This window comes from Apus apus, chromosome 5 (assembly GCF_020740795.1).
Source record: "Apus apus isolate bApuApu2 chromosome 5, bApuApu2.pri.cur, whole genome shotgun sequence".
Classification (NCBI taxonomy): Eukaryota; Metazoa; Chordata; class Aves; order Apodiformes; family Apodidae; genus Apus; species Apus apus.
Genome location: NC_067286.1, coordinates 23,585,679 through 23,656,622, shown reverse-complemented (window position 1 = coordinate 23,656,622; position 70,944 = coordinate 23,585,679). Strand labels below are relative to the sequence as shown.

The window sequence follows — 70,944 nt, the reverse complement described above, 5'->3', positions numbered from 1 at the left end:
AAGTGGGAGTGCAGAGCACAGAAATGGCCTGGAGAAGGGCTGTCTGTCCTAAAGCGTGTAAATCATGCTAAGGAGTCCAAAGGGAGTCTATTGAATTGACACTGGCTTTCTGGGACTCTTCTGGTTCATTAACTTTACATTCGAACAGAATTCTGTCACAAGCTCCTACTAACTGAGGGAATCGATGCTCCCCTTGTGCCACTCCTGCCGGCTGGCAGCTCTGTGGGCACCAGCATGGGATTCCTTCCCATCCCCACCAGCTCCCCAGGGGAAGAAGGCTTTGCTGAGGAGAGCCATGGGCCCTGCTCACGTCCCTCTGCTTCCCCCTCAGGGTGCTCGGCCAGGGAAAGCAGGAAGGAAGGGCAGGAAGGTCAGGAGGCTAAGAGGCCAATCACTGATGGGAAGAGAGAAATAAGAAACGAGAAAGAGGGGGGGGGAAAAAAAAGTGTGGCTCCCTGAAGTGAAAGCCATGGTTCAGGTTGTTTTCCCTGAGGAAATCCCGCAGGGGCAGGAGGCTCACAGGCTTGAGGGAAGACAGGCCTGGAAGGAAGATGAAGTACTGTGTGGAGCTCACAGAGGATTTCAGCTCAGCTGGGTTTTTCCCATACCAAGTATGGGTGTCAGAGAAGGTTCAACCCTAGCTCCAGGGTCTGGCTGTGTGGCACACAGATCTGGGTATCACCTACAGCTCCCAGAGAGCCGTACATTCCTGCTAGACAGTGTGCACCAGGGTCCACATCTGGTCAGAGCCTCCTCACAGAAAGAACAGCTGAAGTGAAGAGTGAATTACGAAAAGCAGTAATGGAAGTAGGGCAGCTAGATAATCTCTCAAAAAAGGAGTGTCTGACTACTCGCATGTAGTTCAGCCCCAAATCCTCTTCTTCTGACTAAAATATTCCACTAAAAGTAGGTGTTAGGAAGCAGTTACTTTCCAGTGACAAAGGAAAGCAGTAACTCACACGGTCAGGGCCTTACGAGTGGAGGAGCCCTCTCAGACATCTTTCCCGGGTTTATTCTCATCCAGTGTAATTGGAAAGATCTCTTTCCTATACAAGACAGGGAAACAACTTGGTCATTCCAAGACCTTCCACCTATCACCTTGCATTATTTAGTTTTCCTAATGTTATGGCCAAGATTGTATAAAAAATTAACCCTTCCTGTGTCTCCATTTCCAGGAGCCGTCCACAGGGCATGGAGAGGTTCTGCTCTCTATCAGCTACCTGCCAGCAGCTAACCGCCTGCTAGTGGTGATTATTAAGGCTAAAAATCTCCATTCCAAGCAGCTGAAAGATCTACTTGGCAATGGTGAGTAGAATAGCATGGAGACAGAGACTGTTTTTTTCTGCTGTTATGTAAATCTAGAAAGTAGGAAGGCTGGTGTTTGGGAAAAAAAAAAAAAAAAAAAAAAAAAAAAAAAGTCTGGCTTAGAAAGCCAAAGAGATTTTTAAAATTTCTAAAAAGTGAAAGCCAAACCTACCAAGATCAGTGTTTCTTGCGTTCTCTCTCTCAGTCTGATGTCACCAGTTAAAATAATAATCTTGCATTCGTTTTGTTGCATGCTCATTAATATGGTGTCTCTCTCCACTTCCTTTACAGATGTTTCTGTCAAGGTGACTCTGAGACATCGGTCCTTGAAGCTGAAGAAGAAGCAGACCAAACGTGCAAAACACAAGATCAACCCTGTGTGGAATGAGATGATCATGTTTGAGGTGCCTCATGAGCTGCTGCGTGCCTCCAGCGTGGAGCTAGAAATGCTGAGCCAGGATGGTGCTGGGCAGACCCATGTGCTTGGCAAGTGCAGCCTGGGCTTGCATGTCACAGGCACACAGAGAAACCACTGGGAAGAAATGCTGAGGAACCCCAGAAGACAGATAGCCATGTGGCATCAGCTCCACATGTAGGCTCATCACTGTTACTGCCAACCATATTTCTACTAAGCCTCTGAGCCTGGGGGAATAAGCTGCATTTCACCTTCTACCTTCCCTTCCACAAAGCTGCTTGGCACAGCACTCTTCTTACACCACCTTCTCTGGTTCTCTGGCCTCATCCTAGCCCAGGAAGCTGTCTGGAAAAAGTATTTAAAGGGCAATCTCTCACCTAATCAAGTGGTTCTCTCAAACAATGGATCTGGCTGCCTGGATGATTTAAATTCATTTTATTAGCCTGCTTACTGTAATTTCTGTAAGGTCCCTGTTTCTGCAGAGGAGCAGAGGCAACCAAAGGTATCATGGAAATGTAAGCCACTCCTTGGCATTTGTCACTGTCATCCAAGTCCCTTCATGGCTTCATAATCACAAATATGTGGCAGATGTCACTGTTTTCCACAATACTTTACAAGACCATGAGAAATGAAGATCACAAAACTTTCAATCCACGCCAATAGTACCAGTATGAGAGAAAAAGTGGAGCCCATGTGCAGTAGATGGATACCTAGAAAAAGATACAGAACTACGGGAGAGAACCAAGGAAGATGAGAGAGTGGAACAGCCAACATTATCATCCTGTGTAGACTTTGAAGCAAACACTGCCAAACAAGAAGTTGAACACCTTCCTTCACTTTTGTTTCCTCGAGTATTTGATTCATGAAAGCTGATGAAAATATGGACATGTCAGGATTTTTTAGCCAAGTACCTCTATCTTCTGTCTCTTTAAAGTGTCACCCAGGAAGACCCTAAACATGGAAAAATTGATGTTGTTGATGTTACCTCCAAAAATTTGGACCAAATCTTTCTGTTTACTGCCATCTTCTTTGTTTGGGTTTTTCTGAGCTAGAAAGTTTCCAATACTCAAATTATATTCCAGGAAAGATCTAAGACTAGACAAAAGAAGTGGGATCATTTCATACCTTAGCAGTTGATTGATGATTTTGGTTTGACAGTTAACTATCACACTCAAATCCTCATACCAGCACTACTCGAAGACAACCCTTAAGAACTGCCATGTATTTCATCACTTCCAGACAGAAGGAATTCACTGACCAGACAGACTCTCCAGGGCTTGTTTTTTTGTCTGCACTTTGAAGATTCGACGTGGCTTAAATGTTCCTGTTTACTGTCCTTCTTTGTGTCTAGATGAACTGGCATTGGCAGTGATGATGTTATGACCCCATAAGCACACTGCTTTTCCTACCACTTTGTTTCAATCAGTAAGCACAGCTTTAAGGGACTTGCATGGGAAAAAGGCACCGAAAAATCTAAAACCAGAACTATATAGTTTGTAGCACTGAAAAACTCAGAAAGTTCATTTTTGCAGCATCAGCTTGATCCTCTGTTTAGTTCAAAATAGTAAGCTCAGCTTTATCTAGTAACCATCCCATTTTGATGGCTTAGTCAAACAAGTCTAGCAGACTTTCAGTTGAAGGCTGCCACCCTATTGGCAAAGGGAAGCCACCAGACCCAGTATCTGAAAACAGGCTGAAGTCCCAGGCATAGAGGGCTATGGACAGGGGAATGAAGTTCAGCTGGAAGCCAGTCACTAGTGGGGACTGAGGCTGGTAGTGGAACTGACACTGTTTAACATCTTCATAAATGACCTGACAATGTGGCAGAGAGTGCCCTCAGGAACTCTGCAGATGATGATATGAAACCAGGAGTAGTGGTTGATATACCAGGTGGTTGTATCCTGCTGTTCAGAGGGATGTCACCAGGCTGGAGAAATTGGCTGACAGGAACCTCCTGAAGTTCAACAGGGAGAAGTGACCAGTCCTGCACCTGGGGAAGAACAACTCCATGTACCGCTGCAGAGCTGGGGGCTGACCGTCTGGAAAGCAGCTTTCCAGAAAACGACCTGTGTGTCCTGGTGGACACAAAGTTGAACAGGATCCAGCAATGTGTTCCTGCAGCAAAGAAGGCCAACAGTGTCTTGGGCATCGTCAGCAAGTCAAGAGGGGTGATCTTTCCTCTTTACTCAGCTCTGGTGAGGCACATGTGGAGTGCCCTGCCTAGTTCTGCGCTCCCCAGTGCAAGAAAGATATGGAAAGTGCAGCAAGTGGCCATGAAGATGATTAAGAGAGTGGAGGAGCGGTTGAGAGAGCTGAAACTGTTCAGGAGGTCAGGAGAAGTGTCAGGAGTGGAACTTATCAATATGTATAAAAACCTGGTCTGGGAGAGGAGAAAAGAAGATGGAGCCAGATTCTTCACAGTGGTGTCCAGTGACAGGACAAGAGGCAAGGGCACAAATTGCAATACAGGAAATTCCATTTGAATACATGAGAAAACTACTTTAAAAAGATCCAAAACTTTTTTACAGTGAGTTTGGTTAAACACTGGAACAAGTTGCCAAGAGAGGTTGTTGGCAGTTCCTGTCCTTCGAGACACTCGAAATCTGATGGGATGCAGCACTGAACAACTCTGCTCTAGTTTACCTCACTTTGAGCAGGTGTGGGTTTGGACAAAGATGATCTCCAGAGGTCTTTTCCATCCTCAATGTTGCTGTGAATTTGTGAAGATACCAACAAGGTTGATGCACACTAAAACCTCTTATCTTTACACTGCTATTTCCTGTAGCCAGGAGTTACAGGATCATATTAAAGAAAGTGATAAAACCAACGTTGACCAAGCAAACAGAAAAGCAAAGTATGCTGCTGAATCTTAGACCCAATGTTTTAATCTCTGATACTGCTCTACTGGCTAGAGGGGATTTAAACAAGAAGAAAATTGACTTCTTGTTTTGCTCTAAGGGTTTCTGTTTATTAACAAAAAGCTGTAGGATACAGTGAATGAAATAGACACAGGGTTTTAGCTGACAGTGACTTCTTAATAGTTGCTGTATTCATGATTTGTCTGTGGTTATTCCTATAGATTTGGAATGATTATTTCCATTTAAGTGCAAAAGTCATTGTGATGTTTGCCTTTTGACATATAGGTACCTGGCAGTACTGTGATTCTTCCTTCTTTTTTGGGTAATGGTAAGAAAGTAACTTCATGGTCTGATGGTATTTGGCTGGCACCAGAAAACCCGAAGGGCCAAATATTTGCCTTCCTGCCAAGAGATTTATCTAATTCTGCCTCCTGCTTTTTTTAAATGATCCTTTTATAACATCCTGGTGACTGATTGTAAACAGGATTATCTGCCTCTGCCCCTGGTAATTTTGGCACACCCTGTAACTAGACAGCTTTCTAAAGGAACAGCCACTCACAATCTGATTGTGCTGTGACAGAATAATGTCCCCTTTCACAGCAGAAAAAAAATGTCCATACACACTACTTAACCACAAACCTGTGGTAGGAGCAGAGTGGTGCCATCAGCGTTAAAGCAGGGTTTTGTTCTCTCCTTTCCTGCAATGGCATTTAAATGGGGAAGAGAGGAAGAGTGAAAATGCATGCATCTTTCCCGGCTGGATAATTTTTGTTGTCCGGCACTTTAGGCAGGAAAGAATGTTTCTCGCATTCAGGGGAGCCTGAACAAAGACTGCAGGTGTTTATTTAACGAGGCAGCCGTTTGCTGCGGCGGGGCTGAAAGCAGGCGCGGTTAAGGTGCTGGCTGTGCTCCTGGGGAGGAATGCTGCCTACGTGTGGTACCGGAGGGGCAGGGATGCTCAGCCCGGGCCCTTTTGAACTCTGCTAATAGGAGCTGTTTGTCATCGCATTCCAGCGCCTGCCCTCATCCCTCTGAAGCTCCTGGATCGCCTCTTTAGCAATGCTGCTGTGCCCCGAGCCCCAGCACCCCGAGGGCCGGAGGTGCTGGGCTGCCCCAAGCAGACAAACCCCGAGCAGTTGTTGTGGTGGACGACAACGTCATATTAATGACAACGTCATTAGCAGAAACGTAAAATACTTGGAGATGCTCCGTGCCATCACATCAAACAGTTGCTTCAGCAACATGAGCTGTAAAAATATCACTAAACTGCAATATGGCCAGAGAACAGAGCCAGGCAGCCCCGTGGCTTTCAGCTCTTGAAGCTGTAAATACAGGAGTGTCAGCAAGCACCACAAACACAGCTGAAATTCAAGGATGTTGCTTATAAAATTAGAAGAGAAGAAAAAAAGAAAAAAATAAAAGAAGGCAATGATGGCAATTTATATTCTTAAGCTACAGCTGTGGTCAAAAATATTCATTAGACTCCCCAAAGGCTATTCAGTGGTTGCACTGCTTATTTTTCTAATACAGGCCTATTAACATCAAGAAGCTGGAATTAAAGAGAAGGGAGGGAGGGGGGGGAGGGAGGGGGGTAGGGAGGGAGGGAGGGAGGGAGGGAAGCAAGGAAGGAAGGAAGGAAGGAAGGAAGGAAGGAAGGAAGGAAGGAAGGAAGGAAGGAAGGAAGGAAGGAAGGAAGGAAGGAAGGAAGGAAGGAAGGAAGGAAGGAAGGAAGGAAGGAAGGAAGGAAGGAAGGAAGGAAGGAAGGAAGGAAGGAAGGAAGGAAGGAAGGAAGGAAGGAAGGAAGGAAGGAAGGAAGGAAGGAAGGAAGATCATCCTAGACAAATGGTCTACTTTGATTATAAGCAATTTGTGCTACAGTCAAAGAGATTAAAAAGCACAGATCATCAATAGTCACTAAAACATCTCTGGGGTGTTTTAGACTCATTACTACCCTCAGCCCTCCTCCCCAGTTGCAAGGGGGAGTATTTGCAGCTGGTTTCCTGTAAGAGTAACACTTCTTCAGGGCACAGCTTTCCCCTCACTTCTTGTCCCAAATATCCTTGCACAATGATAGGAACCATGTTTGCTTTGCAAAGACACAAATACATCAGAAAGAAATGGAAAATTACCTTCAACAGGGCTGGGAAAATTTTCAGGATCAACTATTCTCCCAGGCATTACTGTGCTTTCAATACCTTGAAAAAAAGTATTCTGCATTTTGCTAGCATCTGCCATCAGTATTATCTGGCAGCAATTTCCAAATACACCCATTTTTTTTTTCCAGAATGGAGGAGTTTGTCATTTGGGCACTAGAAATACAGCCCAAGGTTTGCCGAAATCTTTTTAATGTCTCAAATGAGTTGAGTACAATGACATTTAATAAGAGCTGGGTGCTACAGTGGCTTGGACCACGTTTCTTGCACGCTTTTGAAGGTTAGTTTGAATTTTGATTGAATTGAAGGACAGATCTTTGGCAGCATTTTTAACACATTTCAGAATTTAGCTAAGTCTCAAAATGTGTTTGTTTCATTTGGTGGAAGATAAGCATAATGAGTAAATACTAATACTTGACACTTTAGATTGTTTCTTCTGTTTGTAATAACCAAAATGCGCAAGAGTAGCAAAGTGAAATAGTGCTTCATGGCCTTCCAGCATGAGAAGGCTCTTCTGCTTCCTTTGTCCTTTAGTGTCTCAGTGTGTTTACTGTACAGAGCCAGATATTGTTTGTCAAGACTCTATATTGTTCACAGAGTCCAAAGCACAAAAACAGAGCATGAGGCTCAGACATTGTGTCTAATGTTACCGCACAACATGGTAAATCACTGCAAATAAATAATTCCAAACTGTATCAACAGTGTGTCTGTGTTGTTTACTTTGGGGTAAGTCCCCTCTGCTTGCAGCTCACCTGAGGGGTACAAAGTACTGGGGTGAGGCAACAGAAGGTCCTCTGAAGGCTGCCATCAGGGAATGGGTGTACGATGAGAAGGGGAGTGGCCAGCAATGGAGTCCTGTCCTGGTCAAGCATAGGAAATGTATTGGCTTTTTTTCAGCAAGGTGGCATCTAAACAAAGATGTAAAAATTTTTCTGCAGCTGAAGAGGTTAGGGAGTAGGATTTGGGAATCAGATTCCTCCCAGATGCTGGCTCCATCTCTGAAACAAAACTAACAAGTGAATTTGAATTCAGACTTTTTGCCAATCTAAGTACTTTCAAGGTGGTGCAGATGATACTCAGTAAGCTGTGCATGAAAGTTAGCTGACCTAATACCATCACTGGAATTAGCTGGTTCCTAACAAGACACAGAGATAAAAGACTGTGCATAAAAGTTAGAGAAAACAGATTTTGGGGGCAAGAGAGGGAAGTATTTCCCTCATTGACATTTTGGGGGCACTCTCTCACCCATCAGTCAGTGTTAAAGCACAAGGCGAAACAACAAAATGAGTCTGGCGGAGCCCCAGGCTGCTGCTGGCTCTGCAGAGCAGGCTGCCACCAGCCTGTCACCTGCACAGCGAGGCTGATGCTACTGAATTATTTGCTGTAGAGATGGAGGGAAAGGATCTGCATTTTTGCTGCACAGTGAGTTGAACACGGGTGCTACATTTGCCAGGGACAATCCTTCCTGCCTTGGGGATTACGGAGGGTTGCTCAGTAATTCACAGTCCAGAGTATTGAAAAGCAGCAATAGTGGCCATAGAACCATTCTTCTCTTCATGCTGCTGTTCATTGTCAATTCAGATTCATTAGAAGTTTTTTTCCCCCATGGTATTGAAAAATTAAAATGGGACTGGCCCATAATCCTTTGTCTGCCAGGAGAAAGTGGCACCTAATCCAGCAGCTGTGTCACAGCCATTACTAGTGCTAGCTCTGGAGGACCCAGGTCTTCTCCTTCCCTGTACTCTTACTGACTGCTGAGCATGGAATAAATCCAGTGAGGAAGGGGCTCCAAGATACTCCTGAGAAGACAGCTCTGACCTACCCAGTTCTCCAGGACACCTCTCTCAATCATCTCAAGGTCCTGTGGCAAACTGGAACGTGGCTCTGCTTCCTCTGTCCCTGTGCTGCAGACAGCTCCCTGTCCTGTGCCACCTCCCTGCTGCTCTCTCACCCCTACAGGCCTCTGGAGGGACCACCAGTCTCCCAAGAAATGGAGTGGCTGACACCCGTGCAGACAGCAGACTTGTTTTTCACCTCGGATCAAAACAACTTCAAATGGGGGACTTCAGAGAGAAAAACAGTCTAGTTAGCACAAAGGTTGTTCTTCAGGAGCCTTTGATTACCCTTCAGATATTTTTAGAGTCTCATAAATGAGCTGAGGCTCTGTTTGTGTGGCAACAGCTCAGTGTGAAGCAGACTCTGCTCCCCTCTGCCCACAGCTCCGTGCCACCATAGAGCTGAACCCATGGCACCACCCAGACACCTGCCCCGACCCTGTGGATTAAACAACTTGGGGGCACCCGCTTAAACCCACTGATGTGCCAAGCTGCCCATGCTCTCCCTCCTGCCACGGAAGAGACAGATAGGGAAGACAGCCTCCAGGAACCATTGCAAAGCCCCAGGTTATGCCTGCAAGCCCTCAGCATCACAGGCACCACAGTCCTGCTTCCAGGAAGAAACAACATATTGGGATTTCTTGCTAAATGAAGATTTAAGTGCCAGCTGCTAACAACAGGTGTCTGTAGCTTGTCCAGGACACCAGCAGAGCTTGGGAAGAGCGCACTAGGCTTTAATGTTATGACAACCATCACAGAGGAATTTTTCAATTTCCTTTTCATTCATATTATCATTAGAAACAGTGGTCCTAAAAATGAAGGGCACATTTAGCTCCAGATCAGATCAAATTGTGCAAGCTACCATTCCTGACACTGGCTCAGATCATGCACTTTGTTTGAAGGGATCTTACTTTTAAGTCCTTGGTTTGAAGTTGTCAGCAAGAAGGCTGATCACTGCCAGTGGTAGCAGTCTAGTGTCCACAGCACAAAACCACTCCAGGAAATTAGATTACAAATCAGCAATGCATTTCACATGCCACTCTTTACACATGGCTGAGCTGCTGAAAGTGAAACATCATCCTGCTTTGTGTGCTGCTAATTTACTAACAACAGCAAAACACGAGAGATGAGGTTTCCACCAGTTTTCTCAATGTGTGTTACGAGCACAGCCTGTCTCAGCAAAGCCAACAAAACCACCACTGTTCCCAGCTTGGAAGGGAGCACAAAGGCTGCAAGGGCACCTGTTTTGCACCCCGACCCTACCGCGGGACGTGCCAACATACCTGCTGCTGGCCCAGGGCAGCTGTGGGATGCTGGGAGGCAGCAGCTCCTGCTCTGCACCACTGTAGCCTCGGTACAGCACCGGTGTAACTCAGCCCATGGTGAAGTGATAACAGAATCACAGAATCACAGAACAGTAGGGGTTGGAAGGGACCTCTGGAGATCATTAAGTCCAACCTCCCTGCCAGAGCAGGACCACCTAGGGCAGGTCACACAGAAATACATCCAGGTGGGTCTTGAAAGTCTCCAGAGGAGACTCCACAACTTCTCTGGGCAGCCAGCTGAAGTGCTGTGTAACCCTCACACTGAGGAAGTTATTCCTGACATTGAGGTGGATTTTCCTGTGTTTCAGTTTGTGTCCATAGCCCCTCGTCCTATCACAGGGCACGATGATGCAGCTCCATCACAGGGCATGCTGAACCTGCTTACCAAGGTGAGGATGTTGAGCAGCTGCAGTTACACACAGCACACTAGGGAGCGAGTCATGTAGGAGGGAGAGCTACCAGCACCTCAGAGGGCTGCAACTGACCCTTCTGGATAAATTAGCACTGGAGAAGATGGGGTGCATCAACTTAGATGCCCTTGCTCTGGGAAAATGACATTAACCTCCAAGAATGATGTAAAGATTTAACAACCCAACTGGATAAATTTAAATGTTTTTTTTTTTATTAACAATCATTTTACATTACAAGGATAATATGACAAAAGGAAGGTTCTTGTGTACATACTATGATATATCAACATAGCTCTATTCGTATCCAGTGTCCTAGGTCCTTTCACACAGGTACTATAAAGCATAGTCTGTAAAGTAATAACATTTTAATGTTCTCCAAAAGAGTGATATTAACATATTAATACATATGTAGTAATAGACATCTAGATATTTATCTCTCATTTCATGTATACATGTGTGTGTGTGTGTGTGTGGTGGGTGGGTGAGAGATCACTTGAAACAGTTCAGCAGGGCTGTGCTTGGATGTGGACGTGAAGAGGTTTGAGAGAAAACCTCGTTTTCTGGAAGTAGAAATGCATTTTTGCCAACAGTCGGGTGAGTCTATGAGGATGCCATGAGTGGCAGAAAACTCTGTAGCCCTCCTATAGCGTTCAGGACATTACAGCATATGAGACATGGTTCCCCCACATAGCCCAGCAAGCTTATTCAACATGAGGTGCAGTGCATGGGAGCCCCTCGCCGGGGCGGCAGCACCGCCGGCACAGGCGGGCGGGCTGCGGGCTGAGCCTTCGCGAGTGTCAGTGGCATCTGAAGGAGGGGGCTGGGAGTGAGGAAACTGTCTCTGAGGTTTGTGAGGAACAGGTGCCAGGGAGCTTCCCGTCGGTGCTGTGCAGCCCAGGGGCTGTGGCAGAGTGGGGAGCTGCCAGCAGGCGAGTTGCGGCTGAGGTGGATTACCAGTTGTGTGGAGGAGAAAGGCCTGAGAGAGGGCACTGAGGTGTGTGACTGGGCTTGGGGGGAGCTTGCACAGCATCTGCTCATGCAATACCAGTGTAACTAGTCATTTGGCGGTTGGATTACAACTCAAACCTCCTTCCTACTGAAATCAACAACAAACGTTTTGGAGTGCAATGGTTGCCAGGCCCAGCGTGGAGCTGCAAAGCCAAACCTCCATGCCTCCCATTCATCACTCATGAGGAAGCAGCATGGTGACCCACCATTCACTGCCAGCCGGCCAGAGGTACTTCTTGGGACCCCAGGTGCCAGCCTAAGGCTTCACCTTGTAGTGGGGTCAGTGTCCTACCACTGGCTGTGTGAAAGGAGGAATGGAGGGCTAAGGTGGCTGTCCATCCCACAGACATTGGCAGACACTCAGGGAAGGCTGATCCATTGCCTGGATGCACCCCAGTACCTGCATGTAAATGCCTGTCATGCAAAAATAGATGTCTCTGCATTGGCAGGGCAAGAGGGTTGCAGCCTTTGATGCTTCAGTCTGTCAAGGTCAGCACACCGTGTGTTGAGGCCCAAAGGCACACATGTGACACTGACCATATCTTCTGTGCAATCACGTAATTCCCTTTCCTCCAGAAAAACCACAAGGGCCCTCAGCCAGGCAGGCTGCTCACTGGCTGAGGAGCGGCTGTGAGACCTGAGGGAGTGGAGCAGCTCCTGCAGCAGTACAGCAGCCAGCCTGACCCAACAGAGCTGCACATGCCTCCACAATGGGCCATGCATGCTCCAATCCTTCTAACTCCAACTTGGCAGTCCCTTCTCATTTGTGCTGCTCCAGCTCTGTGCACCATGCCTACCTCCTCAGACCCTGCAGCAGCAGCAGCCCTCTATCCACTGACGCCCTTGCTGACCAAGCCCCACGAGCGATCCTGCGCTCTGGCTGGTGCTCCACGAGCGCCTGCCGGTGCGGGGTCACCCTGGCAGTGTGCTGGTGACTGCCCAGGAACACCAGGCAGAGCAGCAGAAAGCCATGCTTCATGGCACTGGTACCTGCAGTTGCCAACTGCATCCATGCAGAGACGGAAAAGTGCGTATGAAGGTGGGATATGTATTTGTCCAAGTGTGAACACACAGGACATCAGCCAGAAGCTTACTCAGGAGAACACAAGGACACTCGAGCATTTTCTCCCACCAAGACATTCCCCTATTACACAAATCTTATTAAGCACTTGGCTAACATGCCAGCAAGGAAACCCCTTGCCCTAACCACAGCAAAGCCCCCCTCCATAGAGTGCTATACATGTAAATGTAGGCCTCAGTGTATGGCTAAAACTACCCCGAAGTCCAAAGTCTTCAGTGTTACGTGCCTTGTGCCAGAACACAGGGCCAGCCTTACACAAGGGTGCTTGAGTCTATCTCTATATTATATCTTTATATCTATTGAAAACATAGAAATATATAAATATATAGGATTTTATTTATAGATATATAAGCATGTGATTTTAATCTTTTGTACTGTGTGTATATGTATGAGGATGTGCGTATATACAATATATAGACCATATGCATATGTACTGTATACATACACTAGCTTACATGCACACACATCATACATGTCTCCAAAGGAGACAGGAATTGCATAGGCATTACTGCATTGAATACAATGGCTGAGGGAGCAACGTACCATTTCTCTGCTCTTAAGACCTCTTTGACAGGGCTGAGAAGGGAACCTGCAAAAGCAGAGGCTCTTGCTGCTTATTTGCAAGCTGGCTGTCTAGGTTGTCTTACCCACCGGTCAAATAAACAGCAGTCCTCATGAGATAAGAAAGAAAGGGGACCCTGAAGACCCTGCAGGCCACCTGGTTGAGTTTGTGCTGTGAGAAAGAGATGTACCAAGCCTGAATTACATCTAAGGAGCTGTATCAGCAAAAGCGTGGCCAGCATGGGGGAGACCACCACAGCCAGCCTGAGATCCAAGGCAGGCGACTCACTGGGACCCTGCCTACCGCGTCCCCTCGCAACTGCCTGTGGCTCCCGCATGCTTTTGCTGGTATGGGAAGAGCTTTGGTCTCTTGTGAGGATTATCCCTGCTGAGTTCAGTCTTGTGGCCGGAGGGCCTGGGCCCCTGCAGCCACTGGTGAGCCCTGCAGAAGGGCATGTCTGCATGTGCTTCATGAATTTCGGCTTCCCAACAGGGTAAGAGGCAAGGAGCAAAAACTGGGGAGAGGAAACTGGCAACCATAAAGCCCATGGGCTTGAAATGCAAAGTCAAGGATATGGAGAGTGAGTATTATTCACAGTCAGATGCCACAGCTAAGACCTGGGGGGAAGGAGAGAATAAAGAGCTCACTTTGATAAAAACTAAACCCTTCTCTCTTTGTAGCCAAAGCAGTTCAAGATCCTGTGAGTAACACCTGCAAAACAACCTCCTCTCGCTTGCCCAGCACGGGCAGGAAAGGCATCATCAATTAAACCTGGCACATGGTGATCTCTAAGCCAAGGGAGGCCTTGCTCTATGGCATGTGGAGCCCTCTCCATGCCTGCTGCTGCCCCCCAGCCTCACTGCTGCCCAGCCAGAAACAGGGGTTTGCAAACAGGGCATGGAAATGCACCTACTGCAGGTAAAGGCTGGGCAGGTGGGGCACTGGGAAGCCAGGGGCACTTTGCATTGGTATTCCCCGCTCCTCCCTATCTTGCTCGTGCCGGCAGTCACGTTTCCATCCACTGACTATCCATGGGAGTTAACAGCTACAGATCTGAGATAGGCGGGTAAACCTAGAGGGAAAGCTTGCAAAGCACCTGTGTTTGCAGGGCACGGGGGTGGTGGGGAATTTTATGTATTTGGGCAGCTGGGCTAGACCAGAATGGCTGCTCCACCAACCACTTGTTTCCCTCCCCCCACCAATACAAGGGGTCTCTGACCTTTCCCATCACATGTAACTGCAACACCCCGTGGCAGAGAATCACAATTTCCTTGTCCAGCTGACTGCCTGGAGAAAAAAAAAAATCACGACTTGCTATATATTTTGCTCTGCCATTAGGAATAAGAGCAGCTGGTAAAAGACATCACGGATGAGAGTGGGATTTGCAAACAAACTAAAGGAAAGTAGTGACTAATTATAGGAATCATTTCTGAACAAGCCTCTGGCAGCTCTTACCCCACCAACAGGCAAGGCACCATTTTCTCCCCGGTGGCAAAAGTGAAGAGGCTCAGAGCAGGAGTTGTAAACAAGCCTCTTGGGTGGCTCAGCACAAGCTCTGGGGGTGTGTTCTTGTCTGCAAAGGTGGAGACTGTCTGCAAGTGTCCCTACTCTCCATGTAGGCCAGGCACTTTGATGGGTCTCTGTGACAGAGCCACATGCTGAGCTTTCACTGCGGCAAAGAGAAAATCAGGTGATTTCCCCCCCCCCATCCCCAAAGAGCTACAGAATTGAGCAGTGGAAAGAAAAAATTAAAAAAAAAAAATTAAAAAGGGAGAAGGCAAATTGTCTTTACAGCCTGACAGCCACAGCAGCTTGTATCAAATATCTTTGTTACTTTTGCTTCTGGTGCCCCATGCAGGTGCAACAAGGAGGACTCTCCCCCACCTGCCCATTCCCCCCTGGTGCATCAGTTCACTGCTGGTCTCCAACATTTATGTTCACCTTGCCCATCTCCAGGTCAGAGACTAATGAAGAAGAAATTCTTCTATCTTTTTTCTTTTTTTTTTTTTTTCCTTTTTACACCTCCTCTAATTGTAACTAGAGACAGCCTGCCAACTCCCCAGCAGGGAGCAGCTCCACAAGCTTTGAGGCAGCACCCAATGCAGAGCTGATGCCAAGGTCTGGGGGGCTGCAAGCACCTCATGTGGAGAGATTCCTATTTCACATTCAGGCAAACAACTGCCCAAGTCTGCACAGCTGGTGGAGGGTTTCCAGTTTAATTTTTAGATGAATGGGTCAATTTGATCACATCATTTATTGGGAAAGACAGGGAAAAATGCAAACAAAGCCAATTTTTTGCTTGCTAGGCGCTGCACATCGATGCCCCTGCGCCATGGCGGTGCGATGCCCTGACCTAGCTCAGGAGCTGTCCATGAGGACCGCAGGGAGAAGAGCCTGGTGCCTGCTGCCCCGCCAGCGGTTTGGCAGCAGGCAGGTAGCCCCGCTGCAGGTGTCCCCCTCCTGCTCAAGCCAGCTGTAGGCTGCACACACCATCTGAGGTAAGGCAGAAGGGACAGGGAGTAAGTGCTACGGAGGGTACGCTGCTTGCCCAGCCCTCACCACTACATTCACAGGGTCCACTCTCTATGCCCTTCAGACTGTCTGGCTGAAAAGCCCTGTATTATAGCACAGGACCTAAGGATCAGACACTGCTAGAGCTTCAGGCAGGCTCAGTCCCTCCTCAGTCCCATAGAGACAAAGAGGAAACACTTCCAAAACTCTGAATACCAGTCTAGCTGTTCCCATGGGGTCTGAAAGCTGAGCCAGTATGCAGGGGCTTGGCTGCACACCTCTGCCCGGTGCTGGCTGTGGTTCTGCTGAGGGCAAAGGGGTTAGTGGGAGGTGAGCAAAACCTAGGTAGAAGTGCGTGTTTTCCTGGGGAAGACAGTGTGTGAACCCTGGCAGTGAAAGTGACTCCAAGAGAGATCGGTTCCAAACATGCTACATCTCCATTGAAAACAAACAAAAAAGTTTTAAAAATAAAATAATATAATATATATATATATTTATATAAATGAAAAGCTATCAACTAGCAGCAACGGTTCTAGAGATATCTTAGCACCAAGACCAAGGGCAGGGGAGTAACAGGAGAAAGGAAAGGTTCAGTGTTGCTGATACCACCATCATGTTTCCAAACAACACAGCTTGGCACAAAGCTCATCTCTCTGGGAGGTGAGAACATGTCGGCTTGGACACCTTCTCGACAACAGGTTCTCACTCCCATGATGATCTGGTCAGGTTGGTGCTGTCCATGCCACATCAGCAGGGCAAGGCACTAGCATCTGTGGAGTTTTTGCACCTTTTTTGTTTGTGTTTTTTTTTTTGTTGTTGTTGTTTGTTTTTTGGTTGTTGCTCTTTTTTTTTTGTGTGTGGGTTTTTTCTTTTTTCTTTTTTTTTTTGTTGTTGTTGTTTTCTTTTGTAACCTGAAGTGATATGGTGTGAATGCCTGGAGCTCGTTTACTTTAAAGGAATAAAAAAAAAGAAGAACCCCAAGCCCACAGAACAATCTCTTTGTGATTGAAGGTGCAAGTCCTCCACTCACATTTCAGCTGGACTCTGCATCCCTTCAAGAAAGGAAGAAGCATTTCACAGGAAGAAGCAGAAGACCCTTCCTGCTATCATCAGTCTGCTGTGCTGTGGAACATGTTATCTTGGTCACAAGAGAATACGTGAACCTTTGTAGGACATCATCACATGAATATACTCCAAGATAATCTTGCATTGATAGCTCCTGCTACCAAACTGCAGCAGGTTTTTCTTTCAGTCATTCCAAACAAAACAAAACAAAACAAAAACCCCACAACAATCTAGGATTATAAAGACATAGTATAAATAATGTAAATTAGAATATAATTTTTTAAGCCTTTGAATCTCTGCCTAGAGATGGCTCTTGACTCATTGGCTGTCTAGCTTCCACAGCAGCCCTGGTTTTGAATGAATAGTTGTATATATATATTTTTTTTTCTCCTACAATATAAAAATATAAATGCAAAAATTTCCCCCTGCCTTCTCTATTTTGCTATTTTATAGTCTGCACATGACATCATGTTATAATATATGTATGGTAGACTGGTACTACAGTTATCATAAAAGGAGCTGAAAGCCAAATATTACTCTACAGCCCAAAAGTATGGAGAACTGAGAAAGGGGCATCACAGTTTAGTGGAGGTGTTTGTTTCTAAATCAGAAGAAAAACCCCCAGCCTTTCCCTCCTGCCAGCAACCTCTGCAAGTAAAGAAAGCTCCTACTCAAGCAAAGAGAACTGGCTGGAGCTGGATAGCTGGAGGCAACATAAACGCACGGGATGCTCTGTCGGAAATTAGACATCTGACAGACATCAACAAAAGGCTCAAATGGCTCAATAACTGGACTCAACAACTGAAAGAGAGGCAGAGATTATAACTGAGAGGGAAAAACCAAACAAACAACCCCAAAACAAAACAACACAAAAAACCAAACCAACAAACCAATAACACACATACAACGAAACTGCTGGGAGGGAGGAGGAGGCTGACAAAGACCCGTCGTCTAGCTTATAGATCATTAGGTTTGAACATGTAGAGTATGGCCCCAGCACATGCTTCTACAGAATGAAATGTTGCCACCTACACTGCAGCTGCCATGGTTGGAGACACCAGTAAATGTCTAAACATGGTCTCAATCTTTAAAATTCTGCTTAGCTTCTATCAGACGCACATCGTCTTAACTTTTAAATTTTCAGTGTGGGTTTTTCCTTTATATATAATATATATATATTTTTATATAATATATCAAAGTTTAGAGTATAGATTTAAAAAAATTATTCAACAGCTTTCTGATCTGAGGCATTCCTTCCTAAATATCAGGGTAAAACTCAGAACCATGGTCCATGCTCTGCAACATGGGCTTCTGATCAAGAGATGACATCCTGCTCAGCATTTCGGCTGACAGCGCGTAACTATTGCCTGACTTCTCCTCAAACCAACTATCGAGCGCCCTTTTGCAATCAAAGCTGGCGATGGGCGGCCCGTTCACGGCAATCGTCAAGAGATCACTGAGCTGCTCCAGCGTCAGCCGAGAGCGGTTGTTTTTGCGCACTCTTTGCAGGGCACTGCGCCCCTTCTCACAGCAGGCTGATGAGGTGGGAAGGACTTTGAGGATCTGAACTACTTTATTTAGGAGGGGGAATCTCTGTTTGTATTTACAAATGTGACTGAGCAAGTCTTTAAAACCATTTTTGGTATAATAATCCACCTTGAGTTCTCGCCACTCCATCAGCAGGCTCCCTCGGGTGTCCATCCCCTCTCTGCAAACCTCTCTAGAAAATGATGGGACTGTCTCCAGGTGTTCAAATATCTGTACCATATCCTCTTTCCCATAGCTCATGAGCTCATCAGTGCTTCTGGGCCAAGCTGCAAGGTCAAATACCTGACAGGCCTTCACAAAAGTCCGGCTACGGGAATCAAACCTTTGGGCTAGGATCACCTGGGTCTTCTGGCAGATCTTTTCTCTGATTGACTGGAATTTGGCTTCAGCCACCCGTAGATTTTTCACAGCAATGCCATTAAAGCTTTCACGGAAGTTTTCCTCAAATTCCTGCAAGTACTCCCCGGGCGAGTCAGCTAGCCGGCTGATCTCCTGGATGGCCTCCTCTATTTTATCATCCACCTGCGACACAAGAAGGTACTCCCCCTGGAAGACGTAGGCGAGGCGTGAAAGCACAGCAATCACATCCAGCAGGAAGTAAATGAGTTTAATCGACTGATAGTCCATCAGGAACTGCAGGAGGGCCAAGGCAATGGCGGAAGCATCTGCCCTTTGGGTCTGGCCACTGACATCTTTGAGATGGGCCACAACCTCAAGGTAATCCTTGATTAGAGCATTGAGCACATTCTGCTCTCCAATGATCCACTTCACTGCTCGAATGTCCCCCAAGAACTCAGTTTCCTCACACAGAGTGGCAGCAGTGACCCTCAACTCACACATGAGTCGGGGAGAGTAACGATAGAAACTGAGCAGTTGCTTCAAATTGTTTTCTAGCTCCTCCAGGCATGGCAGTTCCTTCCCACTGATTGCATCCAAAATTTCCAAGTGGGGCCTGTGCACCATGAAGGGCAGGCAGAGAAGCCAGGGCAAGGTCTTTCTGATTGTCATGAACAAGTTGGCCCTCAGGCTGGCGGTAATGTTAGCACCATCCACTCCCAAGCCAATAGTTGGCTTCTCATCCTGCAATCGTATTCCCAAGCTGGAAAAAGCCCTGTCCAATGCTTGGAGGTAACTGTCTGTAGTAGAAAAACCCAGTTCCTGAAGAGACAAGAATTCAGTTGCTGGAGGCCCATCACTGCTCGTGTACTGTACATAAACCGCAACTGTGTCTGCAAGCAAGTCATCGCTCTGCCCATCCAGAATGATGCTGAGGAAGGGAGACTGTCGGATGCGTTCAACCAGGTCCTCTCGAAGGGCCCGGGCGATATGGTGGATTAAGATTTGGCAGTCTCCCTCGTTCATGTATTGATCCACCACCTTGAGTTCACACTTTCTCAGTAGTTCTGCCAGAGGCCGAAAGTCGTAGTACGGCCTGCCCTCCAGGGCCAAGTGGTAGGCTGTATTGAAGAGCAGGGTCATATTTCGGCACATCTCTTCTGTCTTCTCTGGGTGCATCCTGAGCTTGTAAAGCTGCAGGCACTTCTTGTGGAGGTTGCTCTGGCTGTGAAGCTTTATTGTGTGTATCTTGAACTGCTTTGAGCCAATGATGAAGGCTGAAGTCCGAGAGGATTGCACCGTGTACTGCCTACAGACGTGGCACCACATTTCATTCAGTGTCGGGGAGTACCGCAGAAACCAAAATTTTTTAAGCCACTCTTGCTTGAACCGTCGTATCCTCCGGCCTGTCGCAGAAGACATTTTGGAAGGCTCGTCTGTAGCAGCAATCATGTCATTGGAAACTGATTCATCAGCAGAATCCACCTCTTGGTCATCGTCCTCCATGATGGTGGGAACAGAGATGATGCTTTCTGAAGCTGCAAGAAAAAAAAAAAAAAAAAAAGGAAAAAAATTATGGTATATACGAAACTGCTGAGCTAGAGAAGCATCCTGCTGGTGACAGTAGAGCACTGGCTTACAAGCTGGCCACAAAATGCCTGCTCCTGCCCATAATGAACTATGTAAAATTAGAATAATTTCCCTTTGAAGGGAAAATACATCAATGTTTCTGCATGTGAACGTTGTCTCCAACATGCCTCAGTGGACAGCAAGAAAGGACACTACATCCTGGCCACTTGAACAATACACGGTGTGACCCAAATAGTCCCTTTGGTGAAGACTCCTGCCTGCTCAACAGCATGTTCCTGGAGGAAATGAAATGTATCTTCAGAAAGGGACACATGGTTGGGTTAAGGCAGTGGAGGAAACAGAGAAGGCTTTCCAACAAGGGACACAGCGGGACATTGTTTCATACACAAAGAGCGCACATTTCAGCATTTCCACAGACGCATTCAGCTTTTCTTGGTAGCCTGTGAGGCACTGCGGAGGGGCTTTCACTGAAAGAGAATGCATCAAAAATACAGCAAACAAACTGTCTGCAATGGAATGTCTTTTTTATTGGCAGTGCATTATCAATTACAATGGCAACAAATAGAGCAAGTTGTCATACAGAGTCTTTCCCAGACAGTGTTTTCCACTGTGTCCACAGCTGTATCAGCTCCGGTCCCAACCGGTCACAAAACCTGACAGTGAACTTTCCATGAAACCACATGTTCACCTGAATACTCAGAGCAATACACTTTAGATGGGTACAGAGCACACAGGCATCTCACTACTCTCCTTAGGCAAGGTTTGGAGAATTCTGTTACTTGGCAAGGCTTACCTGTGGGGTCTGAGAACTCTTGGAGCTCGGGTACCTGGGGCGGTAGCACAGGTGGCTCAGGTAACTTCCCAGATCTCAGCATGTCTAACTCGGCCTGCAGCTCCCGGATCTTCTTCTTCAGCCGGATGCAGTTGGGGCAGAAGGAGGTGGTGGGGATTTCATGGGAATTGCCTTGTGAAGAGGCCAGTGACAGCTCAGTTGGGCTGTCTGCTTTGAGTGACAGGGGCTCTTCTTCCTCATCTTCAAGGATGCCCATCTCTTTGGCTGAGCTGAAAGAGGAACCGTGGGGGACCTTCCATTCCCCCTCACTCCGGCTTCTGCTGAGATTCAGGGAGCTGTGCTGCATGGCACTGCCACACCTCTCAAAGATGTCTTCAGCCTGGTATTTAGATGCTTTTCTGATGGAAAGTGGCACAGTTGTTGCTAACTGGTTGTCTTCAAATTTGGCAGACTCCAAGGAAGCCTCTACAACATCTTTGAATATGAGATCAATCTTCTTCTTCTTTGTTTGGGGGTGGGATTCCCCCTCGTCACAGCTGCGCTTGTAGGGGCTCTTCCCTTGCTTTAAGGCAGTGAGCTGGAGTGGACCCCTCATGTCCTCTTGATTTTCCACATTCTTTTCTGACTTTTCCCTCTGCAACTTTTTGTCTCCTGGGAAGGAAAATGATGGGTGGGGATTATGACCAGGCACCAAGCAACATCCCTCAATCTAAAACTCAAATGAAAAAAGAACAAAAATGCAGGCTGAATCCCTGCTGGTCTGCATGTTGCGTTACAAACCAGGGAACTGACACAACTCAGTGGAAACCAAGGCTTGTGAGAGAAGGAGCCCTGCTAATGGGCACGTCTGCAAAAATAGAGACAATCCTGGGTAGCCACAGCGGAGTAGGACCCACGCACTTTAGAGAAGAGAAATTACAGGCAGCTTGTTTAACCTTTTAGGTATAACCAACCCGCGCTGGAAGAGGACTATGAGGTGAATGACTATGAGGTGAATGACTGATCATAGTGGAACCTAATGACCAAAGCCCAAGCACCATTTTGGCTGGCTGGAAGACCTGTGTCTGTTTTGACTTGGTAAAAGGTATCAAGTGTACAGCACTGCAGCGAGAGATTCGGACCATTTCATGACAACCCCAGTGCCTGTGCACAACATGGCACAAAGTTTGCAAGCCCCTTCCCTCTCGTTGTTTTTGGAGGCTGCTCCAAGTAAAAATAATTTGCACGCTTAAATCCCAAGGTACTTATTGTCAACAGAGCTACAACAGGTGAATGCCCTCTACAAAGATGGGACATCTAGCTTGTCCTGGTGGAGTCTAAGAGTGTGGCCATTCAGTGATTAAAAAAAAAAGGCAAAAAAAAAAAAAAAGCAACCTCATACAAATTATAATTTTCTTAAAATAAAGGGAATAGCCAGATTTCCTTACCTGGAAATTCAAAAGACGATAGGTTTGGTTCAATTTCCATCATTCTTCTATCTTGTAAATAACTTCAAGCATTGATGGCTTCCCAAACAAGACGCTGCTTTATGCTGATTTTTGGTTTTGTTTGCTTTTAAAGTGTATTCATGCTTTCATAAGAGTTACGGAGCAAAAGCTACCATTCCCTCTCTAAGGAGAGCAATGCTAAGAATGCAGAAAAGATGCAAGACTCAAAACAGTTAGAGTAAGGCACCATAAAAAAGGGCTGGCCTGAATGGCAGGGATTTTCACACCGGGTTTTCATGCCTGCTGGCAAACCCAACCTCTTATTGAGTCAATCCATAACAACAGATCTCATTTTTAATGCGTTGACAAGAATTTCTACAGAGAAACCTCTGACTGTCTCTTAGTATTTCCCTTGTTATGGATTGTAATGACTACTGGCAGAGATAGGGATTTAGAGAATGGATACTTCTTTTCAGTGATTTTTTCACCCAACCAACCAAGTGGTTTAGCCCTGTGGAAAAACTAAAACTCAGAAGATGATTTCTCATATTGGTCTCAACTCCATTGACGGGGTGGGTAAGACACTACCAACAGAAACAAAACCTGTGAACCATGTTGGTTTTTTAAGAGTTAACAAAGTGTGTTATTTCACTCAAAAGACTCCTCTGCAGGGGATTTGAAACCTTTTCAATAGAAAGTGACTCAACACATTTTGGTGCCGCTCCCTAACTGCCTCCCAGTGCCTTCCCAACTGAGGCTGCGATGTCTTGCAAGTCTAGCAACAGCCCAGGTGATGCTCCATTTTAACAACATCTCTGTGCTCCTTTTGTGAATGCAGGCTGAGCCCAGCTTGCTGCAGGCTGAGCTCACCAAGATGTCAGGGGTTTCTAGGATGGTCTCTGCAGCCATGTGGATCTCTACCTGAGCATATGGTAGGCTGTGGCAGGTCCTGAGGAGCCCAGAGGCAGATCTTCACCATGCTCATAGAGCAGAGCAAGCTGTAAATTAACATTTCAGCTCACACAAACCATGACAAGCAATGACTAAAGTCATGTGTGTATGGCAGGACAATTGTTCATAGCCTTGGTGCCCCCCTCAGAGCAGCTGCTCCAAGGGCACAGTCCTTTCCTTGCTGTATTTTCAGAAAGTACTAAGCCATGTGGACAACTAACATGAGCATGGGATGCAGCAAAATTACTGCAGCCTGTACCTCATCACTCAGTGATGTTTACTAACATAAAAAGCACATTCACACCAGTGTTAATTCAGAAGTGGGAATTGCCCAAGTACAGCCATCAAGATGTCACACTGCGAGCGCCTAACTCCAAGGTGATGGAGGATAACCAGCTTTATCAGGACATTTTGTCCACCCCATGATTAAAGAGGAGACACCTTTTACCAAGTCAAGGCAGCAACAGCAGCCGTGTAATAATATACATGGCAATCTTAATTAGACAGTTATTTTTAGCGTGGCTGCCTCTCTGAGGCCCTGCCATTCTGTGGCTGGGCCTGGAAAGAAACACCCTTCATTAACTTCAGGTCTCAGCATTGCATAGATGAATAGATGCATTAAGAATATTTGTGTTCCTCTAAAGCTTCCTGTACTGCTGACATTAGACTGACCTAAAGGACCGCTGGGTTTGTTCCGGCATGGCTACTCTTAAGATAACAATTTTTATCCAGGGAAGAATCAGTCTGACAAGTATAAAGCCTCCTGTACGTTGTACATGCACTCTAAGGTTGTGAGACTAAGGAGTCTCTAGCTGATGTCGCGCTGATCCCAAATTATTTTTCTGAAGAAAGAGGAGATAAATTAAGCAAGAAAAATGGACATACAAACACACCAAGGAAATCTCTCCTTCATATGCACACAAAACCAGCCAGAGCTCCCTCAAACAGGCTGCTCATAGGAGCCAGGGAAAGCAGCATGTTCAGAAGAAAAACCTAATGCCTGTCTGTGGGACCACCAGCTTGGCAATCTTCAGGCCAGAAAGTCTTGTGACAGAGGAGCTCTGTGATCCCTGGGCTTTGCATCAGGCCCTTGAAGCACACACACGACATGACACAACACGACACGTGACACGACACAACACAGCACAAATCTTTCTTTCATGATCTCTGTGACAGCGGTTATATTATTCTTCTTGTACACTCATCCATCCATGCCTTGCAGAGGTATCACCCAGAGGTGCTCTGCTCCTAGCAATGCAGCTCTCCTCGCACAGCCTGCGGGTCACCTACTTCACCCACTGCAATTGGTCCAACAAATATGGCAGCCCAAGGGGACCAGGGAAGAAGATGGAAAGGAAGGGGACTCACCGCTTGTGAGATTTCTGTTGATGGTCTCCTGAGACATACTATGCAACCGCTTCATATAATCCTCACTGTACCAGACCCGTAGCTTCTCCCCAGGGCAGATATCACGGCAGGCACGGAAGTAAATCCTCTCACTGTGCTGGAAGGCCATCAGGTTCTGCTCCCGCTCCTCCCGGGAGATGATCACGTACCTGAGGGCAAGATGACAAGGCAGGCATGAGGAATAAACTTTTTTCATGGGCCCCCCCTTACACCAGGAATGACAACCACAATGAAGCCAGAATGACCTTCAGAGAGAGCCATCAACACAGCCAGACTGGAAAGCATGGCGTTATAAGTAATGGTGTGCAAACTGCAAGAGATAAAGGACAAAGAGCATGGACACCCAGGGGACACTAAGCCAGTGGGTCCATTTCTGCTGTGGAAGGGATGACAGCAATGTACATCCAATCTGAAAGAGTATCTCTGCCAGTAATGGTAACACAGAAACACTGGTTTCACGGGCAGAATTTCTTTGCCCAGTGATGGAAACAAGTACTTCTGGATTTCCCACCATCACTTCAAATCCCAGGGTATCCTTCTTTGTTCTCAGGAGTATCCAGAATCTATAAGGGTTCCTCTGCCTGTCTCTTTCCCAAAATCACCATCTTCCTTTTCAGCAGAAACCAGATTTCCTTGCTTCTCTCCTGTCGGATGAGCAGAATTGAGATACTTAGGGCAAAAACAGGGGCATCTAATGTGGATGGGGATATTTGCTGGTTGTCCAAAAAGAAACTAAGGACATGATGGTACCAGAAGATTTTGCACTTGGGCATTCAGCAGAGTGTGACATAAAAAACGAAACAGCCTTGCAAGTCTCAGGAAAGTCCAGCACCATGTTGTGGGGATCTCCTGGCAATGCTGAGAGAAAGATAGCTTTCTGAGCATTGGTTTTATTTTCCTGACTTACAAAAGCTATTTTTCAGTTCAACAGAAATGCTTTCATTCACATTCCAAACAACTGGCCCTCTGCGCAACTTGGCAAGACAGATACACATAGTTAGGGTCATATTATTTAATCTCACACTCCCCATGTTCTTTCTAGAGGACATAGAAAAGGCTTGCTGATACTGATTCCAGCTGCAACCAACATGAGCTCGTAACACCTACCCAGGCCCTGTCATGGTACATACAGACCTACACGCAGAGCTGAACAGTTCACAGCTAAAAGCTTTTTCTTCTGTCACTTGCCTTTATTATTCAGCACTCCCTGCCCCAGTAACATGAATGAAGGTGAGCAACATATGGCTTCTTTGACATCTGCTCTTACTAGTCCTTGCCCAAACATTTCCTTATAGCTCAGAGGTATTTCTTCAGCTTAAGAAATCCATCAATGTTTCCTTGAATGCTCTCACCTTCTCTGGCCATGTGCATGCCCAGATAAAGACACAAGCCCACCTGCATGGGATCACACCAACTCACATATGTAAGGTCACAAACTTGGTGGAACCCCTCACAAGACACAAAAAAAGCCTGCAGTGTCTCAGATTCACCGAGGATCCAGCAATTCTGGCTTTAATGTTAAACAATGCTGCATGTGCCCACAATCAGCTGTATTTTTCCTGATGTGTGCTACCCAGGATGCTCCGCAATCTTTGGTAACTGTTTAATGGCAGGCTCTGGCACTGCCAAAATTACTGGAACATTTGCTTTTGTTAACCCTTATTTTACTTTTCATCATGAAACGACAGAACTTTTAAACACCAGTTTGCGAATTTCAGAAGGAACAGAGGCCTGGCCTGCACGGTGGGAAAGAGGTCCTGCAACAGCACCCAGCTAGCACTGCCAGCATGTCACTTCTGGGTGTTAGCAAGCACTCTGCAAAAGGTGTATCAGGCATTCAGACAACCACGTGACACACTACCCTTGAGATACAGCAATGTGATGTGGTCAGTCTGATGCTCTGCAGCACAGGAGATCCCCAGTCCAAGCAAAATGCCAGGATGCTTCCTAGCACCAGCTAATTAAGACCCTGCAGCTGCTCTGCATCCCAATGTACAAATATCAGCTGGAGCAGTTACAAGATCAGGCTGCCTCTGTGAAGGAGCCTGGTTACCTGCAGATTTACCACCCTGAAGTTACTCACAGCTCCTTAATACAGCATATAGGACCCACATCCCCACAGCCAGTGGCACTGAGGAATTCATGGGGCAGTGGCAGGATGGTTTGGTGCATTCCTAGCATACTGCATTTGACAGATTTAGGAAAGCCTCTAAAACACAACTTTGCGTGGGAAGGGGAGAGCCTCGTTGACTATTCCCACCAGGGCTCATTTTTATTATGAAGTATTTTATTAAGCATGAGCATGCTTTCTCCTGCCTCTAAAGCCCTCCAAATTTCTGCCTAAAAGTGTCCTTCAGCTCTGCTCTGGGCATCCTGTGGCTCCAGCTGCTCCGGGCGCGGTGGGGAGCGAGGAGCAGAGCACAGGCAGCCAGTGGGAGCTGCAGTGCTGCTGCAGCCTGCCCCTGGCCGCCCTGCCCCTGCTGCCAGCCAGCCCCCTGCAGGGACCCTGATGTCACCAGCAGGCATGGAGACAGCTCTTATCTGAGAGCTGTGGAATAATCCAGTCACAAACATGTTTCTTCACAGCTGCTGGCAGCTAGTAACTCGCTCACGCTCCTGGAGAGTAACCTTCACATCTGTGGTAGCTTCCTGTGGTAATGAAAATGGGGATGAGATCATCCACATAAATGAACACTTTTGAACCACTGCGGCCCAGCCCCAGCAGCACAACATTACACAGGTCGTGAAGGACTGCATAAAACCCAAATTAAACCTGTTAGTTTAAGAAACCTTGAGCCGCTGCACACCATGAGTTAGAGACAGGTGCTTTGCCAAGGACAGAGGAAGTCACTCCACAGAAGAGCAGCCTGCGCAGGGAGGCAGGGCACAAGCTGCCTGCTGAGGAGACGCTGCACCAGTCTGCCTTCACTGACTTAACTGTCCAAGGCTGAAACACCAGTGTCCTGAGCAACGTTTCCTGTGAAGGCTGGAAAGCGGCCAGCCCCTCTGTGATGCCAAACACTCAAGCTGAATGGAGGCAAAGAGGCTAGCTTGTTTTGGGTGCCCAGAACAGGCATGGCTATGCTGACAAAAGCACTGTGTGCAGCTAAGGATGGCTTCACTTGCACAATGGGTTTCCCAAGGGACTGCCAGGCCCAGGGGAAAAATGGGGTTGGGACTGCCATTAGAGCAGACCCCGTCACCCAGAGGTGTTCCCATTCCTTGCAGACAGGCATTGCCACCAGCTGCAAATGGGTCATTTCATGTCCTGCTCAGTCCCTGGGAGGAGCCAGGCTCAAGACCACTACTGCACCTGTCTGCCTAGGCTACTCAGGACCAGCCATTGCACAAATGGAGACCATTTACATCCCATTTGCAGCTCTTAGATCAAGCCCATGGCTGCTGGAGGAACAGCTCCTTCTTCCACAGGGACACCTTTCCCTTTATTTTTCTATCTAGCAGCAAAAAAAACATCCCTGGATTCCTTTTTTCTAAGCCCACTCAGGACACCAAACTGCCAAGTTTTGGGATGAGCATTCCCAGTGAGCATGCCCAGAAAAATGTCAAGGTATTATTTAGCAGCTGGGTCTGTTCCACCCTAGGAGGGTAACAGACCAGCCAGGAGACAGCAAGGAGGGAGGAGAGCTCCACAGCTGGAGGAAGGCTCAGGCTTCTGCCTCCCCCTCTGCTCTAGGATTTGCCTCATGCCTCCCCCCTGCCTGCTAGCCCCTCTGCTTCTCACCCTCCAGCTGGCCCTGGGGGGACTCTGTTGACTGCAGGAAAAAGGCCACTGGCCCTTCTCAAATCAATGTTGGGTGCAGAGCCAGGGCAGGAGATCCCGAAGAACAGAGCTGCCACCAGCCCAGGCAGACACCACAGGGTGCCATACCCACAAACCCTGCCTCAGGCTCTCTGATGCCAAGTGCCTCCAGGAGACTCTGTGACAGGCTTGTTACCAGTTCAGGCAAAAATTGTATGAGATAAACAAATGACTCAACAGCAGCTGTGTTAAAAGCATTACATATTTATTGCATTATTAACAAAAATACTTTTAAAGATAATTTTTTCAGCATATACAAGACATGGAGATACTGGGGTTGAGCACAGCTGTTTGCTTTGACACTGGCACTTACTTCAACAGACAGTTAACATGATGGGGTGCAGGAGGAGGTATCCTTTGTGAGCCAGTACAGAAAAGCCACTTCACTGAGGGGTCTACACAGGGCCGGAGAAACAGTCCCAGATCTGGGCCAATCTGTAATAGTCCACAGAGGAAACTAAGGGAAACATCAGGCAGTTAATAATACAAGCTCCTTTCGCCTGAAAAAAAGTCCAGCCTTTGGGGTTTGTTTTTAAGGCTGCACATCCTCCACAAGGATTCTCATTCTAAATGCGTCAGTGTGGGCAACCAATGGTAGCGATGATGCCAACTCCCTCCAGCACCCAGCAGCTGTGGGAGTCTCCTCCTCTGCAGACCTGAGGGTTCCCAGAAAGGATCTCCCTGAACCACATCAGAGGAGATAATCCTATCAGTGTATCCATGGGAGAATATCAGCAGGGACCACATATTATAAAAATACAAAATACTACTTGTAATATGCTGTAGCAGCAGCACTATATTGACCCAGAAAGCTTTTAAAACATATCACCATTTTTTCAGTTCTCTGTGATTCATAAATTAGATCCACTTCTACCAGATTTCCCTTCAGCTGAAGAGAGACTATGACTTCTGCAGAATATGGATGTTACAACATAAGTATAATGACATCCTCAGGTGAGTGAGTACTGCTCTGGTCTGGCACCAGCACAAGGAATGTCCTCTGCATGAAACCAGCATGGGTCATTCCTCAGAAAGGAGGTTTTTCTCCTTGCCAGACCTTCATTGGCCTTTCACCACCTCCCTAAAAATAAATTACTTGAATTAGAATTACAGAACAATTAAAAAGGAAAAGCATGTCAGGAATGCCTGACCCACCAGACATACAGTGAACTCTCCAGAAGAGAAGCTAGTGCACTATACTGTCAAAGGACAGGCCAGACAGATTAAAGATCCTTCAAGATCACATAAAACATACCAGCCTTCTGCTATACTGCACTGACTACACTCAATTCCCACTGAATTATATGGCTTTTGGCCAAGTCTGTAGCCCAGACATGGCATGACAGTGTGCATTCATATTAACTTGAATAGTTTCCTGCAACCCACCTCCCCATCCAGTAGGACCTTACAGAGAGCAGCAACATGCTGTGGGTAAAACCTTGGCCCTTTTCCCTCTAGAAGAATATAATGATAATGGTCCAGGTGTTCCCAGAGATTGGCGAAGCATGCCAGGTGCAGATGTGCAAATCAAGAAGACAGATATTTTGTAAAAATGCTGCCACCTATGTTATCACCACCTGAGGTAACATTATTAAAGCCTAGTTTCAGAATCAGGGTTGTACATGGGAATCTCATGCAGCACTAGAACAATTAAATTTTTGTAACCCAGTTCTTCCTGCATCTGTATGGGGAAAGAAAGCAGTTCAAAACAAACATGCCTAAGATTTTAACCTATATAGATGTGAATTTACATTGTAAACTCTTCATGATACGAGAACAAAGTACAGATCCCAGCCTAAATCACAATGAGTAAGTGCAGTCTAAAACTACAGAGTGCTCAGACCTGTCTTCCTGTTCTCAGCACTGTGCCTTCTTCCCTTCCCTGCACAAGCTCTGCTTTTACACCCCTCTCCCCAAACCTGTGCATAAGTCACATTAAGCCTGCATTGCCCATTATTGCTGAATACAAGATAAAAATAACGAGCAGCAAGAGTCTTTAGAGACAAAGTTGTATCCCTGCACAGTGCATATATTAATTTGCAGGAAGATGATGGGAAGGTAGTAGTAGGGTAAATCTGTGGGTTGATTGCAAAGGGAGCTCTGTTGTAAACTGCCTCAGTAAATAATGTTTCAAAGGCACGAGAAGAAATCAAGATATTGATTCCTATTGCATCTCTTAGCTTATAGAGCCTTTAAAGCATGGGGATGGCAGTGAAAACTACTAATCTCTGTGAACAGAAAGGTGTCCTACATCCCAAGCTTTATAAGATTTGAGATTCCTCTTTGCCATTGCAGAGGACCAACCCTACTATTCAGCTGCCAGAATTCATACTGCTCTGTTAGCTAGAGGAGGATGGATGGATGGGTTGGGGTGGCTGTTGACCTTCCCCACAGAGTACCAACACACGTGAAGAGGCCAGGTGAACATGCAGCAGCTCAGGAAGGGGCACCCTTCTTTTTACTTTATATGAAGCAGGCTAAAAATGGGGTCCTCTCTTTTGTGACCTGATAGTCCATGCAGGAGCAGTCTGTTTTGGGGGATTTTGGTTAAGACTCTGCACTGAACTCAGGGGGCTGTTCTGAACATGCTGCTTGCAGAAGACACCCCTGCATGACACTAGACTCCTGTATTCTATGGAAAGCCTGGACCCCATCACAGATTTCTGATAGGGTCTGGCACATCTGTCCAACCTGGCTGGTGAGGTCAGCCATCCTCGGACTGATGACATGCATGCTGTCTGCCATGTCTCTGTGAATAGCCACCAGAACGGCCTGAACAGGTCTGTTTGCTGTGCGTGGGAATGAAGAAGCTGGCGACTGAAGCTGGAGAGGGGCGGACTCCTTGTGCGGGGGTCTGCAGGACGAGGTGGTGTGTGGGGATGGATGGTGCAGCTCCTGCCTTTGGCTGGTAGCTTCTGAGTGCTCTGATGAGGAAGAACTGCGGAGGAAGGAAGACCCAGAGAGCTGGCTGACTCCTGCACTGGCCCTCTGCAGCGATGAGAAGCAGTGCTCCCGAGAAGTGCCTGGCATCTCTTCATCTTCATCAGCTTAAACAGAAGAGGAAGTGGGAATTATTAATATGAAATCCTGTACAATTCTGAATTTTGTTTCATGGTATCTCAAATCACATTGAAAAAAGGGTTTCCCCTCCCCCCAGGTCTGCCAGATGAGACAAGCCTGTAGCACCTCATGTGTAACTCAACATGCAGGTGCTGCAATGTTGGCAGCTGGCTGACAAGCTTAGTCATAAGAGGCCTGAAGAGTGGAAGAACCCAGTCAGCTGAGGGGGAATCGAAGCTGACATGGTATCCTGTACATAACATTGCTCATTACTAGAATATAAATCCATTTCAGACAGTAGCAATGATTCCCCTTCCCCAACAGCATAAATAGCTAGAACTCTCCAACATTTTGGAGGGAAAAAAGGCTCCTGGCCCTTGGTCCAGTCTCAGAACACTCTGACATGTTTGGTTCCTCATGCTCCCATGGCATTTTTTACATCCACTGCACTGAGAAAAACACAGACGCAGTATTTGCTGCTCACAAAGTCTTTACTGCAACACTACTATGTGGCTTGGCATCACTAAGATAACCAGGCAGTCAGGCACGGCAGCAACGGGACCTGATATTAATTGGATAAGTATACTTGATGCAAAACCAAAACCAAAGCAAAAGACCATGGGAAAGTTCTCATTAGTCTGATAAAGACCTAGTGATGTGCCAGTTCATGGCTACAGGCACATCAAGACTACGAAGTGACAACAGTTCACTTGCTGCAGCTGCCCATTATCTCCTTGCATGCGCTGTACTCATTTCACCTCTGAAGTAGTGCAACTGGCTTCCAAGACTGATGCAAAGAATGACCAAGTCCCACTTTGTCAGTTCTTGAAGACTTTTGTCCTTGCTTTCCAACTAACAATATTACTTCACATGTGACATTAGACCGAATGTAGTAGGAAAGTGCCACCCATGAAGCGTATCGCTAAATGCTCACTGACTGAGAAGCTGCACCTCCACACAAGACAACTGTATGTCTGCAACTGAGGAAAGCACCTGCAAAAAGCAGCTTGTGGTTCAGCACTGGGAGGTGTCACAGAATTGTGGTGCAGGAAGATTAACTTAAAAAGCAGGGCCAGGAGGTTCTTAAAAAAACAGTGAAGAAAGGAGTAATTATCATCTACCTTTTTCACAGCTCTTCTGCTGAGCCTTCAGACCACTAATGAGAAATCGTTACTGGCCTGGCCTCAGACCATTAACACCAGTGATCACTGAGTCTCTCCAACATCCCTTGTGGAATGGTTACCATGGATGGTTACCATGCAGTGACTGGCAAATGATCCTCAGCTTGACAGCACTACTGTTCATTGGGACGCATGCAAGATGAAGAACTCTTAATTCTTTACACACACTTTTTCACAGACCAGACGTAGCTGCACTTCAACTACCAGTGTTCCCTCACTTGTAGCATTACTTCAGACTTATGATCCATTAAGAAGGTGGCATCTAAACAATGCCTATACTTAGAAGACAGTATGGAAAAGGCCTAGATAAGCAGAGAAAGAAGATGATGTTAACCTGGAGACAGCTTTCCCTCAATCCATCTCATGATCCCAGATCACTCCATGATAACCTGAGCAGGCAGTCTTGAAACCAAACACAGCAGTAGGACCTGGCTTGACAGGCAAGCCAGCATCTCACAAAACACACAATGCTCTTCTGGTGTCAAACTGAGATATATAACATAAGGCAAAGATACTTACAGCTTGCTGACAGGCTGTCAACCACATCCACATCCGCTGTTTGGAAGCCATGCATCTGGTGTGATGAATGCAGCGTTGACTCGATGGCTCTCTCCTGGGCGGCCAGGACGATGGTTGCGGGCTGCCCTGGGCTGTCAGGGCTGGCAAGGGACTTCTGCATGAATGCCAGTTTGTCCTTAGTCCTCCTCTTCTTGTTGTCCCATCTGTGTTTAATGTCTTTTACAGAGCTGGGGACCTGGCTGACTGATGAGATCTGCCTGGCTATGCCTTCCCAGATCTTGTCACCATCAGCATGGGATAGATGCATTGTCTCCCTCCCAAACAGCATAGCTTCATCTTAGGTCACCTCAGTGACCAGAATCTCCAGTTCTTCCTTGGAAAACTTGGGCTTCCTCTTTCGTTCAGCCACGTTCCTTGGGTTGAACGTCCCACAAAGCACAAATGGATAAAAGGAAATCAGTGCAAAGCACCCCCCTGCATCCAACCACTTGGCCAATGAAGCATTGGGGCAGAGGAGTTTGGTGGGATCCAGCTCCCCTCACCCACAATAACCTCTCAGTTTTCTCAACTGCACCATGAAAAGGCAGCCATTTTGTTTTTAAGAGGCAATTTTCAAACCTTAAGAAAAAAAACACCGAGCAACGAAGGAGCCTTCTCAGCTTCACAGTTAAAATGAAATTTTACACTTTGTCTGATGCCCTGACTTGCATCTGAGAATTTCAGTACAGCCTCATATCACTTGCCACAGTTTGTGCACAGAAAAAGGTGTGAGAACTTACAATCAAGTTGATGAATTAGCTTCTAAGGTGACATTGCTTGAAAATGAGTTCTTGAGGAAACCTAGAGGCCTGAAACGTATATTATTGTTCTGCCTAGCACAACATGCAACGGAAACTTCTACATCACCCTTTCTGTTAAAACTTGCAGGATGTCACGCAGAGGCTGCATCAAATCACATTTTTTTCAAGGGAGGAAGATTTTTACTAGACTCATGGGCAACTTCTGCAACTCAGTTTTCCTAAGGAAAAGTCTTTTCTTCAACACCAGGAGTACTGCACATCCAACATCTGTCTGCTTCACAGCAAGCTCTTGTTTTGCCCAGAAACAGTTGCTGTTTCCCATTGTTCTCAAAAGGAATGAGGCCACCCACTTGTTTTTCCTGGCTAGGCTTTGGTGTCACTGCTACTGAGAGGAGCCTGCACCCAGTTTCTGGTGCTCAAAACAAACAAGTCTTAGCCTCAGCCTATTGAGAAGAGGCAGCCATTCTGAGAATGAGCAATTTGGTCCAAAGGGAAGGGGCATTATTTTTTCCAGCCACAGCCAAAGGAAACTTTAAAAATAAACAAAACATTAGTGCTAACTATATTTTCATTGGGGGCAAAAAAAAAGCAGCAGCAGCAGCCCTATTCAATAGGAAATGAGAAAACAAACTGTATGAACATGGAGTTTTGCAAATAAACAAGGTGAGATTGTGGACAGGGAAATAATCTGCAGCCTGGGCAATACACATGAGTACAAGCATGCAGAACATGCAGAACAACATGGAAAAAGATCAAGAGGCCACGGAAGAGCAGGCTGCAGGGAAAACCTAAGTGTATGCCTTGATTTGAATTATTTGAATTATATTTATATATATATATGGTTATTCTAGTGCTATACATTACAAAAGGCTGCTTTTACACATCTTCAAACAATTAAAGCAGGGATGTTGGGAACTTCTTTGAAAGAGATCAGCCTTCTTGGTGCTCATGTCATATAGTTCATAAAGTTCTCAGAGGGAAATTTGCATCAGCATGGAGTTATGGCAGAGAACACAACACTCCTCTGAGGTAGAAAACTTCAGTGTTATTACAAATTGCCTCAAAAAGCTATCACTACAACCCTAGGAAATCACTGTTTAAAAAGGATATTAATATATAATATAAAAGAAATAAGACATCTTAATGGTTAGGACACCGAACAACTGCAACTTTGAAGTGACATCCTGGGAGGGAAAACCTATTGGCTCCACTATGTGTTAATCTTCTTCCTGCTTATGGTTCCAAATTAAATGAAACCAAAGATGCTATCACTAGTAGAAAGCATCTTTTCTTTAATTTAATTTGGGACCTATTGTTAGTATCTTTGCAACATTAGGGGAATGAACTCTGGCTGGGATGGCTTTGTCCCTCCTCTTTCAAAAAATTACATTTAATCCTAGAACCCTGGCTGAATGCCCTATCTCTTGCAGGCAGACTGTAGCCACCCCAAAATACATTCTGCAAAGTTGGCATAAGCAAATACATTTGTCCCACATGCCCCACATTTGTGACAGCCCTTCTGGCACCTTCTCAGAGATGGGGTGCCTTTCAGCAGTGCCGTGTCTCAGCAGAAGAGAGGTGGTTTGGGACACACCCATGTGAAAGGTGCTTGCTGGTTGCAGCCTAAGAAAAACCTACAGAAAGGCAGAGCGGCCCGTGTCAGATGTTGTCTAGTTTCCCCTTAGTGCCATTACCATGAATCTCACTGACACTGCTGCCCTCCATCGGGGTAAGTGTCAGAAGCTGTTAACCTCAGTTAAAGCTGGAAATCCAGTAGAAATGCTGCTCGAATCCAGGCCACACACAGGGAGAGCTGGGAGCTAAGTGCACAGATGCATTTCACTGGGACAAACATAGATGCATACTTGAAATACTGTTCTGGTGAAGCTTCATTTATGGCGGGACAAGAGTGTTTAGGGAAGATGGTAGTGAAGTGATAGAGAGCAAACAAAGCCCTTGCTACACTGACCTCAAGGAAAAAAGAAACAGCAAACAAACTCAGAAGTAAAATGGAGCTCTCCCAGCTGAACATTGGAAGAAGGGAAAAGGCATTGAGCAAGGAAACACTTAAGGTTTGATTTCTATCACATTCAGCAAAACTGGGTTACATGTACAGTCTCTGCAGGTACCCACCACAGTAGAGTATCACCAGTGCCTCCATGTGGTGAAAATGAAGTTCAACCGACAAGCTGCTCTGGTGAAAAGGAGAAACTGTATTTTGCAAAGGGCCACAGGGTAGCGTGAGCTTGAAGAATATAACTCTCTCCAGAGCTGCTCAGAGACACTGGCAGGTCAGGAAACCTCCGCTCCCTCTTCTCCACTTGAACCTATGGCTGCTGTCACTAGCAAAGCTGTATCGATAGAGAATTAAAGCCCTTCTTGCTCCCTTGACTGGGTATCCCATCAAGTGCACTTAGGATGACCTCTGGTAGACCTGGATTTTTTTATTTCAGGATTTTCACTCATTTGCTCCAGCATTACTTGGGTCAAAACTATTTAAGATAACTTAAGTATTCTAACAGCAAACTCACCATGCAAAAAGTAATGAGTTCCGGCCAGTTTTAATCATGAATTCAAGTAATGTTAGGTTCCCAGCAGGCACATTAGCCTCCTCCTTATAAAAATGCAGACAGTGTTACTGTTAGAGAGATCGCTCTCCTTTCATGCGTTTCCTCTAGCATGCAAGGTGTCCCTAGGAATAGTCACTGATATTTGGAGGTACCTCTCTGAGGATGCTGTGTGGGTATTACCCTACTCCAGAGGTGCTCCAGCTGTGAGGCTGTGAATTGACACCTCAGCTCAGGTCATTGTGAAGGTGCAAGACAGAACACCTATCCCTTTAAAAACACATAGGATGTTGTAAACTACATGAACAGTGGGCACATAATTATCACCCCACAAAGATTATCAACCTAAACAAGCACAGAACCAAGCATGTAACTTTTCCCTGGGCTCTGAAGCAGTTTTGTTTTTTTACAGGGATCACAGCCCTGCAGTACTTCAGGATCCATTTGCTCTGGGTAAATTTCAGTCTGTAACAAATAAAAACACTGGCTTCACTTGCTGCAAGGCAACAGAGACCGGTTTATGAAGTTCAACAGAATTACATGTGCATAGGCTGGTGGTGGCTTTTACTCCCCTTGAACACATGGGAGGACACAGTAACCCTGACTTAAAAAAAATTATTATTTTAAAATGGTCTTGTAAAGCCAAAACAGCAGTTCAGTACTTAAATGATCTACTGATCCCACTTTGAGCAGGCTGTTGGAGCACCTGACCAGAGCTCCCTTCCAAGCTCTATTTCTGTATGAATCAAATGGCAAACGTCTCCACTATAGTGAGATACAGGAAGACTAACAGAACAGTCTTGCTCCCCATGACCTCTTTGTCACTACGTTTGTAGGGGAAAGGGGGCAGAGGACGAGACAAAGGAGAAAGAAGTGGGGAAGTTTTGCACCAGCTTTTTTACATGGGCTGAAAGGATAAATTTTAATTGTGCCAAAAGCCTGAGAGCTCAGGTACATGCATATAAGAGGGGATACAGACTATACATGCCCACAATAGCCTAGAAACCCCACACGTGGTGCACTTCACTCCAACAGTTCAGTTAGGCACCACCCGTTTGCTGGTACTTCCTACCTTGCACCTCAGTCAGGGCCAAGTGATAGATACACAGAGGGATGTTTCCTGGACTTCATGTATTACTTTCATTTTTTGATCAGATCCTTTTTTTTTTTTAAAGGTCCCCAGCAACTGAGTAACAGAATTTCCTCAGAAGTAACCATGAACAACAGCTTGTTCAGTGTCATCTTTCACTAGCCCTAAGAACTCCCATCAGCAGCAGTTTATGGTTTGTGTCCAAGAAAGCACCAGTTTTACTTGAGGTCTGCTGCGATCCATGGTAACTGGACACCCTGAGCCCCCAGAAAATTTAAAACAGAGGAAGAGGTTTGCACACATCCCTGCAGGTCAAAGCCATCAAGTTTCATAAAGTATTGGAAACAACAGTGCTCTACTCTGGACGCATTATTCTTGTGCCAGCAGCCAGCTGAAAAGAACATGCTCTCAGCATCAGGAGTCTGTCTTGACTGACTGACTGATGAGGGAAAGGGCAAGAGGATGTTACCACTGCCATGCCATCTGCTACGCTTCACACTCCTTCCTCCCTGTCATCCACTGCCCTGGGTAAACAGTGTCTTAAAATTAAACCAGAAAATGCTGCAGTGTACACACTGTACTCAGTGGGAACATGAAAATGGACTCAGATGTGGTAGTCAAACAACAAAAACAATAGCCAGATCTACAAGAAGAGAGAGGAGTCAGCCCAAGCTGCCCTCCCCATGCCATACCCACCTACCCAGAGGGTGAGTAGATCTGCTTTGCAAAGCATTCCATCTGTGAGTGATGGCAAAGAGCACCATCTGAAAAACAAAAAGAGCGCTGTCTACAGCGTCCTGGAAGTACAGTTTCCGTGGGTAATTTCCATGATAGGTAATGCCCTAGCACAGGATATCGAGTGCACCTCTATTTGAAAGCTGCTAACAAACAAAACCAAGATTTCTGGAAGACCACTATCTCCACTTGAACCGGCAGTCAGACTCAACATAATACTGCTATTAGAAGCAATTTTCAAGAGTTAAAACCAGAAAGATCAGTAAGACCAGTATAGCATGCACAGGTCCTTTGATACACACTTTCCTCAATGCGCTGCAAACATCTCCTTTCCCCAAAATCATAACCTCCTTGCCTTTCAAGGTTGTCCTGAACGGCGCAGACCACACTCATCTAGAGTTTTAACCATGGCAAATGGAAGTTTAGACAAGAATATTCTGTTCTTTTGTACTGGGACAACGAGTAGTCCCCATTTAAATCCAGACATCAAGCTTATGTTCATGTAAGTAGGATGAGTCCATCATAGGATTTTAGCTTTCCAAGACTCTTTTCCCTTAGCTTCACTGACATCCAGACCACTTGATGATCTGGATCTAAGCAGAAAAATCTCACTCTAATTTTTGAACTTTGCATTCTTTATTTCAAAATATATGTCCCCCTACCTACCTGTCCACTGTAGCACTGCTTCTTTTTGGAATGACAACTCCAGCCTCAGCTCAGGTCTAGAGTTTTCTCTCATCCAGTAGCAAACAACTGTAACAGCTGGAATTCTTGCAGAAAAATGGGATCTTTTGCTGAACTTTACAAATGTGTCAGAGCAGCTGCTACCCATCTAAGATTCCCCTGGAGCAAAAGTGTTGCAAACCCAATTTGACCAGGTAGGTCAGTCTCTCACCTACCTGTACTTCACCCTCTCTCTTCTCCTACTGAATGACAAGTGAAAATCCTAGACATCCAGACTAACAAGGCAGTTAATTCCCACACTGTTATACTCTTGAATCAAATGCCTTTTTGACAACAACCACTTCTAAAATTCAGCCCTGAAAGCAGGACTGGTCTGAATGTGGGACAAGCCTCAGGATGCAGCAGTGCTCTGTTTTGGTGACTCCCCATACACGAGGCACTTCAGTGCTCTGCCTCTACCTCATAAGGCTGCAAGAGTGACCTAGAATTGGAAGATATATGCCAATACTTGAAGCACTGTTTCATGGCTAAACATGTTTGCTTACTGCTGCTGTTCACAAACAAGAGCCAGGGCCACTCCTGGTCCATTCAGTACTGACTGGTATTTGGGTTCTGCTCTGCTGAGCCGCGGGGCCGGCAGAGGGAGCACAAGAAAAGCATGAGCTCTGCACTGGGAGCTGCAGCAACTCACCCCATGTCTCTCCTAGCACAGTAAAACTGCTACTACCAATGGCAGCCACACAGACCAATGGCAGCCGCTACAAGGTTTCAAGCGAAACCCAGAAGTAAACAAAAAGAGCACCTCTTTCAAAGTCTTATCAAATTGGAGAAGACAAAAAACCCCAAACACAATCAAATGCTAACCTGGGGACAATACAACGCATTTTGCAAATATCTGAACATAAAGTAAAGAAAAAAGATTAAAAATGGAGTGAGATCTGTCAGCATTTTAAAGACTAAACAAATAGGATCATCTTTATCATTTGTTCTCATTCCAGAAAGCAGCTGTCTTCCATACACACACACACTTGTTTTAGTCTGCTTCACTGAACCTGACTCCAAAGGATTCTGATCACAATAAAGAATGAAAGAGCACAAAGCACACCTTTTAGAGAAGGTTTTTTGGCATTCTGGTTTTTCTGTCACACAAAACAACAAGGAGTGTTTGATGGCCTCTCTCTGGAAGACAGTCCCAAAAGGGAAGGCAGAAGACAGCTGGACTCACCTCATCCAATTCGCTTTGGTTTCATCCGTCCCATCAATGGATTTGTAGCGGTTGTTCTTATCAACGATCTGTGGAACAGGAGAGCAGATGCAGCATGTCAACTAGCTGGTCCATACATGAGGTCTACAACTCTCACATCGCTGTTCCAGTTCCAGCCTTAAGTCAGGACTTGAATCGCTATGCCAAGAATCTCAGCTCTCCTAGTCCTACAGGCTGCTGCCCTGAATATGTGTCTAGGTTACTCTGAACTAAGAGGCATTTTACCAAGTACAAATATCTGTTAATACAGAACGATGGATGCAACTGACAACTGGTAAGAGGCCTAAGGTACAAAATAGTAACTTCCCTTTCAGGACAGAGCTGAGACACACATTTATTTTACAGACAGAAAAGCATGAGCAGCATTTCATAACATCAACTCCTAATTATTTCCACCTGTAACTCAATTCCCACTTCACATTTTTCGTAACAGTTATCAATTTAGCGCCATCTCTATTTCATAGACATTCCAAGGCCTTCAGTACTATGGTGATGGAGTCTGCATGCAGATCAGTCCTGATGGACCAAATCTCTTTGTCTCTTGGGCAATGTGCTCTGCTCAAGTGGGCTGAGAAGGAGCACTGCGGACCCATGAGAGAGCTCTGCAAACTGTAGACGTAATCCTTCCTCTGTCCTCAAAATGGTGACCAGAGCAAACCAGAGCAAAGTAGTGAAGGAGTCCTAAAGGTTGAGTGAGGATGGAAGAACATGGCAAGGGGGAGAGGAGATGTAGACGCTGCTTCCTACAGCTGTGAAGGCTGGGTATTAGGAAAAATTTCTTTACTGAAAGGCTTGTCAGGCACTGGAACAGGCCACCAGAGAAGTGGTCAAGGCACTACCCCTGGAAGTATTTAAAAGACATAGAGATGTGGTGCTTAGGGACATGGTTTAGTGGTGGACTTGGCAGTGTGCTAGGTTAACAGTTGAACTTGGTGATCTTGAAGTTCTTCTCCAACCAAAATGATTCTATGAACTGCCATGGCACCTGGTTTCCTTTAATATATTTACACCCTTAAACCACTAACAGTTAAAGACAAGTCAATGTTTGCCTACTGCCCATGTGGGTCAGCAGAGACCTTCATAGAAGGGGGAAAATGGCTAGGGGTTGGCTCCACAGGCCTGCAAGTCCCCCAGTACTGAGCTGCATGGCTGGGGTGTTGCTTTGTTGGAGATACGTCACTTACCAGCCATGAGAAGAATCCTGCAGACTTGTCCTGGCTAGAGATCTGCCCCTCATACGGCCCGAAGATGTGACCTTTGGGGATCACCTCGTTCATACAGCGCACATCGTTCTCCCCGCTGGGCTCCTTCACCACCTCCATTCCAGGTGGGATGGTTAGTGCAGCTCGGTCAGGGATGCCAACAGGCACTGGGGTGTCAGACACAAACACTGGGGGGCCATGGTTTGGGCACTCATCCACGAAGTACTCCTGGCAGGACTCACAGACTGTGGGTGCAAGGGGAGCAAGGGTTAGGCTGGTCAGACATGATGCCTGTACGGGCTCACACAGATCACAGGATGCACAGCACTCAGGCCACCATGCCCCAGCTCCTCATCCTTCTGGCCCAGCTAAGTCCTGTCCCCAAAACCCAGCCTACACGTACACAGACACTTCACCAGCTCCTCATTTCTTTTGCCACAGGTCTCTCAACAAGGACTCTGTCCCACCCCACACCTGCCTGACCAATGTTTGTGCTCACCTAAGCCCTGGTGCCCTACAGATTCATCACCGACACCTACATGCTCAGGGGAAGGCCCCGTCACTGTCTGAGACACAAGTTGGGCCCTGGTTAACAATAACCTCTTCAAGCTGCAGGGGTCGATTCCCCACACACCCATGGGAAGCCAAAACAAACATTCCTGAAAACAAGTACATTCATCACACAGCCTTCATTCTGTGCTTGGAAGGGACAGCATCCCCAGGCACTTGCCCTGTGGCCAGACAGGGACTCAGGCCTAAAATTCGGTACTTTGTAGGCATGCCAATGTAACTGGCACTAGTTTTCTTTCCCAGAATATGGCTGGAAAAAAATGTCATCTGTGCCATGCTCCCTTTGCAGTTCCTGAATTCAAGCCTTTGGGTCTTGAAGACTCTTGGGGTATTCCCATATGCACTGTCATGTTTCCAGCATGCTTTCCACATACCTTCCTACTGCTGCATAGCCCCATAATGGACAAACCACTTTTGTGCAACAGTTTCCCTATCAAATGTGCCTGTTTTCTCAGGAGAATACCAAATTTGTCCCTTGCTTTTTTCTTCCCTGCTTCCTGCCCCAGACTGGCGTGGTGCCAACCAGGAAAGGCAAAAGTCTGTACAAGTGGCAGCATGGCTTTTCCCTCACTCACAAGCCACTTACACCAGAAATCCACTTGCTGAAAGCTCTTGGTCATGATCAAATCCCGTTTCCCTTTCAGTTTCTTGGGCTCCACCTCCATGGACTGTGGGTCAGGCCTTCCAGAGCTGAGGAGGGAACAACAGAACAATGATGTTAAGCTGCCAAGATTCTGGGACCGCACACAGAGGAGCAGAGGCAATGGGACCTGACCGGCTCTCTTAGTTCCTAAGTCTGCAGGAGACAAATTATACTACTTGCTATCCAACCTGCCAAAAGCTGGCACCTGAGACAGCTTAAAGCTAAAGCCTACAGCAAGTAGTCGCTTCAGCTAGAGCATCACCCCCCATTGGCACACACCTGGTACGTCACACACAGGGCAGGAGTGGCAGAGGGGACTCCGACCAGAAGAGAGGCATTGCCACTCTGCTACAGCCCAGGAAACAAGCTGCTCAAAGACAAGGCACCACCCTCAATGCATGCCAGTACTGCAAGGTCTGATGTGGACTAGCATGTATGTGCCCAGCACATGAGTAGGTGACCACCTCTGTCATGCATCTCAAGGCAGATCTCCCAAGGGAGCATTTTAATAATTGGGATAGGTTCAAGTACATCCCTCAAAGCCAAGTTTAAGCTGGGGAGCGGAGGTGGAGAGAAGGGGGTTAGAGTACATTGAACCAAAGCTTAGCCACATACCAAGGATGTCCATACTCCTGGTCCCGGCATGGAGAGCAGGACTCTGTTTTTATCGTCACCATCTCCCCTAAGGAAGCCTGGGTCTGGATCAAACAGTCCTTCAAGTTTTCACTCATGTTCTGAAAAAGAATGAAGGGAGGGAGGTTAAATATGAACAGCCAGGAAATCACATTCTTCCCCCAGGAAGCACAGCCTTCCTCCTCCAGGCCAGGATGCAGCCAGCAGATCAGGCTCCCTCCCAGCACCAAGAGTGGCCATCACACACCATGGCACGTACATGTACATTTAGGTGGAAACCCCTTCACACACTGGGGAGGAAAGAGCAGTTGAGTTGCAGGTCAGCTGAAGAGCATGAGATGCACGAGGCACACGAAATCTGAATTATGCTCCACAGTGCCATTTAAAAATGTTGCACATGGAATTTAAGACATGGGTGGGATGTGTTACGGAAACACGAAGCACCATTACCTCAGAGCATGTCTCTGGGGACAAGAAAGAGGAATGCAGGCATGGCACAAACCAGGATCCGTCTAAGAATACAACATATGCCAATCTCCACTTGGGCTCAGAGTGTGGTGCACTACACCCCTGCAGATGGAACTCTCTGTGTGCTCCTCTGACAAACAGGTCAGTGCCGACAGTGCCCTGCTGGACTCGCCAAAACTGCAGAAGTCATGCTATCTTCCTGTTCCTTGTCATGACTGTAGCTGAACTGCCACCACCCTTCTGGCAGGGAAGCCACTGTAGTGAAAATCCTTCTCCCTCAGCTCAATGAAGGGCCCAGAACCATTTAATGATGCATAAGGACAGCAAGCTCCAAAACACTAACACTTCCCTCTTCCCCAGCATGGGACAGTGCTGAAGATAAAATACTGATAAGGCAATTCAGAGAATCACACAGAATCACAGAATGTTAGGGGTTGGAAGGGACCTCAAAGGATCATCTAGTTCAATCCTTGTGCCAGAGCAGGATCCCCTAGAGTAGGTCACACAGGATCACATCCAGCCAGGGTTTGAATGTCTCCAGAGAAGGAGACTCCACAAACTCTCTGGGCAACCTGCTCCAGTGTTCTGTTACCCTCACAGTGAAAAAGATGATAACTTGGAATTGTTTTCATTAATGAGAGCTTCCAAAGGGCCACTATCCTTCAGAGCATCCCAGCTTGAGAAAAGGAACAAAGCAGAGCACCAGTTGTCTCTTCATTTCATTCTTTTTAAGAATTCCTTCAAGGCACACAAGCTGGCTGCTCTCCAGACACCATACCAGATTGGACCAACTTCACAGCTGCTCCCCACAAAGTTCCCTGTGATCTCCCTTTCCACGTCCGCTGCCCGATGGCAAGCTCTGTCATGCTGCATACGGAGGGGCCTCAGCAGCTGATCAGACCCCTTCTGCCAAGGGAGCTGCTGAAGAGCCTGTACCCAGTACAACTTGGCTCTAGGCATCCTGAAATTCATGTTCTGAGGTCACAAACCCCTGAAGACTGAATTTTCTTATTCTGCACATGCTTGTACAGGACTGGACACTATGGAATTCTGGTCTGCACTTATGCCCTGTTTACAGCAAGAAAGAATGCTATTCCCAGCCTCTGTGGCTTCTCTTTGTGCCAGGGGACAACTGATTATTTTTTTCTGGCCAACTTCTCACATGGTCATGTGCAGCCTGAAAGAACTCTATCAAGTCTCTATCCAGGAAACACTGAGTAATTGTTGTGGTTTGGGCCTAACAAGACAACAAAGAAACAGCCCCAAGGCCACTCACTCAATTCCCCCCCCCACACACACACACACTGGGATGGGAAGGACAAAGCTCGTGGGTCTAGACAAAGGACAAGGAGGGCTCTTCACCAATTAAGGTCCTGGGCAAAACAGACTCAGTTTGGGGAAAAATAATAATTTAATTTCACACTCATCAAACACACACAGGACACAGACAACACACAGAGCAGGGCTTACATACGTTACCCCACCCCTCCCTTCTTCCCAGGCCCAAATCACTTTGTTCCCGGTTTCTCTCCCTCCTTCCCCCCAGCAGCACAGAGGGACAGGGGATGGGGTTTAGAGTCAGTTCACAGGCTGGTGGTTCCTGCTGCTCCTTCCTCCTCAGGAAGGATTCCTTACAGTCCTTCCCTGCTTCCCTACAGGGAATCCCTCCCATGGGAGAGAGTCCTCCACGAACCTCTCCTTCATGAGTCCTTCCCACGAGGTCTGGAGCTGCTCCAGCCTGGGCTTCCCACAGAGTCACAGGTGCTTCGGGAACAAACTCCCCCGGCACCGGGGTCTTCCACAGCTGCGTCATCAGAGTCCACTGGCAGCCAATCCGAGTCCACTGGCCACAAAATCCTAGTCCACTGGCCAAGTTCACCCCTCCTGGCGCTTTCAGGGAATGTTCCACCACGTTCTTCCATGAGTGCAGGGGGACAACCTGCCATCTCACCATGGGTTGCAGGGAAGCTTCTGCTTGGGCACCTTCTTCCTCACAAACCACCAGGATTTTCACCCCAGCATTGCCTTCACCTCTCTAGCTCAGCTGTTCTCCAACTGCTCCCTTTGCTGAGGTTTTATCTTAGTTCTTTCGTATGTTAATTGCAGAGGCACATCTACTGTCTCTCTAATGGCTCTTTGGCTGGGTTTGGAGCAGGGGGAGCTCTGAAAGCAACGCCTTAGCATAAGTACAAGTAGAGACTTGCAAACATATGCACTCGCTTTTCAGCTTTTACAGGATGCCCAAAACAAGACACATTTCCTTTCAGAATGACCACAGCCAATCAGAGGGAAAGTGATATTAAGGGCAAGAAGGGACTCTATTTTGGCAGGCTGAGGCCCTGGTCTGTGCTCTACTGAACAACAGGGAAGCTCTCCAGTCCTGTCTCCATGCAGCAGCCGGTACTGCAGGCAGGGGCTACCTGTCCTTCCCAGAGGAGAAGGAAAAGTCATTCCTGAAAAGTCTATAGTAAAGGAGCTCAGAAGAGAAAAAGCAGCAGCTGGGGAAGGGGGAACACATTAAAAATGGAGAAGAGACAGGTGGTGCTTCGAGCTGGTGTGGGGCCTGCACTGACACAGGAGGTGGATGATGTCTGTGGGGCAGATTATTCCAGTGAGAAAACCCACCCGTTTTGGAAGCCTGGTGCACAGGGCACCTTGGAGTTAAAACACTCACAACCCCCAAGACTTCAGTAGGAAGAGATGCAGACATCTGTCTCTGAAGAAACAATGGCTTTTCCTTTCCCACCTTTCCCTCATGGAGACTCCTCTGTTACAAAGCCAGTGAGACCCTGCAATTGTGCAGTCTGACCTGTGCAAGACAGGCCACTGTGCTTCCTTCAGAGAACTTGTTAAACTGGTTAACAACAAAAGAGAGAAAGAGAGGGAGAAAGAGAGGGAGAAAGAGAGGGAGAAAGAGAGGGAGAAAGAGAGGGAGAAAGAGAGGGAGAAAGAGAGGGAGAAAGAGAGGGAGAAAGAGAGGGAGAAAGAGAGGGAGAAAGAGTGAAAGAGAGAAAGAGAGAAAGAGAGAAAGAGAGAAAGAGAGAAAGAGAGAAAGAGAGAAAGAGAGAAAGAGAAATATAAATCCAGTGTTTATTTTACATGCAGAGCTCCTCATTTTATTGTATGGTACATTTTGCAGCCCTCCCCTCTCCTGGTCCTCCCTGCACTCCCTCCAACTTATCAGCAACATTCCTGTGCAGCTCCAGCCACAGCACTCCTGTGCTGACAGGAGCAGCACCTTGCACTGAGATAACACCCTCCCTGCCCCTTCTCAGTATTCCCATGTTTTTCTCCAGGTACTGCATTTACTTTCTGGCCACCGAGCCCAGCTGAGGTTTTGTGTTCAGTGAACTGCTGTGCCACAGCAAAAGTCCTAGCTCCTGCAACAGCTCCCAGGCCACCACACAGCCCCGCCTGCCCTCCTCCTTGCCCTGTGACTAGGTGCCTGCTTTTAAGACATTCACACAACTCCTTGTTGTCTCACCGAGCATACATGAAATTGCAACTCCGCCACTAACTTGTTGCTTTTCATTTCTTGCAACTTGCCCAACCTTTGCGGTGTCCACAAACATAATCCAAATCAACTCTGTTCTTTCTTCTAGGACACTGACAAACTTAGAATCATAGATTCATCTAGGCTGGAAAAGACCTTGGAGATCATTGAGTCTAACCATAAATCTAATACTGTTAAGCCCACTGCTAAACCACGTCCCTAAATGCCATATGTACATGTCTTTTAAACATCTCCAGGGATGGTGATTCAACCACTACCCTGGGCAGCCTGTTTCAATGCTTGATAATGTTTCTAGTGAAGAAATTTTTCATAATATCCCGTCTAAACTTCCCCTTGTAACTTGAGACTGTTTCCTCTCATCCTACATCTTGTTACTTGGGAGAAGAGACTGACACCCACCTCTTGATTAGCATCAAGCCAAAAAAACAATTCCCAGCTGACACTACCACAAACACACTATCACCAATGGCTTTCCTTTTGTTGTCATAATGTGACCTTTCATTTAGTCAGGTTTTCATTCATTCATCAAATCATAGAATAGTTTGGGTTGGAAAGGGCCTTTAAAGGTCATCTACTCCAACCCCACCACAGTGAGCAGGGACATCTTCAACTGCAGCAGGTTGCTCAGAGCCCCATCCAGCCTGACCTTGAATGTATCCAGGGATGGGGCATATACCACATTTCTGGGCAACCTGTTCCAGTGTTTCACCACTAAAATGATAAAAAAAAACTTCTTCCTTCTCTCTAGTCTCAATCTACCCTCTTTTAGTTTAAAACCATCACCCCTTGTCCTATCACAACAGGCCTTACTAAAAAGTCTGTCCCCATCTTTCTCACAAGCCCCCTTTAAGTACTGAAAGGCTGCAATAAGGTCTCCCTGGAGCCTTCTCTTGTCCAGGCTGGACAACCTCAACTCTCTTGCCCACTCCTCATAAGAGAGGTGTTCCACCCCTCGGATCACTTTCATGGCACTCCTCTGAACCTGCTCCAACAATGTGTGTCACATTGAATCATTCCAGCTCTGAATTCTCATCACCTTTAATGCACAGCTTCAGCGCATTAAACATGCAAGACATAGCAACACTTGTAAATCTTCCAAGTAAAATTACACCAGCATTACAAAACCACACTATATTAGAAAAGACCTCATTTTAAAAAAAGTCTGTACAGATTTATTATTACAATTAACCTCCCACAAATCATTACCAAACCAATCCTTATCAGCTATTACATTATTTTACTGGAATCCAACATCAGACTTCAGGTAGCCTGGTATTCTAGTTTACCCAGACTAGACTTCATATTAGCTTACCTGTTCATGACTAACACGGGATTTTTTTCAGTCTACAGATACTTTAAAAAAGAATAAATAAAAAAATTAGCATTTGTGGCCAGAGATCATTGCTCAGCCAGCCCTTTTAAAAACCCTGGACAAAACTTAGTCAGAACCACAATCTTAAAAATGTACTGCTGTAGTAGCTGCTGGTTGGTAATTTCCCAAGGTACTGCTACAAGAGAAAACATTACACTGCTGCTGTAAATAGTACCATCATCTAGGTTTTATGCCTGCTATAGAAAATAAATACTTTACATTCCCCCAGTTCCAGGCATCAGTATTTGACTGTGCTTTTAGGACTCTTTTAGCTTCTCATGTATTTAAAGCTGCTTTTAATTTCTCCCAGTTTTACTGCCCATTAGTCACTCCTGCTTGCCCTTTCTCCTACCCCTTTAGTCTTCCACAACTGCAGGAGTCTTGTTCACATTTTGCACTTTTAACTCCCTCTGCTTCGCTTCTAGGGGGGTTTTTTTGGCAATTTTAATTGTTGTGTTTGTACTAACACCTGAATAGGAAGATCCTCTGAAGATTTCATATGATGTGGAGAAGAACCAGGTAAGCATAAGCAAAGCAGACTCCTCGATTACTGCTGAAGGTATTGCCTGGGGGTACTCGGCTTCCCGTGTGCATGTCCCTGTGCCCATCAGGACAGTCAGTCCTCCCAGCGTCAGTGCACACACAGCCTACTGCTAAGTCCTAGCAGCATGTCAGAAAGCACAATCCCAAGGTGAAAAGGACACTGTGAAGATCCAGGTGTAGTTTGCATACATCAGGTTCTTTGGACAGCAATGACAGTAGTGGCACAATGTCCCTTGGTGGTCCCAGGACACCAGCACAACTGCTACAAATCCCAAGAGGCATGCCCAGGTTCACAGGCAGTGCCACACATCCTCTCCTGTTTTCTTGACAAAGCAGACAAGGACCTGTTATATTTTTTGCATTATATGTATTAAGACCTCCAGGGGTTTTATCATGTTGCTCACGATCACGGAAGTAGACAACACAAGAACATCTGAGTTGTTAATCTCTAATGCAGGAAAAAAAATGTCCAGATGGGGTTAAGCATGAACGAACCTGTGAATTCCCATCCTCAAGTATGCCGCCTTTATCACTGCCCCTCTTGTAGTTATTAGTTAACAGCCACAGACTCTTATCTGCATGGATCAGCCAGTAAAACAGAGCTTTAATTTTTACATTTTACTGGCATGTTTCCCAGATTGGGACATTCTTGCATGTGAAACAGTCTTATAGGAATCCATCCCCTCCTCAGCACACAGTTCCTTCACTCAGTTTCTCACTCCTGGCCTCCTGGAGGTCATCCCCTACTCTTTTAGGAAAGATCTTTCATAGCTTGAACTACGTTTTAAAGTGCAGGCCCATGGTGAAAGATAGACTTGAATTCATATGCTTTTTCTACAGCTGCATATTATTACCAGAAATAGTAATCCAGAACAGTCAGCTACTGACAAGCTGAGAAGGGGGAATAAAGCACCGTATTCAAGGCTCCAAGATCCCTCTGAAACAGCCAGGAAAGATCCAGGCTGACCGTTTTCCCCGAGGTGAATTAACTTACCAAGGTCCTTGACCATGCCTACTATTTCAGGTCACTTTATGAAGTACCAGCTGGCTACACAACTCACATTCTACACCAATGCAAACATCGAGAGATCCCACAAAGTAAGAGGAAGAACCTGTTCACTCAGAGGAACAACACTGTCCTCACACAGACACTAACCCCATGCTCCAGTGGGAAAATTGCTTTCACCTTGACAGTTGCCACAGTGCTGGCTTAACTTTTCCCCCCTCCCCAAAGTACATTGTTCCTGTGGGCAAAGCTGTCCTCCACCCGGCAGTGCAGCACAGCACTGTCCCGGCATGGTCAAGGCTGGTGGCAGGGCAACATCTAATGACCTGCCTCTCAGCTTGACACAAGGCTAGAGCTCTTCTCTGACAGCCAGAGAAAAAGGCTGAAAGCAGCCTGCACAGCTGGAGACAAGCTAGGGCCATCACAAATTCAAAACTTCTTTAGTAAAAATTATAGGGCATGGATGACAGAGCATGGGCTGCAACTAGGACTTGTTTCGGTCATTGCCAATTACTCCACTACAGCAGGTAGCCATAAATTCACCAGAAGAGAAGTATGGAACATTTTATTTGAATTTCAAAGTCTGAAAACACCAAAGAAGGCCAGGACTACAATAAAGATAAATGGAAGCACCACCAGTTTTGCTGCAGCTTTCTGAAGAAGCTTGGACAGCAAGCTTTGAAACCAAAAGACTTAAACCCATTTTACAGCAGGGAGGTTTGAGAATTCCCAGTAATTTCAAAGACTTCCTCAAGACCAGCACCTGACATGACAAACAGCGCTGGAGTGCCACGACACTAATTTTCCAGTGTCGTCTCCACAGCAGACAGGCTGGGGAGAGGGAAATTCCCATTTGCCAGCCTGGAATTCCTCCTGACATTTTAAGTGAATGCGACATACATTCACACTGTCACTGTTACATGGTTCATTGGCTAAACATGTCAACAAAACCTGCCATGTCATACATAACAGACATGTTTCAGAGGGAGAAGAAGGAAAAGAATGCCTGAAATAATCCCTGAACCAGTCTTAGGTTTGCTTTATGGTGGCTTCTAGTAAAGGTGGAAAATGCTGCCAACCTTACAGGATTTGACACAAATTTCTGCATTATGGTCAGTTGGGAGCATTTGCCCTTAGCTGATCTCAGAGTAGGAAGACAGTCTTGCAGATCAACAAAAGTCTCTGCAAACTGGGTATTATTTGGTGCAACATCTCTACACAGAAGGATGCTGACAATGTAAAGTTGCCACGTAGCCTAAAAGCCTCTGAAGCAGTGTAGCATGCTACGGAGCCAAGGCAGTTATTTACTGCACCTGACAGAATATTTGACTTGTGTTTTCAAAATATATTAAAAATAATTCCCTTGAGCTGGAAACTTCCCAGTTTTGCTGTATTTGGCTCCCTGCATTCATCTCACAGAATCATAGTGTAAGGGTAGAAAGGAGAATTAGGTCAACCTGACTGATCCCCTGTATGTCACATGCCCTTACCTTCAGCCTACAAACAGGACAAAATCTCCACCTGAGAGTAGGAAGGGGAAGAGAAGCAAAAAAACCCAACTTCCTCAGAAGCTCTTTCAATTGCTGATCCCCACCACAGACAAGTTATATGTGAATCTCTGTAGTTTCAGGCACTAGTTGACAACTCTTTCAAAGAGCCCTACAACCTGGTGAGAAAGCCTGAAATACTTGTCACTTTGGGACACTGCTTTGAGCAGATGCAAAAAACTGCTTCTCATGTTAATGGCTGTAACAAACCTCACCATCTTTGGTTGGGACTGCCAGTTGCACTTCTTTGCTTTTGGCTTCTTCAACATATACACCTACGTTTATAAAATTAAACAGAAAAGAAGATGCTATTCCACGAACATTTTTCTCCCCAAGGACAAATAAGAGTACAACCAAGTGGCAGATGTAAGCCTTGTTCCTTAAGGCACTACTGAAAGGTGTTTGGATAGCAACAGTGATAAGCACTGAATAAAAACACATACATGGCAGAACCCTGGCTGTGCACCCATGCAGTATCTTCTCAGCTTTACAAGAATTTTTATTGTACTTCTGTTTAACCCTTCCAATTTTCTGTACGTTACTTCAAGATGCTGCCACGGGAAAGCCATGCTGATGTAAGACGGAGTCTGAAGTAGATAAAAGGCTTACAGACATAGAACTAGCTCCTCACCCTGATTCATTACCTCCTGAGTTGTGTGTCGAAAATCAGGGTTGCTTTTTGCAGCTAGGACCCAGAAAGCTCCCAAGGGCCACCTGCCCATTCTGCCCCTCATGTTCTCAGGCAGGACTGACTGGGACAGAGCACGCCTTTGCAGATCACATTTGAAACGTGCCTTTCCAGGTTCGTAACTCTTCAATTGTCTGCATTAAGATGATTTTGTTTCAATGGCCCCATTTACCAAAAAATCTGCATTATTTCATCCTGCCCCTATCAATAGCTACAGTTCACCAAACTTGTTTCATCTACACATTTTGCCAGTGGTGAGTCATGCTTTCTTCCGCATCATTGAGTAAGTGTCATGCTGAATTGGCTTCTCCTGTCCTCTCAGTTGAAGGGAGGGGTCATCAAGTCTTACTTCTTTGAAAATGCAGTCTCCACATAGCATGTTGCAGAGACTCCTCTGCAAAATGACCAAGCTCTATCTTCAAACAGCTGGATGATTTGCTCCCCTTGTCTTAGATGGCAATGCCAGACCTCTGATCTTTTGATGCCAAAAAAAACAATTTCTACATTCATCGTAACGTTAATCCACAAACAACTGGTTTATTAGTGTGCTAGTACCGTCCTTTAGCTTTGAGTATCCTTCATCCTCCTTACTGTTTATACTGCCACTTCAGTTTATTTACTGGATGCTGACTCTATCAATCACTATCTTCACTTCCTAAGCCACTCATATTTTATTGATATTCTTTGGCATTAGATATTAATTGGGTTCTCATACACTGAGTTAACTGCCTTATCAACCTAAGTATATCATGTCGACAGATCTTTTTTTTAAGCCAACTCTAACCTTCTCAAAAAATAGTATCAGATCTGTATGTAAAGTACAAGACACTTGACATAGCATCAAGCTTCAAGCATGAATTACTTTAAATTTTACCCAGGACTGGTGTCATGCTACCCAACCAATCATTTCCTGGGCCATCCACTTGGCAATTTTCAGAACCATCCTGACAAGATCACTCTCCTCGTTTCCTGGGTTTGCTGTAATCCATCAAGACTGATTAAAAATTAACATCAGCAAGCTAAAGACCTCCACTCATTCATCTAGTATTCACTTTGTTTCAAGGGAACGTGCTTTTTCCTACATGCAGTTGCCAGCAAAAAATTTTCTTACCCACAGGACTCAGGCTCCACAACTCCTAAGCAGGTCCCTGGATCCCTAGGTCATAGGACTTAACTTTTGGAAAATCGACTTGTCCTTTCTGCTGCTGCTGACCCAGATGACACACAGCTCAAGAAAGGGAGGTTATATTTGGGTCTGGAAAAGTTAAGTTTTTCATCATGCAGATGCTTTTATAGTAAGTAGAGATGTGAATTTACTACCCCAATGACCTTTGACTCTCCTCCTTGGATAGACAAAAAGGCTAGAGTGAGGAAGTGCTTAGGAGGCAAGCAGCAGGCTGGGCAATTGCAGCACTCCTGCTTTCTGCGGTGCTGGGAGAGGGCAAAGACGCTGGAGTGTCTTTAATGTTTTATAAGACACATGCAGGAAATTCAAGCCGCCCCAGCCGGGTCCTGCCAGCCTCACCGTGTGCCTGGGACCTGGCCACATACCACTCAGCACCCAGCCCACCACCAGCTCACACACATCCAAGGGACCCTTGCACTTGTGCAAGCTGGCCAGCCCAAAAATTTCTGTGGGTGAGTGACACCAGTGATTCATGTATTTGAACACTGATGGAGGTAAAAAACGAAAGGGAAGGGAAGGCGTGGGGGCAGGCAGGAAGCAAACCCCAGACACTACTTTCTAAATAGCAGATGTGGCTATTTTGGCTAGCAAACTTCCACTTTAATTTCTAACCCACAGAGATGGGAAATGATTCATGAAAAATCAACAGGATAAAATTAGCTGGAAGGCAGAGAGATAATTCATGCAACCCAACTGTCATGGGCTGAAGTGCCAGCACTACCAGAGCTGCCTGGCATTTCAGCCTCCGGTGCCCTTCAGTGACTGGCACTCAGCCAGCAATCAGCTCTACATATATTTCCTTAGTGTCTAATTTAGCCCCTCTGGAGAGCACATCCATCTTTTAACAAGACAGCCTTTCATTCAACATTCCTCTAGAAGTTCCAGCTTTTTCTTTTAAAAAAATACATCAAAACATTACCTGCAGTACTTTGTCTTTTTCTTCCACTTGTAAATGCTTAGTGGGCTAGAGGATAGGATAGGCTGGACTGACAGGACAGACAGGCTTGCACACACACTGTAAGCCATGGGCAAGCAATGGCCCCACAAAGTGAGAAAGCTCAGGGAATTTCACCAGAGCAGCCTTCTGCTGCGCAAAGCCAACAATGGACTCAACAGTGAGAACCGAATGCTGGTCTGCCTCTAGATACACTGCACACTGGTGGCTTTTGGTAAGACTACCCTTAGATTCTGTCACATAAAGAGCATGAAGCACAAAACACAATTTTAACCTTGATATAGCCACATGACAGAGAGCTTCTTAAGCAGCCCGTATTACAAATTGCAACCCAAAGCTTTTTATCCCAAAGGCAGGTAGGAACCCCCCACCCATCCAAGAGACCTCTGAAATTCCAGTAGGTACCTGGCTATCGAGCAATGCCCCTTCCCACCACTCAACTCAAAAGCTTCAGGAATCAAACATCTAACTGTGAAGCCTCTGCAGCACTGATACTTCTAGGCAGGCAGTCTCAGTTGCAGGGGGATCCCCATTCAGTTGGGACCTGTGGATACAGATGCAAAATAAAGATAAAATCCTGCTTTTGTACCATTTGCCTAGTTGGTGCCCGTTCATTTCTGTTGACGGATGTTACATAGTGGTTCCTCTATGTTTGCTACAGTGGTTTCACCCTACTTGCACTTCAGGACATGGAAAACAGCTCCTTTCTTTTCACTTATTCAGCAAAAAGGGAAAGACTATTTTGGGGGAAAATACGAAGGTAGGAGCAAGTAATATTTTCATTTGTTCCTAAAACTCTAAGGAGCTAGCTCAGTCCTTTAAAAGCACTAACAAATACATCAGGCAGAACAAGAACAAATCAACTGTTCCACAAAATGCAGAGGAGGCAAAAGCAAGAGCCATATTTTTTTCTCCTCATTTGTACCCTCTTGCAGGCCATTAGGGAGATAAGATCTCACAGTACAACAGACATTATTCAGGGCTGGTAAATCTGTCTACAGGTTAGGGGCTCGTGTTACACCGCTTGGATGAGTACTGGCTGAGCATGGGTCATATCGACCCCCTTTTCTTGGGGCAGGCAGCAGTCCAGATACTCCCAGTGTCAGATCTGCCAAGAAATCAGATATCTGAGCACTGAATTCACTACCACCACCATCTGATCTGCACATTCCCTTCCATACAGAGAGGGGTGTTCAGACCCTGTATAGCCTGTAATGCAGCTAACTACAAAAAAATCTCCAGCAGGGGCCAATCCCTGCTCCTCAAGTGCGTCTTCTACATAAAGGTAGTGGGTTGCACAGAAATACCTGGTGCTCTACACTACGGACATTTTAAAAATGCTGATTAACAGGAGCATGAAAGAGCCCAAAACCTCATTCAATTCCAGTCCAAAAACAAGAGGGAGCACACCACAGTGAATTCACTTATGCAGGTTACTGAGGGACTACAAAAGTTCATCAACTATCCCAAGAGAATTTGAAAGCAACATTTCAATACACAACTACAAAATGAGACCTAGTTAAAAAAAAAAAAAACAACCAACCAACAACCAGTTAAGTCCACCACACCTAAAGAGCATTTGTTAGCATCCGATTTAACTGGTGCTAGCTCTCAACATACTCAGCAGACATAGTAAGTGGATCCATCATTCTGGAGGTACTGCTGCACCCATCCAGCAGTCCTTCACTACATGGTTTAGGAAAGATTTATCCAGAAATAAATCAACTTACACATAACATACATAAGAAAGTTCTCTTGTCAATCACAAAGGGGAGAGAAATGGAGTAATAAAAAAGCTTCTATTCTTCAAAAGCTGATTGATCTCAGAGCTCAAAAAAGACAATCTGCATTCCTAGGTGTGTACACATGACAACTCTAGAACATATTTTATTGTTCACAAAAGCATGTGCATGTGTCATCAATATTGATTTTTCCTTCATTCAGTTTCCAAGGGTTTTCATTAACGTACTCTGAAGGGATAGGACTGGGATCCGCCAACTGTGGTGTATTTAATATTCACATCAGCCTTTCCAAGCACAAGGCTTCCAATTTGAAGAAAGACGCAGACCACATGAAGAACTCCAGCTGTCTCACAACAAAAGAAATAAAAAAAAACCCCACTAAACAGCAAACCCCACCCACAAAACACAGACATGAGGAAATCAAGGTTTATCCAAAAGGAATGTTGTAAGGAGGAAATGCTCAGAGTGAAAAGGTAAACCCAACCAAACTTAATGTCTTTCAAGGAAGATGCTAGGTACACTTAGTTGGCTCAGCTCAGTCTGCAGTTGAAGGACCACATTTAACTCTACTCAGCATATCATGATAAAATTTAAAAATAAAACTTAATTGCACCAAAACTGAATGTACTACACAATATTTCATGTTGGTTACCAACCTGGAAACAGCTGATGACTGTAACACCAGCTCCAGTTATCTGCCTTTCACACTCCAAAACACTCTGAAAGGGTGTTTGTGGGGTACATGGGAGCTGCATGCCCACAGTGCCCTGATCCACAGGCGGGAGCCTGGAGCCAGTGCTTCCCAGCACAAAGGAATGACCTGACTCAGGAACCAGCAAAGGATGCTCAGTGTGCAAGGCAGGAGCAATGTTGGCTCTCAAGGGTAGCAAATTAAAGCAATTCTAGAGCTGCTGCATGGGATAATCCCTCACATCACCTCCCATGCACTTTCACCACTCTGTCCTCAAACGTCATCCCTCGTACCCACAGCCAAGCTTCAGCCACAAAAGCCAGCTCCAGCTGCCAGCAGCATGGGCAGCCCAGCTCTGGTGAGCCCCCAGGAGTGCCGGCCTGGCAGGGCTCGATGTCAACTCTTATTTCGGAACAACAGTCCCTCCTCCGGGATGAGGCACTACAGTCAAAGTGGACCTAGCCTTACTTAACAGTCAGAGCCTAAGGAGGCAAGAAGAAAGGGGCAGAGAAATTAAGCCATTTATCAGAGTGTGCCCAAACTGGATGACTTTGCTTACGATACCCTTCTGACAGCCCCTTTATTTAAGACCAAAGGACTGCACTGCAACAGCCTTCTGCAGTACGCATTACTGATCCCTCTCTGGAGGCTGCCAGTGTCTGCAGCTTAAACCTTAAATTATATGGATAATGTTTTTATCTTCTGACTGCAGAGAAACTGTTCTGAGTCTGAAACACCAGAATACTGCCTCCCTGACTTGCAGAGAGAGGAGGCCTTTGAACAGCTCTCAAGGATATCAGCTACCCTGGAGCAGTGACCAGGAAGCACAACAGCTTTAAGTGTCAATATTTTTAATTGCTTGAATGTCTCTCAGCAGAAACATGGGTTCTTGCAATTATGTGCAGAGCTTGGGATGGAAGGAGGAAATGCCACTGCCAGTACCACATTCACTGACTCCAGCTGAAGTCCAAAGCCCACATGGTGAGGGCAGCGACCAGTCCTCTAAAACCAACATCATAAATATGATTCTAGATGCCAAGTCAAAATTCACCCCCTTCACCTCTGCTTTCCCCCCCCCCCCCCTTGTTCTCAATTCTCCTGGTCTTTTATATTAGTAATGTACTGTTTATGTGATGTACATTTTAATGAAAAAATTCTCTAACACGGGATGCCTGTGTTGCCCTCCTCACAAGGTTTCTTCTCTATTCACCTTGGGTGCTACCATCTTCCAAAGAAGCCACAGGACTGCTCTGTGTTTTCAGTTGCTCTTTGTTTGAACTCTTTTACCTGAAAATGTCCTCCCTTTCCAAAGCACTTTTATCTTACCTTCCTTCTGAAGATGCCACACAGGGCAACATGAACCCGTCTCTCGCCTGTTCTCTCTGCTTTTTCTTTGGGAAGTAGGACTTGCTACTGGAATCCACTTGTATGGACAAGTTTAACTAGCAGGGATTCCTGAAAAGCAACATTTCACTATGCAGCTTTAGAAGGACCACTGCTCTAGAGGCTTTTTTAAAAACACCTTCAGCAGCAGAGAAAAGTTCACAGAACAGGAGGGCCTCTGAAATTAAAGCCTTCTTTACTCCACTATTGCAGCAAGGTCAGTGCAAGAGGAGGCACTAAAACTGTCTGCAGCTGCACAGGAGCTCTGGTCCAAGAAACTTCACCTTTTATGACATGAGCTTCAGGCAGCAGTGCTGTACAGAAGCACTTCTGATGAAATACGCCACAAACATGACAACAAGGGATGAGAAATGGAGCAGCAAAGCTGGCAACCCGTGGCAGGGCTGCCCAGCGGCTGGCCAGGAGGAATGCCACCACTGCTCAATGACAGCAGGTGTTGCACATGCTGAACCCCTTCATCAGCTATGCTTGTGCCTGAAACACCTCTCAGCTCTGGGGGCTGAAGGACCCGTGTGCAGGTGAGAGTCCAGAACAAAGAACTCAGCGCTGAGGCAAGAGGACATGTCAAGCATACCCGAATGCGTGTCCAACTGACTCCAGATTTCTTAAAATGCCAGAAAGCTGCAATCCAAACTGAGGAATAAAAGCAATGCTTGCTTATTTTGGCTTTCTTAGGAAAACTGGTTCTTCATAGGTCTCAGATGTTCCCAACACAAAGTAGGCATCAATGGTTCCCACCTGCGCTCAAGCCACCAGGAAGTAGATTCATTACTTCTTACAGATACCTGGCTTTGTATCAAGTTTTAGCAGCTTATTTCTTTCTTTTGGAGGTCCCCCAGTTAATCTACAGAATTATTATTTGAATGTCAAGCAGAAAAAAAAACCACCCTATTTTTTAATTTGCTACTCCAAAATGTCATGATTAGGCAGTATTTTAAGAGCTCTGGAAATGGTTATTAGCACTTACAGCCAAACCAGCAAGAGAGAAGCCCTGCTAACAGCAAATACAAGAATAAAGACATAAGTAAAAGTCTGTACTTCTCTTGCATAAACTGACACAGGGGGGGAAAAATCTCCAAACCCCCACGTTTTTCCTTGGAAATTAACCAGGATGAGAGAGAAGTTACAAAAGGACAAAAGAATATTAAAAAAACCAAACCAAACCAAACCAAACCAAACAACAGAAGGATAAAGTGTACATGGTACTCTCTATAAAAAGACCTCTCTTGCTTGGGCTTGTTGTTTTCCTCCTCAATATACATACTTTGCTCAGATTCCTGACTCAGGGCAGCAACTTCCCCTCACGGCCAGGGTAGTGACCCCACAACTGCAAAGGCAGCCCTCTGCAGTGGAGGAGCCCCCCGACTCCAGGCTCCTCTCGCCATGTTGTGGACACAACCTTACCCCCCCCTTCCCATCTTGAGCATGTCCATTGCTTTCCAGCCAGGAGTAGGAGCAAACAACCTGTTCCAACCCCAACAAGACCAACCTTGCTTCAGTACAGCAAAATCACAGTGTCAGACAAGTCTTTGCTTTTGTCCTTTATTACTTGAAATTGGGTACTGTCTCCACAATAGTTCTCCCCCTTAAATTGTCAAAAAAGCACAAGTAATTGCTACCAGTGAGCAGTTAAGGCTCACCATGAGAGAGTCCCCCATAAACTGGCCCAGAAAACACTGTGCTTCATGCATGGTCCACAAAGACGTTAGAGGAGCAACACGAAGGAGCTCTCCTGAAACCAAGGCAGCAGGGAACTGTAGCTTCTCCTGGTCCTCCTTCTCCACACTGCAACAGGACCAGGCAACTCAGCATCTCACCAAGAGCTTAGGGCAGCCTTCAGCAGATCCCACGCCTACCTCAAATCCCCCCCAGTTAGCGGATCAGCCTAACCAGCCTTTCCTTCTCCAAAGCAGCCCTTCCGCTGGCCATGCCAACGGCCCCGACATTTGAACTCTTTGCAGCCTGCACACGACACAAGAGCCCCACGTCGCTCAGCCCTGCGCTAACTTACTATTCTTAGAGCAGGAGCACCTTTGGTGGAAGCCCCCCTTGCAAGACACCAAAACGCATCACCCAAACACTTCCTTTCCTTTCCGACTGCACTTGGAAACAAAAAACGCGCCGCCCTTGCTGGGGATGCACGTCTGTGGTGGGGTTTGTACACAATACGTTAGAAAGCTGAAAAGGTCACTTCCCTTTCCACTTTCATTGCTTATTGGTGAAACGGAAATGCAGGGGACACGCCGCCCAGGCCGGGCGCACGCTTCGCCCCACCAGCCCCACGGGGAGGCAAACCTCCTCAGCAGGACCTGATCCAGGGCGCTGCTGGATGCTTGGGGCCGGGGCTCCTTCACTGTTCCAACAAACGCTGCTCGCACCTGCAGTGCTGGAAAACAACCCTTTCTTACAGCCAGGTTGGGATTATTTTTTTTTAAGCTGGTTCTGCCAGTTCTCCTCCCATTAATGAGAAGCATTAATCAGTGGAAAAAGAGGAAGCAACATCGCGCCAACAGTTTTGCCCACGGGCCAGCTTTTTTTATTTTTTTCCTCAGGGATCTGGAACAGGACGCTGGAGGTATCTTCCTTTTCCCTGTACGCCAAGGGCGGCAGGAATTGGGTTTAAATAACATTACAGGCAAAAATCATGCTCTTCTGGAACGTTTGTAAACAAGCCAGCCAGATTTAAATAGCGGGGGGAGGGGGGGAAGGCCAAAAAATATTAATTCGGGGAAGTTTTTCCAGGCGGGTCAGCGAAGTATCCTGGCTAAGCGGTGCGGCGGCGACTCTCGGGACGCAGGGGTGCCCGCAAGCGGGGTGCCCGCAAGCGGGGCGCAGCTACCGCGGGGCTCCGCGCTGCGGAGCGGGGCGCGGCGAAGGGAGCCCCGCGTCCCGCCGCCCCCCCAGCCCCGCCGCCGCCCCCCGGGAGCGCCCCGCGCCGCCCCGCCCCCGCGTTCCAATGTGGCGCGCGCCCGCCCGCCCCCGCCGCCGATTGGCCGCCGGGCGCGTCAGTCCCGGGCGCCGCTAACGGCCGCGGGGAGGCAGGGGCGGGCGCGGCGGCGGCGGGAAGGGCGGGCGCAGCCGCGGGGCGGCGGGGAGCGGCGGGGCCGGGCCCAGCGCCGCCCGCCCCACAGGGGAAATGGGGGGAGGGGGAGGGAACGACGACGGACACCTCTACCTGTGCCCGCGGGTCGCCGTCCCGGCCGCTGCGGGCGCCCCTCACGCGGGCACCCCGCAGCTGGACCTCCCACATCTCTCCCCCCGCACCCCGCGCTGGGCCGGGTTTCCCCCCCGCGCTCCGCAGCCATTTTCGTGGCCACCTTGGCGACCAGCGGGGCTGACTCACCTCGGCGCTGCGGGCGCGGGGGGCCCGCCTCGGCGTCAGGGAGCCCGCTCCGCCCGGGGAGGGGACGGGCGGGGGAGCCCGGCTGGCTGCGCCCTCCCGCCCCGCCGCCCCGCTGGCTAGTCCCAGGCGAGGACGGGTCCCGGGGCCGGGCCGGGCTCGGCGGAGGCGGCGGCGGCTCCCTCCCTCCCGGCCGTGACCACCATCTTATTAGCACAGGAAATGACATGGAGAACGGAAGAGAGGGGCGTTCGGGGGCCGAGCCCGGGGACCCCCCGAACCGGGGGGAGGCGCCGCCGGCCCGGCCCGGCTCGCCAGGGCTCTCCCGGGGCCGTGGCGTTCCCGCCTTCCCTACAAATACCCGAGGTGGAAAGAGGGGGGTGGAAATAATAATAAAAAAACAAACCCCAAAAGCCGCACAAAGCAGGGAAAAACCAGAAAAAGCCAAGCAAACCCAAACCGTCCCCGGTTCCCACCTCCTGCTCCGGAGCCTGCGAGTTCCGCGGGGAGCCGGCGGCGATCCGCGCCCGCCGCCGGGCAGGGGCTCGGGGGGTTCTTAGGGCAAAACCCGCGCGGGGGAGCGCGGGGGGAGCCGCCGGCCGAGGGTGCCCGGCCCGGTGCAGCCGCCGGGCCCCCCCCGGGCACTGCCGCGGCCACCACCTGCCGCCGCCCGGCAGCGCCCGCGGAGCCCCGCGCAGCGGGACGGAGCCACTGGCCCGCGCCCTCGGGCCTCCCGCCTCCGGGGGCCGGCGGTGAGACGTGCCCCCCGCCCGGGGACGTGCCCCGGGGCTCCTCCGCCGGCCAGGGGAACAGCCGGGGCGGCCCCGGGGCGGGCCCCTCGCCCGGCGGCGGGACCTGCCCGGTGCGCGCCTCCTCTCGCCCGTTCGGAGTCTCATTCCCGTCCGCCAGCAAGATGTGTGTGTCCAGACTCGGTGTTTCCCTGGCGCTCAGAGCTCGATTGCTTTTCAGATTACCCCCAAAAAAGCAACCCACCCGACAGCAACAACAACAAGAACAACCCCTACCCTCGAGCTCAGTGCAGAAATTACGGGCAACATAACGGATGATAAAAAGTAGACATAATTTAATAAACAGAGGAAGCATGTCTCACCAATAAAACAAATTCTAAATAAAACCATCTGCAAGCATTAAACGTGAAACAATGCAAACTGTTTAGCTGCTTTGCCAAAAGAGGCACAGCGGGGGGTAAAGAGAGGGATGGATAAATGGCCATAATTTTCCAGTTCCTTTGGTTGACAATGGAGTTCTGTGTGAACAGGGCTGTGGTGACAATGTGCATGCTTGGGTACTTGGAACTATTTAGCTTTTTCTGCAGCGCTGAGAAATACCCTTTTCCGCATTCCCAACAAATAAAATTCTTTTCTAATATCCTCCACACCGAGGTGCTTTCTATAAAAGGATGGTGTGGAGAGGAGAAAAATAAGTGAGGGCACAAAGGAAAAATAATATAAAAAAGACATAGCCCCAGCAAAATAGAGGCCCACTTCTGCCAGTCTTGAGCTGCTTCTGCTGCTGTCACTGAGAGTTTTTGGGGTGACACGACTTCAGGATCAGGTCTTGATGTATCACTTAAGCTGGCAAAAGATGCTATGTCTGGCAAAACAACAAGGAAGGTAATCAGCTTGTGTTCAAAACAAGCTCGCTTTGCAAAGGCAGCCGGAGTGGCACAGCTGATTATTCGAAGTCCAAATGAGTGTCATTCATCAGATCTCCAGCTGTGGTATGCTTTTTGTTCCCCATTTCTAACCTCTCAGGAGAGGATTCCTACCCAGAGGGTAAGCGTGCTGTGTAATTTTACCCCTTCCAGTAACAGCAGATAGATGGACTTTGAGGCACTTGCACTTGCCTGGGAAAGACATACCATAAGCTGTCAGCACCTTCAGGCTCCTCAGAAATATTAGAGATCCTAATAGAGCTGCCCTAGTTTGCAGTTTCTGTCTGTGTGCTGAAATATGTGAGATCGCTAAACTGGCAGGAAGTGCAACAATGGGCTTGTAAATATGATTGATGAATGAACCAAGAGAAAAAATAATTAAAACCCCAATAAAAATCATGGAGTTAACACAAACGCACACTGAATGCCATGCTAATTTGGAGTAATAATTTTATTGAAGCTGTTGTAGTCTAAGGCTGTAAAAGCGGGCTCAAAGGGAGGCATAAAGCTTTTATTTATAAAGAAAATTAAATATGTAAGTATAATATAAATAACAGCTATTATGATTCCTTGCAAACACGGGCATGGTATTTTATTGGGAGGGAGTTACCTTGTCTTAATGTGTGCTTGTTGTATCTATATGTTCAATAGTCAGGTGATGAAACACCACTGAAGAAGATTTTGTGTCTGTTCTGTCTAGAAACTGCTTACAGAAGGAACACGGTGCAAACTTGCACTCTCTCTGCAAAAATCTTACCTTTGGGGCTTGGAAAGGCTTTCCCCTGCTCAGCAAACTGTCCCTTCACTTATTAAGAAGACATAGCATTATTTTTTTTCATGAGTGCTTCAGCACGTTTTATTTGTGGGGCTCACTAGTTTTCAACCCCCACTATATCACCCACAGGAATTCCCTTCTCTCTGCTGGGATCTCAGAAAGAACATCAGTTAGGGATGAGGTAATTAGCTGTCGACTTTCCAGTATTAGACTGTCAAATCTGTTTCTCCATGAAATGTCTTCAGGATAGTCTCCCAAAGAGGCAAAAGGGTTCTTCTACTGACACTGAGCTTTTAGCCAGCGGTAGAAAAAATGATGAATGCATAAATGGGTAAGACAGAATCCAGCTTTTCAACAACTATGCTTAGTTGGTCTTCAGAGCTCAAGATGCTGGGAGTCATCAGGTACCCCTGCCAGCTGCAAAGTAACCCCTGCAGCAGATGTGACCACACGTATTTTGGGCAATGAGCATGTAATTCCTTAAAAACACTTGGTGGCTGAAGCCAAACAATGTAAAGAGGGAGGAGGTCAGGACACATTCTGGAGGGGCTCTGCGGGGGGGGCTGCCTCCCCTGGGACTGCCTGGCTGTCTCCAACAGAGTGCCCAAGGAAACACAGAAAACGAGTTCATCTGCAAGGCAGCATGCACAAGCAGCCATCACATTCCTGACTCTAAGATTGTCAAGATCCTGCATAACCACATGAATACCAAGAGGTTGGTGCCTGCTTACCAGGCTTTGAGGAACGAGGAACGCGTTTCTTGGGGCCAGACTGCCTCTTCCTCCAGGAAAGGTCACTTGGTTGCAAGCAGAAAGGAAAAACCTACTGCTGTTACCCAGACCAACACCTTTCCTGTACACAGAAAGGACGATTGCACTGATGCTCTCCATCGGTGTGAAGTTAGCTGGCTGTTAAGTCTGTTAAACAGCTTGTAATGTTAAAAACATTGGAAAGAAGCCACACCAAAATTAGGGACATTTCTTTCTCGTACTGATGGGTTGTTGGATGGTGAATGGCAATATAGATTTTTTTCCCTTTGAGAATCTGAAAACGTCCCACAAAAGAAAATTAAAAGGAAATTACATGACAGAGAAGGAAACTCAGCCAGAAACCCATAGTTACAAATGACCGTAGCAGGGTGGGACAGGCCCCGAAAGAGGCACAGGGGAAGAGCTCTTTGCAGAGCATGTTAACTGTGCAGAGCTGCAGCTTGTGTTTATTTCTGCTGCACAATAGAAGCAGCGATGACCTTTACCCAGCAGTGCTGTGTCTTTTTCCTCATCGTGTTATAGAGTTTTGCACCAATATTGGTAGAAGAACATGAATGCTTTAGCAATGTAGCACTCTCCATGAGCTTTATGGATGTCACTGCCTGATGAACCATCCCCCAGGGAGGCAGATAAACATTGATGAGTTTAGTTGGAAAGCAAGAACTTTCTGGGTGCAACCTTTTCTGTCTTCTCTGGCCCCTGCAGTTGTGCTATCACCTGCTGAGCCCATCTCAAGAGCTAACCCCCTGGCCACACCAGCTCTGATGCTAACAAGAGAGGAAGAAAAGGGTCAGTGGAGGAGGGTGGGATGACCCTGTCTGGTGTTTAGAGCCAGTGAACCCTCCCTGGGAATGTTGTAGAGGGAATTTGAGGATATGGCTTGATGATAAAGATGCCATGATGCAGCAGGTGGGTAGAGCCACTCCAACACGCACGGTCCTTTAGGCTGGTACTGCTGCCCTCTCTAAGCTGACTGCATAACCCAGCAGAAAATTAGCCAAGCAATTGCCAACACAAGCGAAGAGGTGGTGGGACCATGCTGTCGGGGGAGAGGAGGAAAGCCGGATCTCTCCCACAGCAACAACGAGCCACTAGATCAGCCTCCGCATCCGTGCCTCCGAGGCAGTGCTGGCTTTAGCATTTCCTGCTCTGTGGCGGGTGGGTGCTGCAGTGGCTGCCCAGCTCCAGTCATGCTGACAAAGCTGTTTGCAGGCCATGAATGGGAGCAGAGAGCTGTTAAAAATAATCCACCAAAAAAAAGAAGAAAGCTGCTTAGTTATCATAGTATTGGCGCTGGCATGTGGATTGCCTTTTAGCCAGAGTGGCACCCGTGTCTCAGGCTGCAGGGACAGCAGTGGGAACCAGCATTCAAATCATAGCCAGAAACCCAGAGATTAGATGGACTGTCCAAGACCAGTCCTGATATCTTTTAGGCCAGATGAGGCACATACAAACAGTGCCTTTTTCAAACACTGGGAGTTGAGAATTTGCACTGGTATATTTTTAACGAATAATCAGAACTGCTTTTCCATATGAAATGGTGTCTCTGTAGCTGGCCCAAAGACTGGAGAGCGAGGAATGTCTCCGCTCACAAGCACTTTAAAACTCAGTGGTTTGTTTCTAGGCATCCGTCACATGTTTTGGCAGTCCATAGGAATGTGCACTTCTGTATATCACAAGCAGCTACCCTGTCTTGAGCCAAGTAACTTGTGCTTAACTATAAAGCTGTCTTTAAGAAAGACACCAAGTGCTGAAGAAACCAAGAGATAAAGAATTTCTCTTTCCTTTTGATCTCACCTTCCTTATTCTGTCCGTGGGCTTGAATTCTCTGTACAAATTTGGCTGCATTCACCTTCTAGCCAGTGGTTATTTTTACACTTTTCTTTATATTTCAATACATTCTTGATAATTTCTTTTTGGGAAGATGTACCTATGATGTAGTCTAGTCAACTCAAAGTATTTCTTCTTGGATAAGTTAACAAACTGATCTCTTTAAACCTCTCAATGAAATACATTCTTACCAGCTATTGTTTTTCTAGTTTTTCTGTGAGCCCTGTTCAAGTTTTTCAACATCCCTTTTAAAATATGGTTGCTTGAATTGCCCCTGGCAGTGTCAGGTCAACCTCACCAAAAATACACATACATACTCATGTTTCTTCTTTACTGCTACACTTTAAGGATCAGCCTAGTATTTTGTCATGTCATGACACTGCAAGTCCCCCATGAACTGTTTGTCCTTCCTCCCTTTCCAGGGCTGCGGTTCCCAGAGGATGTTCCATCACTCCATGGGAATGGTGCCTGCGCTGCTGTGCACGGTGCTGCCCGCAAAACCCCTTTCTGGGAATGAGCCCATGCTTCTGACATCAAGCACTCTCAGATCAGATAGTGTAACACCTCCTCTTCCCTAGCTTGCTCATCTTGATGTCACCTGTGAATTTTATCAGCAGTAACTTTATATTTAACTTTTTGATCATTGATTGGAATACCGAATACGTTACATGTAAGTACCCCTTCTTAGAAAGTCCTGCCACATTGTCTTTGTTTGCTGGAGATTCTCCCCTGACAATTTATTTTGAGATCCAAAAGGAACCAGTTCTTGATCTAGTTAACAGATGCCTTATTAATATAAATCATGTTGTTCTGGATTGATTAAAATGTTACCAGTACTAAGTTAGCAGGTCTCTGTAATGCTTTTAATATGCAGTTTATTCCTAGTGAGGGGGATTTCTTAGTACAAACTCTGTGCATTGGCTTCTGAGCTAGAGAGAAAATAGTTCCTTCTTCTCTTATACATGGCTCTGTGAGTTTCTTCAGGATACACTGAATTTGAGCTCCTATTCCAGCTGCTCTGAAGACGGTTCCTTCCATGCAGCTGGCATAGCTGCATCCTGCCTGGCCCACTCTGCCAGCCGCTGCCCAGGCTCACCCCTCCTATGTCATCACAGGCCTAACTTGGTGCTGGGTGCCATTCCACAGCCCGCTGAGCAGATGTCTGCTTCCCTCCAACTGCACCCCAAGTAGTAGAACCCCAGTACCCCTCTGCTTCTCTGTCCCACGGGACCAGCACATTGCAGGGAATGCTTTCAGCTCCCTCCTGAGACCCGTGGCATCGTCTGTGGCATAGGGGGAGCTCCAGATGCTGCTCGGCGGCATGTCCTCTCCCGGGGATATTTATCAGTTCATTACTAGTTGTTTATCTATCACAGTACCTTTGTGGCTGAGCTCCTCAGCAAGGTAACACAACCTGCGAGAGGTTGTTCTCGCTCCAGCCCAAGTCTTGCAGCACATGTTGTAGTTTTGTGCTGCAATGACCCCTGCTGAACCCTCTACCCACTCTTCTTATGAGGGAGTCACAACTACTCCCTGCTGCTTTTGGGAAGGCTAGGAGACGCTCTTTGCTTCTTGCTTCATCATGATAGGACAGCCCTTATCAGGCAGCTCTTACAGTTTGACTTTAAGACAGCCAGACTGAATGCCTCCTGCACACATGATTTATTAATATTTCATTTTATTAGGCAGGCTGGAGCATTGCACTTCTACAAATGCTAACGTGGTACGTTGCAGATAGCCTGCCAGTGATCTATTAAATGTATGTTATCCTTAAGAGGCTATTTTATTAAAATAAGTTAATTAACTTGCATGATCACAACAGAGAACTCCAAAGCAAACAGTTACAGCAGATTTTCAGAGACAGAGTTTCTGCCATTCGCTGCTGCACCGGTGTATTATGTTACGGGCACTACATCATGAGAACATGATCTATAAATCTCAGGATTCTCTTCCAAGTTAGAGACATGCAGATCAAATTTAGCTCTGAATTAAAGTATTTATTTAAAGTAATCAAATTCATCTACATTAAAGAAATGCTTTTGGGTGGTTTGGAAGTCTTAAGAGAAAAAAACCCAAACATGTTGTAGCAAGTAACTCATGACCTGCTTTTTTGCATTTCATGTTGTTCTAATGCAGCAGAGTTTGAAAATATTTATGACTGGAAGCTAATAACAAACAACACGAAAAGTGACTGTCCAGACTTTATTGTCTGTAGTGAGAAGAAAATTGGATATAATTATAAACCTTTGACTTTTTTACTAATCTCAGCTGTTAAATAGCATAATTGAAGTTAAGTTGCTTTGTAGAAAGACCATTCACTTAAAGGGCAACACGTTGCACTTAACTATAGTACTGAAGAATGTAAGGGGAAAACAGCCTTTAATTTTGCATTAAAAACAGGATCTGAAGAAAAACAGTGGTAGGAAAGTACAGTGTTGCCAGCTCTCATGACACTTGGTATTCTCCTTAAAGCCTCTGATTACATGGGTTTCTCAGCTTTCATTTTAAAAATAGTGCTTTCTTGTCCTCTGGCTAAGAGGCTGCAGAAAGCCTGAGCTTATGGACAAAGTGTTTAAAGATTCTTAAACTAGAAGTAAATAAAAGGCAGACACTTTTAAAATATTACTTTAAACGTCATGATTGTAAAGGTAGTCCTGGCTGCTCAGTGGCTGGCTTTTTTTCCCTGAACTCTCCAGGCTACCAGTACTCTTGCCTAATGACAGTGTTTAAGTCAAGAACCATCTTTTTCTGTTCTGCATTTGAGTGGCACGTGCATCAACTTACAATCTCTACATCTTCCACTTATACAAGTAATAATAATGACTAATACAAGTAAGAACAATTACTATGATGCAGGGTATTTTTAGAATAAAATTACTTTATCAAAAGCATGAACACTAAAAAGTATAGACCCTGTTCAAGATTAAGATCTCCATTAAAAAGTCCCACTGAACTGAAAACAGTGTTTCCAGATTAGCACGGATATTTAAAAAAATGCCTTTTTTTTAAATAATCATTTTTGAAACATTTAGAAAATACAATTTTCTTATCTTTTTACCTTTTATAGCACATGAGCTTCATTGCTAGATGTGTTTCACACTGTATCAGGAGGAAGCAAATGCCATCTTGATTTTTTTAAATTACATTTTTGGGGACTAAAATATGTTTTTGCCAAGTCTTTGCTCTACTTTGCCCCAAAGGCTGAATGCTATTTTAATTTTAGCTATCAACGTTGTTAATGACCTGCTTATCAAAGAAGAGGCTCTTTGGCTAATAGAAAGTGTCAAAAGTGGTTTTAGTAACTATTTAAATAAAAGTAGATTCAAAAGGAAGATGAAATCAGTAAAAGCTTTGGTATTTTTCCTTTACTGTTTCAAATTAAACAGCTTCAACACTTTAAAAAAATGTTCACTCAAATGGATTTTCATGTTTCGGTCAGTTCTAAGAACATGTGGGCAGAGAAATTATTTTAAAGTATGGGGTAAATTCAGTGGCTTTTCCTACTGCTTATAGTTTATTTTAAATTTCCACAATCAGTTTCATCCAGACTTGCCTGTAAATCGTTTGTCTCGTGGTTTTATAACTAGCCCTTTAAGTGGGAGGAAAAAGTAAGTTGGAGGGTTGATTTTGGTGTTTTCCCTCATTTACTTTGTGACTATGGCAGCATATCGTGTACATTCCCCTTCATTGTTTCCCCAGTGCAGGCTTTTAAGGCTACTTCCCCTGTTTGTGCAGGTCTTTCACACTTTAAAGAAGAACTGAGAGAACGCCCAAGCCAGCCCACAGACCGGTGCAAGCCTCTCTGGCTCCCAGCTCTCTCTTCAGACCGGCCGGTGCTGCAGCTTGTGCCCGCGCTGCCCCCCAGAGCCGCCGCCCCGCCCCGCCCCGCCCCGCCCCCCGGCCACAGACCCAGCTCCCTGCCCGCCGCAGCGCCGGGGCCCTCGGACACGCTCCAGGACACCTACTGGCTCTCCTGACCACCCCTCCGGCGCGCAGGCAGCGCCAGCAGCTCCCACCCGGCCTCTGGCCCCTCGGATGGCGCTGGCTCTGCCAAGCAGCACCCGGGCTGCCGCCCACCGCTCGCCCTCCC

At 46.6% G+C, this 70,944-nt stretch overlaps 3 protein-coding genes across 9 annotated transcripts in view; 1 reads left to right on the top strand and 2 right to left on the bottom strand.

Annotated features, from left to right (window-relative positions):
- SYT13 (synaptotagmin 13) overlaps nucleotides 1-6,144 on the top strand; it is an 18,310-nt gene extending 12,166 nt beyond the window's left edge. For both annotated transcript variants that reach the window (XM_051622247.1, XM_051622246.1), the window contains exons 5-6: nucleotides 1,176-1,305; nucleotides 1,597-6,144. In XM_051622247.1, coding sequence (XP_051478207.1) covers nucleotides 1,176-1,305; nucleotides 1,597-1,901 — 435 coding nt within the window. In that variant the 3' untranslated portion in view covers nucleotides 1,902-6,144. The remainder of the gene's footprint in view (nucleotides 1-1,175; nucleotides 1,306-1,596) is intronic.
- A 10,118-nt stretch (nucleotides 6,145-16,262) lies between these two features.
- Nucleotides 16,263-62,587, bottom strand: PRDM11 (PR/SET domain 11). 6 transcript variants are annotated; one of them, XM_051620483.1, is made up of 9 exons: nucleotides 61,808-61,999; nucleotides 55,033-55,171; nucleotides 43,331-43,449; nucleotides 42,659-42,762; nucleotides 41,485-41,747; nucleotides 40,262-40,329; nucleotides 24,542-24,729; nucleotides 20,796-21,446; nucleotides 16,263-19,950 (listed from the first exon to the last, which is right to left on the bottom strand). In XM_051620483.1, the coding sequence occupies exons 3-9, from the start codon at nucleotides 43,444-43,446 to the stop codon at nucleotides 17,786-17,788; spliced, it is 3,555 nt and encodes a 1,184-aa protein (XP_051476443.1). In that variant the 5' UTR covers nucleotides 43,447-43,449; nucleotides 55,033-55,171; nucleotides 61,808-61,999; the 3' UTR covers nucleotides 16,263-17,785. The 6 variants fall into 6 exon arrangements, with proteins under 6 accessions (XP_051476443.1, XP_051476444.1, XP_051476442.1 ...); XM_051620484.1 differs by lacking the exons at nucleotides 55,033-55,171; nucleotides 61,808-61,999 and adding an exon at nucleotides 62,281-62,587; XM_051620482.1 differs by lacking the exon at nucleotides 55,033-55,171.
- On the bottom strand, nucleotides 28,589-33,502 carry LOC127385109 (myb-related transcription factor, partner of profilin-like). Its single transcript, XM_051620488.1, has 2 exons — nucleotides 33,161-33,502; nucleotides 28,589-31,447 (listed from the first exon to the last, which is right to left on the bottom strand). The coding sequence occupies exons 1-2, from the start codon at nucleotides 33,486-33,488 to the stop codon at nucleotides 30,948-30,950; spliced, it is 828 nt and encodes a 275-aa protein (XP_051476448.1). The 5' UTR covers nucleotides 33,489-33,502; the 3' UTR covers nucleotides 28,589-30,947.
- Nucleotides 62,588-70,944: the final 8,357 nt, after the last annotated feature.

Coding starts and splice junctions, on each gene's coding strand:
- LOC127385109 (XM_051620488.1), bottom strand. CDS start 33,488: ATGCTGTTTGGGAGGGAGACAATGCATCTATCCCATGCTGATGGTGAC. Junction 31,448..33,160: donor TGACAGCCTGTCAGCAAGCT/GTAAGTATCTTT, acceptor CTTCTGTTTAAG/CTGATGAAGATGAAGAGATG.
- PRDM11 (XM_051620484.1), bottom strand. CDS start 43,446: ATGAGTGAAAACTTGAAGGACTGTTTGATCCAGACCCAGGCTTCCTTA. Junction 41,748..42,658: donor TCAGCAAGTGGATTTCTGGT/GTAAGTGGCTTG, acceptor TTGCACCCACAG/TCTGTGAGTCCTGCCAGGAG. Junction 40,330..41,484: donor CAGGATTCTTCTCATGGCTG/GTAAGTGACGTA, acceptor CCTGTTCCACAG/ATCGTTGATAAGAACAACCG.